The sequence below is a fragment of the Chelonus insularis genome, unplaced genomic scaffold, assembly GCF_013357705.1.
Source record: "Chelonus insularis isolate UGA/USDA-ARS -01 unplaced genomic scaffold, ASM1335770v1 contig_116_pilon, whole genome shotgun sequence".
Lineage (NCBI taxonomy): Eukaryota > Metazoa > Arthropoda > Insecta > Hymenoptera > Braconidae > Chelonus > Chelonus insularis.
In genome coordinates this window covers 1-52,806 of record NW_023276357.1, presented here as the reverse complement: position 1 = coordinate 52,806, position 52,806 = coordinate 1, and the positions used below count along the sequence as shown (strand labels likewise).

The 52,806-nt window shown below is 29.1% G+C and overlaps 4 protein-coding genes across 15 annotated transcripts; 2 read left to right on the top strand and 2 right to left on the bottom strand.

Annotated features, from left to right (window-relative positions):
- Positions 1–13,948: 13,948 nt before the first annotated feature.
- On the bottom strand, positions 13,949–44,612 carry LOC118075158 (mucin-3A-like). 11 transcript variants are annotated; one of them, XM_035077694.1, is made up of 20 exons: positions 44,503–44,612; positions 37,215–37,304; positions 29,301–29,538; positions 28,260–29,243; positions 27,637–27,983; positions 27,352–27,402; positions 26,928–27,077; positions 24,300–25,604; positions 24,090–24,230; positions 22,918–23,067; positions 20,122–21,123; positions 19,502–19,660; positions 19,320–19,400; positions 19,035–19,217; positions 18,528–18,935; positions 18,366–18,446; positions 16,204–17,023; positions 15,686–15,897; positions 15,337–15,600; positions 13,949–14,631 (listed from the first exon to the last, which is right to left on the bottom strand). In XM_035077694.1, the coding sequence occupies exons 2-20, from the start codon at positions 37,302–37,304 to the stop codon at positions 14,563–14,565; spliced, it is 6,735 nt and encodes a 2,244-aa protein (XP_034933585.1). In that variant the 5' UTR covers positions 44,503–44,612; the 3' UTR covers positions 13,949–14,562. The 11 variants fall into 11 exon arrangements, with proteins under 11 accessions (XP_034933585.1, XP_034952750.1, XP_034952769.1 ...); XM_035096859.1 differs by having other exon boundaries at positions 28,260–29,538; XM_035096878.1 differs by having other exon boundaries at positions 24,300–25,595; positions 28,260–29,538.
- On the top strand, positions 40,969–45,905 carry Pld (Phospholipase D). Its single transcript, XM_035077755.1, has 4 exons — positions 40,969–41,279; positions 41,519–42,101; positions 42,491–43,023; positions 43,274–45,905. Exons 2-4 carry the CDS (start codon positions 41,548–41,550, stop codon positions 45,601–45,603), a joined length of 3,417 nt encoding a protein of 1,138 aa, XP_034933646.1. The 5' UTR covers positions 40,969–41,279; positions 41,519–41,547; the 3' UTR covers positions 45,604–45,905.
- A 490-nt stretch (positions 45,906–46,395) lies between these two features.
- Positions 46,396–48,236, top strand: Ubc10 (ubiquitin conjugating enzyme 10). Its single transcript, XM_035077767.1, has 4 exons — positions 46,396–46,992; positions 47,260–47,355; positions 47,438–47,624; positions 47,693–48,236. Exons 1-4 carry the CDS (start codon positions 46,966–46,968, stop codon positions 47,854–47,856), a joined length of 474 nt encoding a protein of 157 aa, XP_034933658.1. The 5' UTR covers positions 46,396–46,965; the 3' UTR covers positions 47,857–48,236.
- Positions 48,237–48,587: 351 nt separating this feature from the next.
- Positions 48,588–52,800, bottom strand: Dna2 (DNA replication helicase/nuclease 2). Of its 2 annotated transcripts, XM_035077740.1 has the most exons (6): positions 51,973–52,800; positions 49,936–51,874; positions 49,675–49,868; positions 49,583–49,594; positions 49,325–49,511; positions 48,588–49,244 (listed from the first exon to the last, which is right to left on the bottom strand). In XM_035077740.1, the coding sequence occupies exons 1-6, from the start codon at positions 52,590–52,592 to the stop codon at positions 48,648–48,650; spliced, it is 3,549 nt and encodes a 1,182-aa protein (XP_034933631.1). In that variant the 5' UTR covers positions 52,593–52,800; the 3' UTR covers positions 48,588–48,647. The 2 variants fall into 2 exon arrangements, with proteins under 2 accessions (XP_034933631.1, XP_034933639.1); XM_035077748.1 differs by lacking the exon at positions 48,588–49,244 and having other exon boundaries at positions 49,370–49,511; positions 49,583–49,614.
- Positions 52,801–52,806: the final 6 nt, after the last annotated feature.

The following is a 52,806-nucleotide window of genomic DNA, read 5'->3' as shown; positions in this document are numbered from 1 at the left end:
TTTTTGAATCTTCTTTTTACCATTTTTTATTTCTATGAATAGATGTATATCAAATAAAGAAGATATATATTTTTTCGATTTATTAACAACGTGCTCGAAAAATTTTATTTGTTTATACCCAATTAATAATGTATTATTTTTTTTTACTTTATGTTAGTTAAGATATAAAAATTTCTCTTGATGTAGTGAATCACATGTCTGATGATACCTAACAGGGTTTTTCAAAAAATATCATTATTGGTATCATCCAAAAAAATTTTTTATGTCCCGATTTTTAAACTAGTGATCATGAATTAAAAATTTACTTTTATTTAAAAATTTTTTTTTATTTTTAAATTAAATGATTCTTTACTAGAATAGTTGATTTCAACAATTTCTACAATTTCTTTAAATCCTTATTTTTTTTGCTCTATCCTGTAAACTTAATCTATAAATATTATTATATTTCATATTGTATACATTTAATTTGTCTAAGAGTATTTGTTTTCATCATCCAAATGATTATTTTTATATTATATCTAATATAATCAAACTAGTTACTTCTTAATTGTATATTGAAACATTTAAAATTTTCAATAAAATAATTTTGTCCCTACGAGAATAGAAATAAAAATTTCTTTGTTGCCAAGAATCACGTGGGTGGTAATAAATTATTATTTATTACAACCAAAAATAATATATTTCATCATCGCTTTCTCACAAGAGCATCACTTAAAATGATTTCCTATTTCTCTCACATCTCAATACGTAAGTACATCAGGATTCGAGTAGCTGCTTGCATTGAAAATTTTCATCAACAATACATATCAATGTAGATTATATCTTTCTCATATAAGCCAAGTATGTCTGCGCAAAATTTTGTCAATAAAATTAATCCTGATTACTTGGCTAATATATTACATCAATCGGATGCCTATAAAATTGATCATAAAATCAAAAATGATAAAAAATAAAAAGTCAAAAAATATACAACAATAAATGAATATAAATGATTCACTAGCAAATCTGTGGATATAAAATTTCAAATAAACGTCATGCAATAGTTGAGTTATCAAAATTAGATCATAACTATAAAATCTAGGGTAAATAGCACGGTTAAAGTGAGCTGGTTGATTGAATTTTACTTATTTACTCATATATGCAATAACTATCGAAGCAGCACTCATGCAAATGAATAGAAAAATGTTACTTTTTGAAATAATAAAAAATCAATACAAAATATTTATACTCATTGTTGATAGCAAAAATATTTCTGTCGCGTGGGCGTAAAACAGTGATCAAATCCTCAATAGTATTAAAAGAGAAGAAAACAAGACAATGGTCCATTGTAAGTGACGAGGATACGGTAAGTTCAGTCACACGTAACATTACGCATATGCTCGAGTTGATTGTGAAACAGATTCCAGGACACTTTACCGGACTCTATAACAACTTTACATATTTTATTGCCATACAATACGCCATTTTAATGTGTCAAATTTTTAATAATATTATTTATAATAAAAATAATGGGCATTGATTTCAAAAAATTATTGTTTCCGATTGCAATAAAATTCAATCAATTTGATTATAAATTAACGTATAAATAAAGAAATTTTGTTAATTCTTATAAACATTGTTATTAATAAGAATATTGTTAAGTGTAATATAAAAAATAACATCGAATTGACGTCACTAAAATTCTTGCTGAAAGCCTTGAGAGATAGATTTGAACGTAATTTAAACTTATTATTTCAATTCGAATTGTACAAAGATAAATACGTCAATGCAGCTTGAAATCAAGTAAAACTTTTGTCGTATACGATAATCATATTTAATTATTTAAATTTGTTGAACGTAAATCCATTTTATTCGAAAGTACGTATGTGATTTAAAGAATGATATTAACGGTAATCCATTTCATTTAAAAACGCTAGTATTTATCAATGTAATATGTCATATTTCTATATTACACAAATATGTATTACCTATCCTTATCGACTAACGAGAACGTTAATGAAGTTTTGAATAGAAATATTAGTCCACTTAGAATAGACGAAAATCGTGTGATGCTAAAATAATAAAAAAATATTTTATCATAGTATTTAAATGAAAAGATAAACTTTTATATTACCAGAGTATGAAAAAAAAAATTTTTTTCCAATTAATTATCAATGATCTTATAATAATTATTTCTATTTAGAGTTCTAGTTATAATCTGATCCAATAATGGGTTTTCCTGGTAACTATTTTATTCTTGAACAATAATTATAATTGATATTCCCAACTAATTTTAGATATAAAATTTTTACATCAAAGTCTCATTTAACTTACGTAAATAGTTAACATTAACATAAGTAATACTTGCATTATTCAAATTCACCGTTTTGACACCATCAAGTACATTCGTGTAACTGTTCATCCATTTTTTTGGTCTGAATCAATTAAATAATTTGTTTTTATACAATGAATACTCTAAATTCTATTATACTCAATTCCTCTGTTTATATTAAAAATAATTCAACTTGAAGTATAATTGTTTTTGCATTTCGGAAAAAATTGACATTAATGAAATCACTATTTTTTCAGAATAGAAATAAAAATAATGCTGACTAATGAATTGAAATAAATTATTTATCCTCATAATGACTCATAATTTTATTTCAAACTCATTGATATGCCATATTCATTGTTTGTTAAGAAATTCTATTATGAAATACTTTTTTAAATGTGCAAAACGTTTTTACTATAACTTACATACAATCCCGAAAGTTGTTGTTGTCCACAAAAAGGGAAGAACATTGCTTGACATGGAATCATTATAAATGTATAACGAAGCGTGAGTAACGCCTTGTCGCTTGAGGCGAGTGAAAATTCGTTCCGTGATGACAATCATTCGCCCGTTTATCCTTGTTTCAGGAGGTTGTGTCTTTCAAATTTACATTAACGATCTACTTTGTTGTTATTACGCTCTAGGATTTGTTTATTACCTGCCATAGGCACTCATTGGATCCGTATACATAATTGTTCGATCACGGTTTTCCTGTTTATATTTTTTCTTCATTTCAATTAATTTTCTCCTACTACTACAAAGGTTATTCAAAGAATACTTCTTTTAATTGGTTTTTTTTCATAAAAATAAATTAAATGTGTACCAATTTTTGTTAAAAAGAAACAATGTCTCCCAGATGAATCGGTATAAAAAATTCAATAGGAAGAAGTAAGGAAGAAAGTGTGAAAGAATGAATTACTACGTCAGCAAAAATATAACTAAGATCTGACAAAGAATTGGCTGCAACATTAAGAGGATATAAGTTTGTTTTGCTGGTAAATGTATCTCTTGGGGCGACAAAATCGTGAGAGTCCAACGGAAAAATAAAGGTTAGAATCTCATAATGACGTCCGTAACGCGTCTTGCAAAAGGGACAATTAAAAAAAGAATTAAAGTTCGCACTGAAAAAGAATAAATGGGAGATGAGAAAAAATGATGACGATTTTAACAGTTGTTGTGGTTCAAGTGGCTGCTTATACGGGAATGCAGATGTTAACAGCTGTTCAGAAAAATGTCGAATGTCAGATTTAATTTTAATATATTTATCACTAGTCATATGATTTTTCACTCCTCAGTGGAGAGTTATTTCAATGGGTCCAATTTTGTAAATTCTTAATTTTGGCATATCATGTATGAATGTTTGTTCTCATTTTTTGTCTTGTGTATCTCGAGAACAAATTATGATATTAACATGGAACCAGTGTCACTTAAAGCATAAGTATGTAACTTAAATCTGATGAAATTTTGTTACTAATAAGATACATTTTCATTTATTTATTGATCAGCTTTAAACAAAAATGAGATTTCATCTGAATGAACAAAAAAAAAACACGTATTAGAAGGAGAAATTTCTAGATCTAGCCCTTGAGGATTAATCAACTATTCGGTATATTTTCTACTTTTTATCCGATTGATTTAATTAAATTAAATATAATTTTATACGCATTAGAAATATGCAATAACAATGTTGATCGTGAGACATTAGCGATTGAAAAAATAATTGCAAATAACGTGCATTTAGTTTATGCAATATCAAAGACGTACTGTATGATTAAGCCCTTCCCCTATAGCCACTAATGCTTGGTTGATAAAGTGGAATCACTATCGTCTCGAGAGATTGTTATTAACTCACTCTTATCTTCATCAACTAACAATAAACGTTCTCTCATTCTCTCTTTTTCTTGTGTAAGTATCTATAAGTACACTCCATAAGACCATATACAGGCGAATACGAAAAATAAATGTAAAGCAGGGGTATATACATACCTACCAGTAATTCGGTTATAATAATTGCAAAGTCCTACAAGACATAATTCCTATTGTTCCAAGAGAGTGAAAGGGGATCATCCAATGTGATTTTTTATCGTATACATACAGGATCCACGGTTACCTTCACGTATCGCGACCACCCCGCGATATCTTATATGGTTTCTTTTCTTCTTATTTGCTCTGAGCTGCATTTACAATCGCTGGAAAAAATTTCATAATATTAAAACTTGATCAATAAATACTTTGGGAAATAAAATCCCAACAACAGTTATCAACAATAATTGTTTCACAGATTTTTTCTTTGTTTTATTCTAAAATCGATTAAAAATTAAATTGAATATTTCATCAGTTTACTTTTTACTATGAAATTAAAAAATAATTATATTTATCATTATAAATAAAAAATATCTCATAGTTTACTCAAAATCAATTACAAAGGTTATATAAATTATTTATAGTATATTATTTTTGTATGGACTGGAAAGAATTAATTTAAAAATATTTGAATTTTAATTACAATAATTCTGTATATTTTAAAATGCAATGATTAGTAAAAATATAAATGAAAAAATTATTTAAGATAAATTAGCATACAATTTAGTACCTTTCCAAGACAATATGTAATTTGAATGATTTGTAAGTAATAACAATTCATTAGGCAACGTAAAATTATTATAACTAACTTGAATAATATTTAAATATATACTAGTTAAAACTAATTCTACTGAACATTAAAAAAAATATTCAGTGAAAAACAAGAATAGTTATTCCATTAAAAATTAATGATAATTTTTTTCATAAAAATATTTGTAATAAAAGAAAAACTTTGAAAATAACCATTGGTTATGGGAGTCAATTTGAAGATTTAATCGAAATGCAAAAAAAAAGAGATCAAAATTTCTTTTGATCATAATAAAATTATATAATTGTTTAAAGTTGCAATTGTCTAATTAAGTAATATTTTCTTGTCTCTCAAAAATATTCGACATTATTTATTTATATAATAACTAGTATAGTGAGAATGTAAACGTAAAAGTGTAAAATTGTAATATGAACACGTCAAATATTTCATAAAGAAATGCATATTGTAATTCATTATGACGTGAGCTTTATAAGAGTGCACATTGAAGCAGGCGCTTATTGAGCTGATCAGCTCTTGGTCTCATTCCTCTTTTTTCTTAGTGTTCGTTCTTCAGGGTGCTCTTACCATGCGTAAATATAGGGCACCACGTAGCGATGCACCGTAGAATTCTGACCCTAATGACCTGAAAATCCGAGGCTGAGAAGCCAAAGAGAAGAAAGATGAAGAGACGAAGAAGTGGAGAAAAAAGTGATGGTGAAGAAGTGAATAGAGAAGAAATAGAAGGAGATACAGAAAGGAGAGAACTCGAAGAAACAAGTCTCCAGCGAACGGCAGGCAGCCAATGAAGGAGAAAAATGAAGTAAAAGAGATTCTTGAAGGAGGGAGATGAAAAATTGAAGTGCAGTAGGGCCCAACAGAGACCTATATGTGGTGGGGAGATAAAAGTACACTAAAGAGACGTACGTTCCCACACGAACCTCCCAAGATGCGTCCCGGCGTTGGACTTGGACCCCCGATGCCCAGAAGCTGATAAAAACAGCTACAAAACTGCCTACCGGTGTTTTCTGCCTTTTGCTCCTGCGTTACTCCCTATCCCTTACACCCGTCTACGTCTCTCCTTCTTCTTCTGTTTTCAAGACTAAAGGATCTTCACTTCTTTCCTCGCCTCAAGTATTGTTTCAGGTGAGAGACTCGTTGCTGATCTCACTGGCTCTTTAGTAAATCATACATTGGACACGCTCCTTTATTCGATAGAGATATCTCCCTTATTTGACACTAAAGATTTCCAAGATAATACATTCAATTATATCCACCACATTCTGTTGATACTACCATCAACTATATTTATAACCTAACGAGTAATTAAATTTCTCATGTAGAAGATATTAATGATCAAACAAGAAAAATATGATGAATAACATATTAAAGAATCAACTTTATTATTATGAATTCTGTAGTAATTATCCTCGAGATCTGCTATGTATTATGTAGTTGAGAGTGTGAATGTCAAATTGGTATGATGAAGAATATAAAATCATAGGCTATATTCTGAGGGCATATCTTTACAGAGTTAAGATGCTGATAATGATAATGATGATGATGATGATGATAATGACGACGACGACGACGACGACGACGATGACTATGACTATTATACGTGTGGATTAAGCAAATGAAACGAGGTGGCCTCGGATTTCTCGTAAAATCTTTAGAATCGTTACTCTTTTTTTTAAGGGGCAACGTTGTGGAAAAATAAAAGAATTACTACGAGTTTATAGTCTTTGTGACGTTGTTCAGTATTCTATATGATGTTTACAAAAGCCAAATATCCAGACTATTTCGCCCTTTTTATCCGATGATTAACACTCGAAAATGACATAGGATTGGATATTTAATAGCATGTTTTTGTTGAAAATTGTTGAATATAAACATTTTTTTTTATAATTCTTTAATCTGTAAATTATTTCTTAAAATTCGACAATAAATTATAATTATTAAATTTAAGATGTTTGTTTTTGGTACATCTATAATGCTAAGATAGATGAATAAAAGATGTTTGTGATGTTTTTATTATTATTATGTTTTTTCAATAAATGTTTGTTAAGAATTTACAAATAATTGCAAGTCGATCGAAGTGCGCGTACAGGATAATTTAAGTGGCATTGTTGCAATTGCGACATCGGTATACCGTGGGAATGTATCCCAGAGGGAACGAGAGCTCTCATGAAGATCTTCAAGACTACATAAGAACGGTGTACTGCTTAGCTTGAGGCATCAACATGAGCGGGCTCTGATTCACGCGCTTACGGTCATCGATGCGTTGATATACATTTCTAATGTATTTACTATTGCGCGAAACAACATTAAATTTTTCAATTGTACATATGCATAAAAGATTTAACGATCATAATTCATTGTTTTGTTAAACAAATAATTCGTTTATGTAAAGATAAGCAATTAATTCATTAAGATATTGTTTTTTTGTAAATTTTATTATTATTATTTTTATAATTATTTTCAGAATTTAATGACAATTGATAAACCGAATAAGCCAAATAAATACCGTCATATTTTGACGTCAGCTTAATGTTGATTATCATGTATTAGCCAATCATGATTTTAAAATTAAATTTATTTATTACTATACTATAGAATTACAATTAATTAAATAGAGACTACATATTTATTGGTTACTAATTAAATCCCATGATAGTAATCTGTTCTTTAAATAGAATTTATTGGATGTTTTTATTTTTATTTCATTTTATGTAATTGTACATTGATGATTACCAGCAACTCATTCGAGTAGATGGAAAATAAAAAAAAATATATTTTATTCTATTAAAGTGTGCATTTATTATCATTGATGAGATTTATTGATTTTAATAGTTGATAAGTTTTTCTTCAAAAGGAGAAAAATAATATTATGATAGTAAACGTTTTGCTTCATTCATGATTTATTGCTCATTATTTAAAAGATATTTATTATCATGTGCATTTCATTACGATGATGACAATGTTTGAATAATTACAATGCTTTATGACAATTGTAGTATTGAAAATCATTTGAAGCAAAAATGATTGTTGGATCTTGTATTGAGTTTCTCTAATGGTTAATTGATATACGGTAATTGAATAGCTTTCATTCTATTTTATGTTTTTAATTCAATTAATATAATTTATTCATTATTGGAGTGATATTAAATAAATTTGCTAAAATTAAAAGAGCATAAAACTGTTCTGAAATAAGTTTATTTTCATAATCATCTGACTTTCTCATAATATGTTCGTTGAACTGATGAATATTTTAAATAATGAAATTCAAGTTGTATATTATAAGTTGAATAAAAAAATATTTTATTATTATTGAATTGTAGATATTTATATATACAAAATTATTAATAAAAATATAAATTGTAAAAGCTATACTTAATGAAATCACACTAAACTAACTGATAGATTTCAATCATAGTGCATTAACTATGTGAAGGGATGTGTTAAAATTGAATACTTCTTATTTAGTTGATCTATTGTAAGAACACAATAATATACTAATTAAACAGATCTCAATGATGTCTCTAATCATAACAAACGACGTGTAAACAACTTTAACATTATAATCGATTTTAGAAGAAATAAATTTTTCAAGAAAAAAATTTTCTCATGCTATTTGTCACAAGAAATTCAAACAAAAATTATAAATAATTCTTTTTACTAATTGATTATACAAGTATCCTGTAATATCATCTATCATAAAGCAATAAATGCTTCATAATATAATCTATTAACGATTGGATTCAAATCTTTTGAAAAGTATTATAATTATCTTGAAACGTAAAGAAAAAAACGACTTTTAGAATGTCTTAAAATTTATTTACAATGATTCAGAAATATTTATTGAACTCAATCGAATAAAAAAAAAGACATTCTACTCAAGATACAGGTACAAAAGCTTCAACTGTCATAATTCATAATTGTAAATAAATTCTAATATTACATTTTTCGTAGATGATAAGTATAAATTTTCTTTTTCTATTCTTTTTTTCACTACGCTAATAAAAATACTTGAACTCTATTCTTCCATTCCTGAACAATAAATCAATATATACTTAACGTTCAATACTCATTACACAATTTGTTATTTTCAAAGAATTTTCGCATCTGATTCTAGAATGAAAATAAATCAACATGAAAACATACTTAAACCGTCATGATATAAGATGAGCGAACGCAATATCTCTTTTTTGTATCTCGATGTATCTTTTTTACAAGAAGAATCTATACTTATAACTTGAGAATTATGGAAAAAAAAATGATAGAGAAATAAAAGATTGGTTTGTTTGAGAGAAGAAGAGAAATAGGGTAGGAAAGAGTGGGAGGTAAAAGAGTAAAAAAAGAATAACTCTGTTCTTACGTGTTTACCACCATGATGATTATTATCACGTGATACCTCACGTGGACGGTGGATATCTTACCTAATTAATCTGATCGAAGGGAGTACAACTGAAAGTCTGAGAGGCGAGGCAAACACAGAGAACCAAGTCCAAACGCCAAGGCTCTAGAACCAGCACGCAAGGAATACCAGATTTATACAGCATCTTCCAATGTTTTTACTCTATCTCTATCTTCACTCTTGTCCAAACATGCTCGAGATAAGAAAAAATACGGTGATTATCTCAACTTAAAAAGCCTTTATGTAATACATTTGTCTCTGCGTTGTACTCATTTTAATTGATTATAAATTATCATTTTGTACGTAAATAATCTACAATATTTTAAAAATAGATAAAAATATTGACAACACTATTTTATGGAAAACCCGTATATAAATAATGCCTTATAATTCTCATTCATTGTCAGTATTTACGATTAGATTTTTCGTAATTTTTATTTATTTCTCTTCGTATAACGATTGACTGGCAGTTGGATTTATATTCAAATACATTGGGAATTTCCGAAGCACAAGAAGTGAGGAGAAAAGTAAACAGTTAAACTACCAAGTAATCTTCATACATGAGGTAACCATCATAATAATAGATATTACTACAAACGACGAGTACAGAAGTACTCATTAATCAATTTATATAGTATTATGAAAATTTCTAAGAAATAAAAAATTGTATATTTTTCCAAGTAGACCTAATTAAGGTAGCATAGATGGTAAAGAAATATTCACTCAGTAGAAACTGAGAGATTTTTGTATTGTATGATTTCTTGTTTTTTTATTGAAAAAAACATCAGGAACTGGATTCCATAATTAAATTAAAAAAATTTTAAAACATACAAAGATTCAGACACTATTAAATTTTTTCATTACAAAATCATGTAAATCATTCAATTAATCAAAAAAATTGATTACTATTTTTTGCAATCATTCAACTTATTCAATTTATTTTTGTGAGAAAAATTATATTTTCTTAAAATTCTTATTTAATTTTTTTTCCATATTAAACAACAAACTATAATTAAAGAAAAAATTTTTAACATTTAACTTGAAATTATGTATAAAATATTTTTGTGGCAAATTATCTGTATGAAATTTTCGTACTGATCTATTGTTGACTCCATTGTTAATCATCGACTGCAAAAAATCAATAAAAAAAGATTACATGAGCGAATTTTTATTAATTGGTTATAGAACATGCTTCAATAATAACATTTCTTCTCCTTCAAAAATTAATCTTACTACTAGCTCATAAAAAAATAGCGTGGATATGTATTTCTTAATGTCGTGTGAAATCATTTTTATAATACTCTATTACCTTCTACACAAGTTCTTATTTTTATTTAAATATTAAATATTATCTACAGTTATTAATACAATGTCATTTGGTATTTTTATTTTTATTTTTCATTGTAATAGTCAACCTTAAAATAAAGTATCAATGTTGTTAAAAAAAAAATATCAGTAGTAACTGATTTAGTTTCCTCAGGCTGACCTACATGTAAGCACAGTTAAGTTAGTCGAATTAGCATAGGACTGATTTCGATGCCATTACATAGGCATAAACTTCTTGGAGTAACTGAAGTTGACAAAGTTCACCATTACCATGTCAACAAACAAAAATGGCAAAAATTTACCTTTTTAATTCTTTTTATTTGGTATATCAAAAATCTATTACTCTTTAATTAATGTTGATTTAGTAGAAAAACCAATAAAAATTAACTCACTGGTCCAATCTAGACTTCATTAGTACGATGGACAAAATTTTATCTTGATTCGTTTTTCTAATTTATTCACTTATTTGTTAATTAATTTGCTACCTTTGATACATACTGTAGACACTAAAACGTACTTTATTATATGAAATCAATAGAGCATATCAATGTTTAAGAATTACTAATACCCTAGTAAATTTTAGTATTTGACATATTAACATGATTATTTTTTTATATTGATAAAAAAGTTTTAACGACAAAAAGATTATTGAATTATTTAACTATAATAATCTACTTTCTTAATTGAAAAAAAATACTAGAGCAAAATTTCATTTTAAAATCAATAAACTAAAAGTAAATTTCCACGACAAAATGAATATTCATGGTTTGGAGCGATATCCCCAACGCGGTTTGCGCTCACTAGAACATCTCAATTCTCTCCGATACCACGGTCGATTCTTGATGTTATCTCGCGAAGACCTCGCGGCTCTCCCGAGTGAGCGTCGAGTCGGGGAAGCGTAGTAGTGTGGACACTGCTAGCACAAGATAATGGTATCTGCTTAGGGATTCACCCGATAAATTAAATATCGATGGAGACCCGTGTATTGCATTCACTGATTTTAGCCTATAGGGTTAGAGGGACCTTAGTGTTGAACTTTCTTTTTCCATCTCTTCCTTTCTCTTGGTCTTAATTTTTTTCTTCTCTTCCTAACGTGTACAATGGCATACACGAGTGCTCGCGCATTCGCAACGACTGCCATTAGCCGTAATTATCGAAAGAAAAAATAATCGCGGTACATGGCACGCCGCTGTGCATCAGGGACGCGTGGGTGTTCTTCCCCATGCACCCTCCTACTTCTTAACTTCTTTCAAGTGAAATCACCAGCGTCCCCTATCGTTGAAGGTCTGTGTTAATTTATTTAAATTACCACGCGCGAATGGCATTTCACCGATTCGCCATTGTCAACGATTTTGTTATTTATTGTTTAAAGATATACCACGGTTTCCACTATTTTTCTCATTCTCTCCCTTATTTCTTACTGACCCAAACGTAAGCAGTTACGCGCTTTTGTTGCTCTCTCATTTCACCTGGACAAGCCAACGGAATGCGAAGGTCTTGTGTCTAGACTTTCTGGTGTTTCATGATGATAATCACGATGACACATTGAAAAAAATCTCAACTTAAATTTATTTCAAATCGAGTAACCTTCACTTCATTTGCTAACGAATGTATGGGCTTCTTCGTTGAATATACATTCGTTTTCATCACTGCAATTTTCCCAAGTGATTTGAGTGTGATGAAATATATATTGGCCAAAGTAGGGGATTTCATTTCTCAACAAATAATATTTATGCAAAATTTGTAATAACCTTTACTGGTGTGAGTAAAAGTAATATTATTAGTTAGTAAATTGAACTTATGTGTCGCACTTAGCATTGGACACTTTCTATATTTTAATTCTGATGCATCTTATTTGATGTTATGAATACTTAAGGCATTTAATGTAAGAAGTATTCCAACAAAGACAATCAATTATCTGAATATATTGGTTATGATAAAAATAAATGATTCACTCTAACAAATTTTCAAAATAATAAAAAATGAAACGATTTACTTTAGTCAAAAAATCCATATTTCTAAATGTTAAAAAAATTAATTTAAATAAACAGAAAAAATACATCAAACATTCAAGTTCATCACATTCTAATTTTACCTTCTATACTCAAAGTTGATTGATTTATCAAAGTATTTATTTACTTTATCTTTATTGTAGCGTATTATTTTTTACTCATTTGCAATAAAATTTCTACAAGATAAGCTTCCCTAAATACTCATTTTTGGAGTATTCCAAAGTATTACATGATTGTTCTGATAATCGCAACATGAAATATAGCTATTACAACAATACTATTATATGCAATCTTCTAGATTACTGATATAACTATCTGAATAGATAATGTATCTGTCTAATTTTAAACTTCACTAAAGTATTACTGTAATAGTAATATTGCATTTAATTTTGAATTAAACTTCTACTCATTGTTTCTCCAGCAATATTCACTTTCAATTTTTTTTTTTTTTTCAATTGAAAAATATTACCTATAAATTCTAAAATAAATCATAGTACACACTGTCGAGATAATAAATTAATATCTTCTCATCTAAAATGTTTTAATTAAGCTTAAAAATATCAACTAAATTTTCATTTCACTCATGTCTGTACTATTGATAAAAATAAACCTTTAGAATTTATTCTTGAACAAAGATCAAAAATTTTCGCCCTTACTAAAACAATAATTTGTTTATCTAGAGTTTTTGAAACCTCACAATATCACGAAAAAAAATGATGAATAGTTAGTAATAATAGTATGATGAATATATAAAATCGAAAATGATTGCCGATCGCAAGATTGAAGGGAATCATTTTGCTCTTGCGACAGTTGTCATAAGTCACTCGACAGCATAACATTACGAGTGTCGATGTCCCTCTAATGAATACTTTATATGTCGTTGAGAATGATTAATAGTTAGATGGTGGCGTTAGAGGAAAGGAAAAAAGAAAGATTAAGTGTAGAAAGAAGAAATAAAGGAGATCCATGGAAAAATGTCTTTGTAACCAACCGTGTTTCTTATTATTAATATTCAGACAAAAAAGATGCTCTCCCACACTTGATGACGTCCATAAAAATAAAATGCATGAGAAGAAGGACGAGGTGGAGAAGATGAAGAAGATTGTTTTTTTACCAAAATGCACATAAAATTGTTCAAATTTTTAATGTACAAAACACAACATACTACAATAGATTATACATATACACAGTAAATGTTTACTAAAATTTATTCAAAACATAAAAATGTACTTCTAACATTACTAAATTATTAACCTAGTGATTATTTATCATCACTCTACCAAAACAAAGAATAAACAAGAATTTTATTTTATATAATTATTATTATTATTATTATTATTATTATTATTATTATTATTATTGATAATAATAATAATAATAATAACTATGTTATAAAGTGATAAACGAATACTATTTATTTATGATGTTGCAAATGTTTCACGAGTATTTTTTTCAATCTAAAAACTTTTATTACCCTAGAAACGTTTGCAAAGCATCAGACGCCTAACTTACAGCTTTTAGAAGCATCTCTGATCAACATCTGGCTTGATAAAAAATTGAATTTACGAGAAGCATTCATCCTTCCAAAATAAATCCTTCTATTAATTGATTAATTAATGCTTCACTTGCCGAAGTTATACGATTTACCGGAAAAATTTATCATGTCACTAATACTTAGAACTTTGAATTATTCTCCAGAGCATTACGTAAAAAGGAAGTGACGTGGGTTGTCCTAGACTTGGCGCCTACCACAAACAACTTTATGAGATAAGGTTAAAATAATTCTACCATCATCAAAGTAATGTGATCATTTGATTCATGTTTGTTTAAATGATACATATAGCACAATGTATATCAAATGGTCTAAAATCCTTCGAGATGCTGATGACTAACCAACTGCTTCTGAGACATACCTGGTGCTATTTCTAACGAATGATTGCAACTGCTGGGCTGCCCCCTAATTAGTAGAAAAATAAATCGTTGATTCAATTTTGATCGAAAACAATATCTTACAGATATTGATATTATAATAATTGAAACGAAAAACCACTATGATGAACTGTGAAAATGTTTTTTACAAATATATTTTTATACATTGACAACTGACAATGATTTCTAATTATTTTTATTATAATAAACTTATTTTCGATTGTTGTTTTTTGAAAAATCAAAATTTAAAAAATTAAAATTTAAAAACTTATAGTTGTGTGTATTTACATTTTTTTAATGTAACTATTATTGTCTTTTTGAAGAAAGAATTTTTGAGAATAACGGAACTTTTTTACAAAAATACGAATCAGGAAACTGGAATTTTCAAGACTAATAATATATTTTTAATACCATATAATCTATTAATCAATATTTTTATTTTTCATGCAAATTAGTGCGATAATAAAAATATTTAATTTCCAACTTTTTTAAGGAATAAAGTATTTTTTAAATTTTTAATCATCCATTTCTGAATACGATCCATCAATCAACTACTCTATTTGTTCTAAATTTTTACGTATGAAATCTGATATATTTTTCTCTCCAGGAATGTAACAGAAAAACTATCAAATCTATCAATAAATTCTTTCATGTTTCATGATATCTTAAAAAAAAAAAAAAAACAAATTCTTCAGCTTGTCACAGTGGTGTTTTCCTTCAAACACTAATATACCGTAATCGCAGCACCAAGAAATTGGCTAAATAATCTAGTAGCTCCTATAGCAGCTGTGAGTACTTGATTCCTCACCCCACCTTCAGAATTCTGTTCTGAATTTTCTGGCCGTCCTAAACCAAAGTTAAAGTTACTGAAGAGAGGAGGAGGATATGTAGAACTCTGTGCCTTAACAGTTGGCCTCGGTCTCGGTGTTGTGGGCCTTTTTGAGGACGTTGATATAATTTGAGGTCCAATTGTTGTTGTGGAAGTAATGCTAATACCCTAAAGTATCAATTGGTCGATATTCGAAAAACTTTAAACAGCTATAAATTGATTTAAAAAAAAAAATTTCCTATTTTACACTTACCTGAAGTGGCTCTCGTAGGTGATTGGAAGAAGTAGACGGTTTAATGCCTTGTGCTTTCAAAAGTTCTGCTAATAATACTGCATTTTTAGAAGCATGGTCTTCTGTTGTTGCTTTTGGAATTTTCACCTTTGCTTGACCACTCAAAATTGCACGCAAAAAAACTTCGTCATCATTTGAAAGAACTAAAGATTCCTTTTTGTCCCCTTTTTTAACTAAACCAAAAAAAAATATCATTTTGTATCATTAGTTTATTTTTTGTAAACTGGATAAAAATGAATTTTATTCAAAAATAAACTTCTAATGTAAATAATTGATTTCTTAGACATAAATGATTGATGCTTCAGACATTTCATAACAATATTCATTCATGCTTCGTTTCATTCAACTATAAAAATTCATTCATTAAATATTAAAAATTGGTGAGCACAAGATTTCTCAATTAATTGCACACGAATTTTCATGCTAGAGAATTCAAATCATCTTTATTAGTGTTTCTTAATAAATAAACTATAAAATACCTCTTTCAGAAGCTTCCAAAAGTTCCAACAAAAATTTAGCATCTTCTTCCGGAGAATATTTAGTTGTTGCTTGAGGACTAGTAGATTTACTTCCAGATACTAATGAATTAGAATAATCTATATGATTAATTTGTTCAGATGCAGCATACATTTCCCTTGCGGCTGTAGTAGAAATTGGTTTTGGAGTCGTTTGTACCGGTCTGAGAGTCGTTTGAATAACTTTCTTTAGAGGTTTTTGTGTTGTAGATGTTGGAGGTGCAAAAATGTTACGTCCAAATATTGCCTGTAGTAAACTGGCTCCGAAACCTAATGGTGCTTGTGTTGTTGTCGGAGGTGGTGCAGGTCTTACAGCAACAGGCTTTCTAGTTATTACTTTAGGAGTTACTGTGGTAGTAAATGAAATCGTAGGAATAGTAGTACTTGATGTTACAGTATTTAAGATGGTAGCAAGATTGGATGATTTAATTGTCGGGGGATGAGTTGGGAACGTATCAAAAATAATTTGAGAAGCTGAAGGTGTCATCGTAGATGTAGTGGTTGTTGAAGTAATACTAGTGGTAGTCTTGGTACTTATTTCAGTTTGTTTGGAACTGGTTATTGAAGTGACGTCAGTCACTGGTTTCCAAGTGAATGGTTCCGTGGTCGTGGTAGCTGCTACTGGTTTTTTCGATGTCGACTGCAGTAAATCGATTATTATCGGCGGCGACGAGTGACCGAAACTTGCAGGTAAGATATCCAGTGAATTCGGCGAAGCATTCGATGGTTGAATGGCTTTCGGAGAACGCGTTGGACCAGCTTGACTAAGAGCTAAAGACAAGATCTAAAAACGAAAAAAAAAATTTGTACAGTTACGTACATAATTTATTAGTAAGCCAGAGATAAATCATTTCTCTTGCTCAACTAATAACGTATGACATTTTATGTTTATAATCATTGCTTATCTAACAAGTTAAAGTACTTTATATTTAAGCTACTCTATTGATTAATTCTTTGGCCATAAGTTAAACGCCTTCTTTTCTGGATACAAGATAAATTTTTCATATCGATTTGAGTGGTTTATGAACAAAAAATTTCAACTTCGAGGGGAGGCGGAAAAGTTGACGTCATCCTTGTTATCACGTTCAATGTCAATAGCCCGTAAAACGTTAATTATTATAGCAATCTGCCATGAAACAATCCGCATAATTGCGGTACAAAAGATAAAAAAAATGGAAGCAGTTAAATCTTCTCAAGCTCCTCACACACGCGACTGCATGTCGTGATAAAACGACTGATATAAAAATAGAAAAGAGAAGGAAGGATACAAAATACCTTACGGGCATGATCTAAACTATACGAGAGGTCGAAACAGTTGGCAGGTGACCTCGAATCGTGCAATTTCTAGGTACACATGTATGAGTACAAAATACACTAGAATCTTCACTTGAAGAAAATGATAAAATGTAATAGTAAATCACGGTAAACAAACATATCTAATGTGATTTTGCAATAAACAGATGGGATTAGTGATTGGTAATTGATCTTGATCTTTATCTACCGTTAGCTGTCTCCAACTTCAATTCTGTCTGATTTCTACTCAATATTTAATTTATTCTTGATGTATTACAAAAAGTAATGAATTGCACTTTAAATGTTATAGAGCTAGTGATATATTGTAGTTCAAAGTTATATGAAATTTAACTTGGTGCAATAATTACTTGTGCCATTAATTCATTCAATAAAAAATGATGGATAAATCAGTGAATGTTGAAGTTGTCTATAGCGTCAACGTATGAAGGCCGACGGCAAGGCCGTATCCGTCCGTTCACCGTGACTAGTCGCAAAAGACGATAATAGCTACGCTTATAGTTATCATATTGTGTTGGCGTTTCGAAAGAAGTGCACGACCCGAGATAGACCTGTGTGTTTACTATCAATTGATCTACCCACCACCTAGGCTCTTTAGAAACCGCGCGACTGATCTATATGACTCATGCGGGCGATGATTATTTTTTCGTTTCTCGCTCGAACGCTCCCGAGCATAGTCTTAGAAATTGCTAATAACAAGTCCCAAATGGCAGATATAGATTACTGTTGAGTAACTCTCGAGATAGTGAGAATGGCCAACTCCATTTCAATTCGATTGTCGCGATAACCAGAATCGTCGTGTAGAAGTTACTTACCTTGTTTGCTAACAACCGCTCGACCTCGGTCAACGTCTTTGGAGTAGAACTGATTGAATTTGGCCGATAATCTGATTCCAGCTAAAAGCCAAATATAAACATTACTCATCCTTTTCATCAGATGAAAATTATTTTATAATTTCATTATAAGTATTTACTTACTAAAGTATTGAGAAAAGCTAAATCATCGAAAGTAGTACCGAAAGACGTCTGCTTAGGAATGCCTATTGTAGTGAATAATGACGTTGTAGATGTACTCATCGTACTAGTTGTTGAGGCAGCTATCGTTGGCGTAGGAAGAAGCGTTGTTGTCATCATAGTTGGTGCGCTATTTGTCATTGTGGTTGTGGTCACTGGCCTACTGTTAGTGGTAGATTTAGTAGTGGATGTAGTGGTTGTTGGTGTTGTCATAGATGCACCAACTGTAGTTGATACAGTGGGTGCATCATTGGTGATCGTGATCGAAGTGTCTCTTGCCAACTGGTTGGCGTTCAACAAGGGGGTGAAGACCTCCAAGAGTCGATTTATGGGACGCGCCGTGATCGGAGATCTCGATGAGCTCGGTTCGTCCTGTAACATAATTATGTGAGCGACGATGATAATATCTACATTGGAATGATCGAGGCCTTTCCTGGGCCGGCAATTGTGATTGTATTGGTAAACACTTACCAGGGTGTTGGACGCAACGGATGCTCTGATGATTGGGGACTCAGTGGTGATACCAAAGATCTGATCAAGAGGGTCTTTCCAAGGGAAACCTGGCGGTGCGGTGACCCGACCTTGGACTTGATTGTTCGGAAGAATATCCAAAGGAGATATAGAACTGCCTGGCAAACCTTCATTTATTGCACTCTGTAAATGTACATAAATTTATTTAAAAATTAATTTTTATTAAAAATATATTCTAAAGACAATTAAGAGTTGAAAGTAATTAATTAAATGTTCTATACTGACTGCCACTGAATTTATCTCTACACTCACGACCCTCGAATCATTTTGCGCTGTGTCATTAGTCCAGTAGTTGATGAACTTCTCCTGAAACATCGAAGCGCCACCGCAGTGGCCAATACACTAATGCCGATTTGCATCAACCGTAAATCACGTACAATTTTTTGATTCTTTTTCTTTCTACTTACCTGTCCGATGTACACGGTGCTGCGTTGACCTCCGGCCTCTTTAGTCCTGCTGGCCTTGTCCCTTTCTATGTCCTGAATAATTCGACCACCCTGCGGATTGATGCTAGAGGGTGTCACACCCGATGGTGGTCGTAAACCTCCTGGAGACGCATTAGTTATCTATACATAAAAATAATTTATCAATTTTCATTACACAATGAATTATAATAATTCATGATTAACATAAAAAATTTCCCATCTTCAATTACAGAACATTATAACAGCAATAAAATTAACTTATTGATTGTGCGTACATGCGAAAATGAAACTTGTGCATCAAGTGCATAAATATATACAATTTTTTATAAAAAAAAAAAAAAGATTATATACAAGTTTTATTAAACATATGAGTATCAAATTTCGATATTTGATTCCTGAAAATTAAAGCAGACTCATTTAAATAATGAATGAAAAAGTAATTTGATCTTAAGATCAAAATAAACAACAGCAAGTTAGCGTGAAAAAAGTAACAGAATTTTAAGCGTTAAAATGCAGACACATTATAACAATTAATATAAGATATTAGAGAGAATGAATTAAAAAAAAAAATTCCAGTAGTATGAAATAAACGACAGAGGTACCATGTTTGTAGAGGAAAGCTGGGTACTAACAGTACCGATGCCGGGCATTAAAGTGGGATCACCAAATTGATTGGGACCATCTCCGTCAGGACTGAGGGCGTTATCAGATAATCCAAGATCAAGTTGACTACGAAAACCATCAGCTTGGCCACTGGATTGGGCGAATATAGATCCTGTTGGACGGTTATTAAAGATCGCGGTATTCTGGTTATTCGTGCCTTGGTTAGCCTGGTTATATTGAAGAATGGGTTTGGGCCTGTTAGTGGTAGTACTGGTGCTAAGCGAAAAGACAACTTCTACCGGGTTCGTCGGTGGGTCCGGTATTACCGTTCCATTAGGAAATTTGCGAACAAGTTTTCCATCTGGGTAGATTCCAAAGATGACATAAGGGCTGTCGACATTTCGTGCATCAATAAGGTTATCCTCTGGTCGTTTGCGCACGATAGTTTTGTTTGGATAGATTCCATAAACATGATAATCGCGTAACGGCATTCGAGTTGATGAGCTGGAACTAAGTCTTGGAGCTGGAGTCATTCGGGAACTCCCAAAACGACCCATGTATGGAGTTGTTGAAAAGGGCGTGGTTTGCATAAATGTAGCCATAGATGCCGTGGTGCTTTGTATTGTAGATTGAGTTGTTGCTTCTGATGTTGATGGAGCTATTGTTGTTGATTCCAATGTGCTTGTTGTAGTCTGAGTACTTGATGAGGACGGAGAAATAGCGGTAAAGGAAGATTGAATAGAATTAAGTGAAAGAATAGTGGATTCTGGAGTGGAAAAAGTCATTTCTGATGTTAATGGAGGTATTTCTGTGGTAGATAAAGGAGTTTCTGAAGTTAAAGGGATTTCTTCTGAGGCTGATGGAAGCATTTGTGTAGTTGATAAAGGAATTTCTAAAGTTGTGAGACGAGAGTCAAAGGTAAGGAAAGGAGTTTCAGTGGTAGTTTGAATGGTTGCTTGCTGGAAACCTGCCGTCGTTTGGGCGGTTGCTGTTGTGTTTTCCTGGAAACCGGCAAGCGAATTAGGATCATCAGTTGCAAGGGTTGTTTCTGGCGTTAAGGTACTTGAGGTTGGATTAGTTGTTATCACAAAATCACTTGGAGTTGTTATGCTTGAATTTAAGATTTCGATACCAATGATTGGTTTTAATGTTTCTAAGGCTAATGTTGTTGTTATTAATTCGTTAATGGCATTAGTTGTATTATTAGTATCATCAATATTTGATAATGCATCTAATGATGATACAGGTTTTTCTGTTGTGCTAAAAGTTAGTGTTATGTTTTCTACCTGATTAGTTACATCATCCTGGGGAGTTGATGTTATTTCCGAGTTTAATGATTGTGATAACGTTGTTATTTCAACATCCGGAATTTCAGTTTTTAATTCGTTTGATTCTAAACCGACGGTCATATTTGAAAATTGAACTGTTGATAAATTATCTAAACTTGTAATATTGTCAATCGAAACTTGAGTATTTTCAATAATACTTTCCATGGTTACATTCTGTAAAGTAGTATTTTCAACCGATTCATTACCTCCTCCCTTTAATTCTAATTCTAATGTTGAATTTCTATCAGTATAATCTAAAAATCCACCTAATAATTGAGCACCATCATCAGAATTATTTTGTACAGTATTACTTTTAAGCTGGGAAATATTGTGATTTTGGGAAACAATATTCATCAATCTTATCATCATTTGATTTAGTAAAGTATCATTAACTATATCAAGACTATCAGTTGTACTTTCAACAACTACTTCTTCTGTTGTTATATTAAATTCACGATCAGAAGCAGGTAATGTTGTCATCTCAATACTCATAGTTGTTTCATTATCAAAATTTCGAGATTCAGTTGTCATAATCGTATTTTCCATCATATCTTGAATATCTTCTGTTATCTGATTCATTGGAGTTGTTGTTTCTATTTTAAAATCTTCATTTAAAGCTGTAGATGTGGAAATCACTGTATTTGATAATATTTCAGATGTACTTGAACTAGGATTGGAACTAGTACTTTCTACTTCAATTGAATTTGATGATGTCATCGATACAGTAGTACTTTCTATATCTGAAGAAGTAGTTGAATTATCTAACCTTGCAATAATAATTTTCATTGATTCATTCATTGAATCTTTACGCTCAGTAGTAGTACTTTCAGTTATAACTGAAGCCTTTTGTGTCGAGAAAGTCATTACTTCAGGCTCAAAAGTCGTGCTGACTTCAGTAGTAATCATTTCTGTAATCGAATTCTGATCTAAAGTTGAACTTTCTATTATTTCAGCACTAGGAGGCATAAAAGTAACATCAATACTAAAATTATCTGTTGAAGTTGGGATGGTACTGGAATTTTCGATAATAATAGTACTGGAAGAAGCCGAAGACGCCTCAGGGGTAGAAACTTGATTGGTTTCTGTACTAGAAGACATCAAGATTGCATCAGTACTCAAAATTTCGGAAGTTGCAGTACTGAGAAGAGTAGAAGCAATATTGGTACTAGAATTTTTAATAGTTTCAATGCTTGAGAAAGTGGAAGTTACATCGTAACTAGAATTATTTACAAATTGAAGGTCAAAGGGGCCTTGATTCATCTCCGTATTCTCAAGTAGACTCGTATTTACTTCCGGGGTCTGTGTAAGGTCTGGCTGAGTGATAGTTGATGTGTTTAGGGTCTGGGAATCCGTTACCACAGTTAAACTATCTGTTGTAGCTACTGGATTTGCTATGGTTTCAGTGGTCGTGTCATTGTTAGAGTTACTCGAAATGTTAGAATCTTTATCAATGACACTGCCAGCTACCTGGGCAACTCTATTAAGTTGCTGTTGACGTTCTTCATCAGTAGCTTGATTTACTTCATTGTTTATGCTGACAGTCTCCAATGCTCGATAAAATGTGACTTCTTTTGAATCACCTAGATTTGAAATTGAGACGGGTGACGACGCTTCGTCCTAAAAACAAAAAGGTGGTGCGTGGTGCTGTACATTCAATTGCTAATGTGCTCATGTGATACGTGTGTAATTTACTGATCAAAAGATTTTTCCTACCCAATAACATTTTTAAGTCTATAATTATTATCGTCTCCTCGATTAAGTTTATTTTTTAATTATAATTAATAAACTAATCAATTATTTTGTCATTAAAAATCTCTTCTACACCTGTTCACGTTTCGATCTCATATAAGCATTAAATTATTGTAATTTGCGACTGCAGCTCCAACTATATAAGTTTAATTCAAGTTCTTTATTGGCTATATTTCATCCACCCACATTGCTCTAGATCTCACGGTCTAAAGTTACAATAGAAGAGTATTATAAATGTATTCTTTTCTTGACGTTTTGTTTACGAGTCCAATAATAATGGGTATAAAGCAAGATCAAATATAACATCACACTGCAATTTACTTTCACTTCTGAATGCTAAGTACATGAAAGACCTTGCTAAGAATTTAAAAATGAATAAACATTATTTAAACGTCATAAATAGATTTTAAATCTATCCAAATATATAGAATAATGGCTAATATTTTATATTTATAGTTTACATCATCATGAAAAAATAATTGTTATCAAATGAAAAATTTTTAAATGAAAAATTATGACATTTGAAAAACTTAATATGTCTCTAAAGTTGGTTTCCAAGAACAATTTCAGACCTACAAGCTTCCCAACATAAATTATAGCACCTCGACGATCATAACTTTAACGTTAGTCCTCTATTTTGCAATATTTTACAGTGACAGTAAAAGAGAGTTGTGCTTGTTGCTTTCGCTTGACAATATCACTCTACAATTGTGTAATAGAACATCGTCTAGTCGTGACAATGATTTACTTTAAAATAAAAATAAATTTGGATAGTTAAAAGTTATATATAAACAACAAAATAATTTATAAAATGAATGTGTTACATTCGATTAAAAAAATTTAGTTGTAGAATAAATATTTTGTATTTATCAAATAACAAAAATACTTACCGATGATGATATAAATGAAGTTGTTGAAGCATTTCCAGTTGAATTAGCATCATTAGGCTTTCTCACGAACAATTCAACTCCCCTGTATCTCGCACTAAATCTCGGGGGAGACCCACTCGGTGTCACCCGTTGAGCTGCAGTCTAAATAACAATCCAATTAACAAAGAAATTTCTAAGTTTACTAAATAAAATAGTAGATTAAGAATTTACCTCATTACTGCTAACATTTCGATAAACTCCAGCAAATGCGGGAGCTTTGGCTCCAAGTACACTCAACAATGGAGCAACAGTACTTTTAATTTGTTCCAACAAACTTGCATTAGAATTTATTAAGTATGTTGTTCTTGCAGGATTGAAAATGTTTGAGTCAGAATTCCCGCTATTACCTCTGCTGCTAGTAGAAATACCGATTAAGTTGAAAGTTTCATTGGCATTCGTTTTATTTAAAAGCTCCAGACTCACTGCAGGTTCTTTCTTTATCGACTGTTGCGTTGAATTCTCTGTTTTTATTAATGCATGATATTTCGGAGTAATAGCAACACTCGATACTTCTTTCTTTCCTGTCAGAGAATTCTGTGGCTGTGAAACTTCTAAGTGACGTCGGTAGGTTGCAGTTCTTGGTCGAGAATTACCTCTCCGCGAAGTTTGAACAGTTTTTTCAGCTGTTAATGAGGAATAAGTGTTTCTTGAAGTAACAGTTGCTTGAGTACTTGTTACATCAGATTTTTTAGTTGGTTCTTGCCAGTTTTTATCAATATAAGCTGAATTCCAGACTCTTGGTCTTTTTGTCACTTTAAAAGTAACACTCTTCTGAGTTGTTTCATTATTGCTCATAGTCGTTGTAGATATTTGTCGATTTCTATTAGTATATCCTCTTGACCGCGTTAATGGCTTTGAAACTACACTTCTTGAAGTATTATGACTATCAATCGATCTTGGAGTTGGTTCCTGCCAATTTTTATCAATGTATGCGGCATTCCAAGCTCGAGACCGTCGTGTTGTACTTAACATTTTCACCGTCGTGGTATCAATATTACGAGAAGATAGAGGTCGAATTGTCACAGTTTCTAGTTTTATTTTTTCTACAGTTGTTAATTCAGAATTGTACGCTGTTTTACTTTGAACAAACACATCATCAGGTGTACCAGTTGTAGTTATTCTCTCTTTCTGATTCTGACGAATACGTATAGTTTCTCCAATTGTAACATTTCCTCTCTCAATACTTTTACTTGTCCTTGCAATTTTTTTATCGATTTTAGGTAATGAAATTGTAACTTTTGTTCTTGGTGTTATTGATGATAGCTTGAAAGTATCGTATCTTTTTGGGTCTTGCAGTGACTTAGATTCTTCATTGAACTTAACTGAATTTAGCGTAGTTGATGAACCGTTATCAGGATTTACTTTCTCCTCACTCTTCAGTTCTGGTTTCACTAGCTTTTTAGCTTCTTCTAGTTTCTGTTTTGATCGTGTAGAAAAATTCGTGCCTGGCGTTCGTTTTTTTTGACCCTGAAAAATCTTTAAATCATTTCTAAAATTTCACAGTTTTTTGTTTATCTGGTTAACACTTTAAAGCAGATTAAAAGTCTATTATTTTACATGCAGTATTATATATCACAGACTTATAATAGCTAATTTGTTCCTCAATAAGCTAAGCTGAAATTAAAACCAAGCATTAAACACTCATTATACTGTTCTTGTTATCATTCACTCCAGACTAATATAAGAATTCCAAGTTAATTAGGCGTTGCTAAAGTAATTGTGTAGTATTATTTTAATAGTGAAGAATGAGTGTTTATACATAGTTTTAGCATCACTAGAAATTATTTTTCTTTGGCTTGTTGATATGCTATTCAATCGAACAGTGTTATATATAAGGAGAAATTTAATTAGAACAGACGAGATTACGAGAATAGCTGTCACGAAAGGACGAAAAGATTCATAGTATAAATAATAATATAAATCAACAATAAATAACGTAACGTAAAAACGTTACAAACGATTACGATAACAGACTTTTATTTGTTGAATGTAACTGTAATTGTTTTATTCTATATTTTTTTTAATAGTTAATTGTTTTTTAAGGTCAAAACACAATATTATACTCGATTAAAAGTAATGCAGATAAAATACTTATTATATTTCTGTTGTAAAGTCAATAATTGGCATGATAAATTGAGAATTTATATGAAATTTTAGAAAAAAATAAAAGTGCTCTGATTAATTATTAAATAACGCAATATTTTCTTTTAGGATTGAGAACTCTCCCTTTTATACGACCCGAATTACGTTCACCTCGATGTCCACCTCCAACCAATACATTCTATTTCTCTGCACTTACTTTCTCCGACTATCGAAGAAATAAGAGCAATGGTCAGACATACCAGGCGGGTCCGGATGTTTATATACATGAACATCAGACAATCTTTGTTCTTGGCCGAATTACTTTTTTTTTGTTGAGGACGTAGGGGGGGAACAAGGGAGAAAACCCGAAACTTATCTTAACAACTTTGAAATTTTTTATACCACATATCCAATCCCTAGCCCTTTTTTTTCTTATACCTTCTCTCATTATACACCTCTAAAGCCTTGAATTCTAGCCATTTCGCAATATAAAAATATATTTGTATGAACCAGTTATTCTCTTAAACACATATTAAAATATGGCTATCAATATGCACAATAATTAAATGTCTTGACTTTACATGCAAAATGCCATTATCCAGTTGTAGTTGGTGTTTAATGACAAATACTAATACAGAAAAGCTCTATATACAACAAAAACCTATCTCTAAAATATTTACAAAACTATTTTTATCCAATTTTTATCGATCATCTTACTTCTGATAATGTTGAAATATTGGACTCGGACAAAATGAGATCTGGGATTTCATCTGTTTCTGATTGAATGTCCAGTGGATCAGCCTGATCAGTTGAACGCAAATGACGGGTTATGATTTTCGTCACTTCATCATCCTGATAATAGATATACTAAGAAGGATGATTTTTAATTAATAATTCTACAATAGTTATTTTATCTAGCTCTTTACTAATTTTTTTTCCTACCAATTTTTTTTTTTTCACTCACCAAAGCATTGTTACAGCATAGTAGTTTAAAATATGTATTTTAATATTAAAAATTATTCTTTATATGAAACATTTAAATAATAAATTATTGAATATATTATATTATGTATTAGTTGCTAATTATTGCAATTTAGTGTAGGCAATTAGAAAATGATTAATAAAATATTTATCAAATTACCTTGTTAATTTTTGGGAGCTCTGATCTTTCATTGCTTTTATCAGAATTATCCTACAATAATAAACCACATCATTAAAATAAAAATAACATCAAGTTTCACAAGTAAGAACGAAATTTACGAAAATGACTGACAGATTAATGTTGAGTATAGATCTTTACTCTAATTCGAAACTTTGTGATTACAGTCTGTCTCAGACACATCTGTGTTAATACTCCATTAAATAAATATCTTTCAATCATTTTCTCGAAAAAAGCATCATGTAAAAAATTAGTAATCTAACTTACCAATTGAGCTAATTTTGCTTTAAATTCTGGTGGATAATTATCGTTTTCACCCACTATTTCTTTACCGGTTTTGGTAATTGAAGCTTTATTAAAAAGTTTATTTCCTCGACGTCGGTTGTTTGATAAGTTAGTCGATGATATGTCATTCAAGAGGTTTTCAGTATTTTGATTACTAAAAGTAATTGACGTCGTGTACGATGCTTGTTTAAATTCTTTGCGACCACGAAAATCCAAAGTGTCATCAAGGTCCTTTTCTTTAGGCAAAGTTTTAATGGTGAGAATTGAAGTAGCTGCTCGACGATTACCTGGAGCTTCTGTAGGTTTTTTCGATGATAATAAAAAAACCACTGTTGTTACGACAAAATTAAATTAAAGTGATTAGATATCATTTTAGTTATTACTATTTATATACTTATCAAAAAAAAAATTAAAATTTTTAAAGTTTCTTACGTTAGTAAATATTATTAAAATAGCTACGACTCAGATAAGTATGTTTTATATGGAATAAGTAAAATTTGATTCAAACAATAGTTTTCGTTCGAATATATAAATAAAAATTCAAATAAAGCTATTTTAAATAAAATATTCATTTTAATGTTCAATTAAATTTTAATCAATAATACCTTCTTTCGTAAATGCTGTAGTAGTAGGAACTGTAGTTACTGTGTTAATTGAACTGGACACTAATTCTTTAGTAGACTTTTTAGAAAGTGATGACAATCCATTATGTTTTCTTGGTCGATATCTTTCAGATGTATTGAAATGTTGATGGTCCGTCTTCACTTTAGGTTTCTCATTAACTCTTTCATTTTTTTCTAATATTTTCTTCTCTAAAAAAAATCCCCGACTTATATCTGAATCATTATTTCCAGATATTTCATCATTTAGTTTAGAACTTCTTCCTCGGCTCTTTGACGAGAAACTCGCTTGTAAACTTTTTAATGGTGTTCGTTCTTTTTTCTGAGAATGAGAGTTTAATGTTTTAGAAGTTGTCAATTGTTTTGCTTCATTATTATTTACTAATTCCACATAAGCAGCACTCTCCGCAAACTTTGAAATTCCCCTCCTACTACCTCGTGGAGTAAAATCAGGATTTTTATTATTTAATTGAACACGTGTTTGTCCCAACTTTAGTTCTTGAGTTTTTTGGGGTAGAAGAATTGATGGTTGAGAGGCGGAAGGTACTCCAACATTGACTTGATCAGAATATGATGAATCAATATCAAGTCTTCGAATACTTCTTTCAGTAAAATATCTTGCTGCACTTTTCGGTATTTTATCTCTTGTACTTTCAGAGGGTTTAGAAAACTCTTCAGACAATCTTTTAGATGAATAACGAGCAGAATCTTCGAAATCTCGGGATGATAAAGTGACTTGGATTTTTCTTTCATTTCTAGGCTTTGTAATACTTGGAGCTTCATTGATAGGATCTACTGAATCAATTCTTCTCTGAAATTCTCTTCTTGAATTTCTACTTCTGGAAGATCCTCTTTGACCTCTGTCAGCTTTAGAAAACTCATGAGGAGTTTGAAAATTAACTTCTTCTTCGACCTTATCAAGCTTTTTACGACTTGAAGAATCTGGTAAGTACCGTCTATCTCCACTAGCTGCTCGAATTAAATCTCCATTAGATGATGAAGATGTATTTTTACTTCTGCTTTTACCTGGATTTAAAGAAAATCCTGTAGTTACTTTCTCAGTTGTTAGTTCAGTCTTTGTAAAAGCACTTGTTCGTCGTCTGGAAAGTGTTGCACTAGCATGTGGAGAAGGATTGTTACTACGGCGATTTGACCTTGATGTAGTGGTGAGAGGCTCAGAAGTTGTTCCAAGTCCTTCTTCAGCCTTCAAACTGAATCGAGCATTACCTCGACTCCTGGTCGTTGATAGATTTTGACCTTCATTCTAGAACAATAAAAATACAAAGTATGAAAAATCTTTTTTTTACTCAAGTAATTATTTTATAATTTCATGTTCAACAATGAATAAAAGTAAGATGATTAATGTTACATAAATAGCAAAAAAAATGGGCTAACATTGTTTTTGAATGAAAAATTGATGATTTAATCAATAATGTACGAAATTTGTTTCTTTTTTTTTTATTTTTAATTACAAACTATTAACAATTTCGTCAAACTACTGGATCATAGTTATAGTAAGATTGACGTATAAAACAATAATAATAAGGCACAAATGAAATTGTAAAATTAATAGTTATAATTTTTGATTAAGTATAAAGATATATTGCTATTTAATTAAAATGTTCTACAGTGTTTTATCATTCAATTCATAGTCATGGTTTTGATAATATCGCGTGAAAGTGCAAACCTTGAGTATCAACGTACGCAAATTAAAACTGGAATTAATTTGTTTTCGACGCTCAAAGATTTTCAGATATATATGATGTATGGATATATTTTAATATTTATAATTACACTATACCACTTCCATTTCCTCGAGAAAATGAATCAAAAATTATAAAATAAATAAAATTAACCAAGTGCAGTAGTAAAAAATTAATTAAAATTACCATTTCCGATGCCAAATTGATTACTAAAGGCAATAATAAAGTAGAATAAATAGAAATGGCAAACTAAAATTGATTGGTCAATAACCTATATGTGGATATAGGTCAAGTTGAAAAATTTTGAAATAATTAAAAAGATACAAAAAAAAATCGTAAAAAGATAATTAAATCTACCTTTTGACATTTTAACATTATGTTATGTCTCTGGAATTGATAAATCATCTCTGTAGGACTTACTTTAATTCACTTATTTGAGGTTTGCATAAATATAAAAAAGAATTTAAATGTCAGTAATGGGATTTATGATTGAAAAGTTACGTTAATGTTTCTATGAAAAAGTTGGTAAACTTCTAGAAGTAGAGTTTATATAACATATAATAGATGAATAGAAACATTAGCAAATGTAAAAAGACATTAATAGTATTTCACATTTTCGAGATTTGATGCATTTTAATGTTGAAATTTATGAATAAATAAATTAATTACTAATTTTACATCAGAAGTAATAATAGAAATTATAATCAACTTAGATAACGTTAATTTCTTTATGTACTTTTGATGTGAGCTATAATAACCATTTGCCCTGATATATCATAATAACATAGAACTATGTATATCACGGTTGTAAAATAACTAAGAAAATAAGTCGATAAAAAATTAGTAATTACTATTTCTTATGAATAAAAAAAATTTATAACTTATTTACAAATGGGTGAATATATTGAATTTGATATAATGCTAATTCTAAAAATAGTTGTTACTTGTTGCTCAGCTCATAGACTGTAAATTTAAATTAGTGAAAAGGGTAGAGTGATAATTAAAAAATCCTAAAATTCTGTATTGGAAACTTATGAATCATCAACTTATTGAAAATAATCAAATGTAATTGAATAGTTAAACAATATTCAATCACGTTACATAATAGTTTCTTTAGATATAAAGAAATTTTTTTAAAATAAACTCAGCCACAAAATTTTCCCCGTAGATATTAAAAAAAAACGCTATTTAAAAAAAAGTAAGCTTGAAAAAATTAATTTAAAATAGGTACAAATATAATATAATATAATATAATATAATATAATAAAATATAAAGACAAAATATATTTCAATAAAAAATATATATAAAAAACATTACATCGAATAATTTTTGTTTTAATGAAATAAACATGTTATTGATTGTTTTTTAATTGAATATTAACTCGTATCAAACACTTATTTATTTATTATGAAATTCCAATATGGTTATAATAAATGAATGTACTTGAATTTAATGTAAAAATAATTGATTGAAACAATTATTATCGAGTATTATTATTAATCATACTTAAGTAATCATAGCTTAGTAAATGGTTCACTTAAAAATTGATTTATTTTTTATCTTTCTTTTTTAAAGAGCTATTTTATGGCAACTCCTGAAATGTATTGTCATTATATTCTATCAATTAACATCAAGTAAGATGGTCACTTATTATTTCATGGGCGATAGAATCCTTCAAAAACTATCACATTACTCTTTTAACCTTATAACTTAACGACTTGTATTACTGTTGTGCATATAGAAGTGATTACAGCATAAGCATTTATTACTGGCAGTTCCTATCTAACCGTCATCACAACAAGTTGTAATAAGCCAAAAATTATGACATAAACTATTGTTAACAGAAAAAATAATAACAACATATTTTTTCAAGGCACTTGAATTCAGCACGAGCTCTAAGTGAATTAATAACAGATTGATAATAACTGATAATTTAGGGTTAACGGTAGGTTAGTTACATCAATCCTTATTAACTGAAACTTGGATTCACACGACGCCCACTTCAGAATTCTTGCCCAAAGACATTATGGCCAGATAGGTATGAAGGAGTATTACAATTTAAAATCCAACTAACCTGTTATTTAACATCAACTACTCTTCAGTTTATCTTTTGATTGAAATAGAAGCCAAAGGACACGAAATCTCAAATTTTATGTAAATTCGTCGCACCATGTCGTTACATGATTGTTAAAGCATTGGCTATTTCACAGAGACGCATTTAAGCACGAAAAAAATTACTAGACCATTATTACTTTCTGATCAACGAAAAGACTTGAATGCCTTACTAACTGGCAATTTCTTAATAACCAATGAAACCAAGTGAACTGTAAATTGACAATTGGACCTTTCAAGGAAGGTGAGAGTAAACAAATCTATTATAAGGTTTGATCTGTTGAATAGTTCGCACGATCAAGGTGACAAAAAACTACAAATGTCTTTACCACTTTAACCTTTAAATCCAAAAAATTTAAACTATTTTTGAAATATAAAATAGAAAGGAATTCTTTTCTTATAATTGGCTATGATACTTAAAAAAGTTAACTTTTATTGCTGCTTTATAAAAATTCATACATTAACACGCAATAATTTTGATTTATCAATAAAATTAAATAGCTAAAATATTAATCTAAATTTTTCTATGTTTTTCACTTCTATTATAAATAAAATTATTTTAACAATAATTAAATTAGTAATTAATTAAGTTCATAATTTTCATTTAAAGTTTAATCAGAAAATATTGAATCATCATAAATATTATTGAAAAAAAATCTTTCCAAGTGCACATTTCGAGTAATTTTCTACATACATCTAAATAGAAGAAAGTAATATATTTACACTTCTCTAATTTATCATTCAACATTAGGTATGTTAACTCAACCACTACAATTCATTCAAATACACTCAAGATAAAAAATTCAATCCTTCAATATAGCATTATTGGTGAATTGTCACTTTCGCTACTTGATGTAGAAACAAATTTCTCTTCGAACCAGTCAAGGGTCAAAGAGTCAATCATTCGCCATATTTAAACTTATACTTATTTTTGAATAAAATATTAATTAATAAAAAATCCAAGTTCCTTAAATTATTACCTTGTTTAAAATACTCTTCCTGATGATGGGAAAATATTTAAATACCTGGTCCTTAAAGAAACTCATCAAAAAATGATTTATTATTACATCAATTTTGCTGGCTTGAAAGATACTATGTTATATAACTGTAATGAACTTAATACTAAGTACAATTTTTAAGATGAATGAAACAAAATTAAACTTGATATTATCATGTGATTATAAAAATTTGTATATTGACCTAGTACTTATTAAATATAAATAATACATATAAACAACCTAGAAGAAATTATATATTGTAATGATAAGATAATGAAGAGTCTCATAAAAATATGAATCAGAAATTTCGAAAAACGTATGATTTTCAAAGTGAATACATTTACCAAAGTCTTGAAAAAAAAAACATCAGACAATATGACATGTGCATTAATTATATCTATTGTCACTTATATGATGACAGTATCAACTGTCTGATGTTTGTTGCAAAACACCAAAGTAACTCCAAGTGCGACCTGAAAACTTGTTCGAGGCCCGGCAAAAGGTGTGGCATGCTAAAATAAGAGAAAATATCCTTTCACGTATGCACGTGACAATATCATACAAGACATATAATAAAATTCTATGTAATATTTAGTAAAATATATAAAAAAATCATATTAAATGTTACATCACTGTAGAAAATTTAAAAACATCTTCGAAACTTGAAGGAAGCATGTTTCGCCAACAATCTTATAAAGATCAGGTTCAATATGCAATGAAAATATAATGTTGATGTTAAAATAAAAATTTGCTCAATAGACTCATAATTATTATTATTTCGCAACGAGATTTCCAACTATCACAATTAACATAATAAAATGTTCTTTGGACTTGAAAGATAATCAACTGTCCTCATTGATCGTTTCGATTTCTCGATGAATTATTCACCTTCATCAATCTCTTTAAATATGACTTTAATTTACATAGTTTAAATTCTGATATAATTTTATTTATCTTCACATTATGATCAAAATAATTTCATTATATACTCACATATTTTCTTGTGAACTTTTATAAAATATATTGATATTTAGTCATATATTAAATCATTAAATAATCCAATCAGATTTTGTAAATATTGTCTCTGGCAATCAAGATATTTTCTTACTGTCACTTTCCAACAACTCTTTTTTAAATTATTATGCCTCGTTAAAAGTCATTAACAGCAACTCAACGATGCATAAAAAAAACTTCCGCAACGTTGGATAATTGCAGTTACCTAAAATACTCATGTTTCTATAATGATGGTACTTCGGATGTAATTCGTTTCAACTGTCGTTAAATTATGCATATTTTAAATATGTATATTATGTCGAGAGCGTATTTTTATCGTTGAAATTGTTTGAAGTAATAAACTTGTTTTCAAATTCACGATTTTTACTTTCTTCTTCATCGTAGTAGAAAGTTACATGTCTTTAGTAATGCCAGTTAATCGATTATAAAATATATTCAAAAAAATTTTTATCTGATAATTGTTAAGAGTAAATTTTCAATGGGAATATCAAAATAATAAGTCTAGCTTCTTTAATATTTTTTCAAATACTAAATTTCACTAATGGAAGCAAAATAAAATCATTATCTATAAATTATATCTTCATTTTTCTTACCCACTACTCTAGCTACAAATTATCCATAAAAAAATATCTAATTAATATTTTTATCTCTTTCCTTGATCCATATTTTATTCAGAAGAATAATGTCTAAAACATATTAAACATAATTAACTGACTTTTTATACAAATTTTCTTTAGTATGATCTTTGCTAAGACAAAAATTTTTCCATTTAATAAAAGTCAATAAAAAAATCTTCACATTTAGAATCTATATGTTTTTCTTGAGTATGGACTTCAAAGACTTTTTATGATCGGTTCAGCCCATCACGAAATGCAAAGAAACAACTATTCCCGTCAATTAATGGCCTACATCATCTTCTACATTATAAAAGTATTGCGTTTTATTTTACTTTTTCTTTCAGTACACTTTACCTGTTTGAAGAGAATTATTCAACACTTCTTCGTACACATTAATCGAGGAACCAGATGTGAACATAGAGTGGATTTATTGCACTTATTAGATTGCTATCTATATTAGTGTACGATAAAAAATAAAGAGATAAACGCAATTATAAAAAAGAAGACGAGATATTTCGTAAAGGAGAGGCATTTAGTGCAAGGACTTAATAATTATTTATGAAGATTTGAATCATTGTATATTATATCTAGAAAGCTAATGTCGATTTTTTGCACTCCATGTCAATGTTTACACGTCAGTGATGTGCAATAGTTGAACTATTTGAAAGTTATTGCATCGTTTTTCATATTTGTTCTACTTATTAGTTTGTACAGTAAAAAATATTATTAATTATTGGTAATCATAAAAAGCATTAGTTTATATAACTGTCATTATTCCCTTCTCACGGAAGAAATTAATCAAATAAATTAATTAATAAAAAATAAATTTGTCTAATTATCATGATCATAATAAAACTGTAAATTGTATAAATGAATACTAGAGCTCATTAACAGGATACAATTAGAATACAAAGCATTCTAAAGTGTCAATAAGAAGTGGTAATAATATATTAATCATCGAAAATTAAAAGAAAAAAAAAACACTCAACAGAAAACAAATGTCCTTGCACTGATTAAAGACTATCATTTACGAGGATAAAAAGAATTTGATTATTTACTCCAATACTCCGGTATTATTACTTTGAGTAGGTTGTAAAAAAAGAGAGAGAGAGAGAGAGAGAGAGAGAGAGAATTCTCATCAACGACTTTTATGGCTGAGTCAAGATTTTACATTTTGATTAACATATCTAAATTCATAATAATGTGAATAATAACAACAACATGCGTATTATTAAGTAAATTTTCATCATGTTTTGTGTGCTTGGCTAGTGGGATTGCACTTGGATGAGGTATATATTTGATTAGATGATAAAAGTTATAGCAAAATAGAATGTGAGGTAAGAGAAGATCAATCATAATTATTATGCAACATAAAGAAGCAACTAAAGAATCAGGAAGCAATCTGATTAATCTAAAGCATTTCATACTGGAGTTCTTCGGCACGCTTGAAGAATTCAAATCAAAATGGTAACTATGGATATGGTAAGATATATAAACGTGTATGAAATATAATCTTTGAGCAGGATACGGTCAATAGATAGTGATACTATAAACTCTTAGAAAACCTGCTTCAATAATATATAATAGTTTACTCGTGTGTCGCTCAAAGCTAACGAGTATATCTTGATTGTACAGTCGACTTTCCACACATATATAAATTCTTAATAGACAATTGCTCAGCAATATATTATTTAAGTAAAAGAGAATAATTTTCACGTAGTTTAAAAGTATTATCTCGATTAAATGGAAGGTGTTACAAGGCTTTATTCATTAATTCTTATTAGAGTAATGAGTCTATTGTTATTTTCATGTAATCATCAATGTTATATTATATGTCTAGCTATTGATGCAAAATCGATCAATCTGCTTTGGATCGCGTGCACGTGCCAAAAGACCACGTCCTCCTTAGGTAACGTACTATAAATTATAAATATTATTATTTTGTATAAAATTTCTGATTGTCAAGTAATAATTATTACTAATAAAACTTTTTTTATCAGACTGGGGAAACTTTATACGATAGAAATTGCGGTCAAGAAAAAAGAAAGGACATTGGAAATGTATTAAAGAATAGTGTGCAAATAAAATATTGAAAAAAATTTTAATTAAGTGTCTTTAAAGCGGTGAAAGCTTCTAAACGCCTCCCCGATAAATATGATAGACTCTGAACGAAAAGGAAATGACAAATATACAACAGGGAATAAAAGACCTGTAAGAGGTTCAATAATGTTTGATGAGAAACTTGACAAGAGAAAGAGACAGCTGTTACTATTAAGTGACGTTATGATTGTTAAGTATTTCCAATAATTTTCTTCTTAATAATTCAACTGTTTAACCAAGCATGTACATGTATTACTTTCATTCCTTCAATTAAACACACGCATCAGCTGTTGTGAAATTTATCGGCGAATATTATGATTTTCCTGTTATTTTTGTTTTATTTAATAAGAATCTTTAGGTATTTACTTTTTAATGATAAGTGAAAATTTACTTACATGTGTGATAGATTTACGCAAGCAGTCAGACCTGACAAATAACACAACTAACACGAGGATCACCACAAACCACGAAGACCTCCTCGTCATCTGTAAAATTGTAAATATAAGATAAACGGCAATTTCATCGGTAAATAAGGACAGGAAAATCATTAAAAACGCTTTATGATCAGAGAAAAAAGTTATAGAATTAACAAAAGACCTTGAACTTGTAATAATGGCATTAGCTGGCAAGATATTCGTGACTGTTATTTTGATTGATATAACAGAGAAAAGATTAAAATGAACGAGAATCAAGAATACTCAAGCAACCGTTAGAAGGTTAAGATAATCAGCTCTCAACTACGAATTCCAGTGATTCATCTTTTTCATTCATGGTTTGTTTACTTTTTTAGTTTAATTTAATTAAATAATTTTCAATAATGATGCTAAAAGTTTCTTAATAGTTGTTTTTATACTTTTGACAGATCTATTGATAAATTTAAATTTAATACAGAAATGAAAGATGCTTTCACATAAATTAACTCAAGTTTGAATTGTTATAAACACAGAATTAAATGTAATGAATCAAGAATTTTGGTATTGTTACAAAAGACTTAACAAAAACTGGAAATTCTTATTCATCATGCAAGTTGTTTAAAAACAGCTGGTGGAAGATATATAATTGTGAAAGTAGACTACTGAGACCAAGCAACGGTCAGTTAATCCCATTTGCTCGCTTAATATTCCATAAGTCCTTTCAATTCTGACAATAACTTGCAGAACTATGTACCAGAAAAAATTTTTTAAGACTTGCTAATTTGTCTATTTAGCGCTTTACTTTTAGACAATTATTAAAAGATTCACTAGTGTTTCTAATTATAGGGTGAATAAATGTTAAACAAAATCATTATTTCTTTATTTTTCTCGACTTTTTTATAGATTTTAGTTTACTCTTTTTTTCTTTCAAAAAACTGTTAATAAAATAAATTTCACCTTTGCTTTTTATTTAATCCAATTTTAACATCACAATTCACTTTATTAAAATTAATCACAGCACTAAAAAAATTAATTTATTTTAAATTAAATATTTTGTTAAATACATTTAATGAAAACTATTCACACTGGTAAAATATATTTTTGACTTAGCAAAACAGATTGGAGTAAAACAAAATAAATAAGCGGTAAATTGATGAAATTTAAGAGCACGCGACTTGATGCATTTTTGCCGGTTACTGGTGCGGTCTATGAAGTGTTGAAGACAAATAAAAGTCGATCGTATGGTTATGTCAAAAAACGGGGCTGGAACAGTAGAAACAGGCAAGGGGAAAAGATAGAGAGAGAGAGAGAGAGAGAGAGAGGACAAGAAAAAAAAGAACAAATGTGCTAAGACTGTGGCATTTTCCCTTTCGCTTGTATCAGATTTGCCCTACCAACTGACTTACTTGCTCCTACCACTGATATTGAAAGCTTTAACTTTACATCAATCGGGTGGGGTTGAAACCATTGGACCCTCCTGGTACTACAAGACACTTTTAGTCAAGGAAAGACTAAAGTCCGCCACTCAACTCAATGCAAGTAGTAATGGACTCTCAAGAGTTCCTTTTAGATAGCTCGATTACTCGAGCGTGTCGATGCTTGACAATTGCAAACATTTGCAATGATTTCATTTGATCAACTATGAATTTCCACTTTTCTTAGAAAATTATTTATAGCAATCGATTTGTTTCAAATATATTTCGATATTTACTGCAATATTCAATGATTCTTGGGATATATATTCTAGATTACATTTAAAATAACTTGAATAAATTCTTTCATTAGCTATAAGCTGATATTTTATTGGGTTTTAGTTGTAGAAATTATTTTATTATCAAAGTTAAGATTTTATTTGTTCGTATAAATAGAAAACATTTTGCTGTTACATAATTCTTGGAAAACTGGATTTCTAATTTAATTTCTGATACATAGTAATAAACAATTTCAATGATTTTATTAGATTACCTAGAATTTTAAAGTAATTAAAGAAAAATTATTTACTAATTGAATGAAAGTTAAAAAATAAATAATTGATGATCAAACTTGATGACTATTTTTTAGATAAACGAGTCTAACAATTTTATTTGAATTATTTATTGACATGGAACAGATATGAATGTATTGATAATTCCATTCTTTTGCTGTGTAATGTTCAAGCATTATGTTTCAAATATCATTGATAAGACTCCATAATCCGAAAAATCAGATTCTTATTTACATTATTTTTAGCTACAATTTGCAGTGTTAATTTATAATAAATTTTTATGTTTAATAAAATCGTTATATAGTTGATTGAAAAACTTAATTTCTAATTTAATACTAAAATTTTCAAGTGTTAAGAAATGTTTTTGAATTTAAGCGTGTTACAAGAAAAAGTGACAGGACTGAGGACGTTACGCGTCACTACCAATGCTTTCCCCTAACATTTCAAATTCTAAAATAAAATGTTATTCTATGGATTTTGTGTACAAGACTGATAGATAAAGAAAGTTTTATGATTAAACTTTTCACAAAAAAGGTTTTTGGTAGTAATAAGAACAAATTACTAGTCAGTGAGATTTTATAGCTAATTATCTACAGCATGACTAGAAAAACTTTTGATAACTATGATCTGCACTTTAGGATCAAAGAAAAATTATTTAGCAATCAATAAAAAAACATTTCTTTTAATTCGAATGATTAGACAATAATTTATGAATAATATTCCAATTTTTAGGTTTTTAAATTTTTTCCTAATATGTTGAATTTTAAACTTGACCTTAAATTCTTGCATGTATAAATACAAAATATGATCAAATAGATTCCTACAATGAACTCTCGAACATCAATCATTTACTCATCCATGAGAAAGTTGATTTTGAAATCTGAATGATTTGCAAATTATCAAGATGGCACAGTTGAGATAACGTGAAAAGAACATTAGATCCGAAAAATTAAATTTGATAGAGGTCAGAAGGATCAATGATATACAGTTGATAATTATGAGCCTTGTACTAACAATTTTATGTTTTCGAAATATCAAAAGTTAATTTGTTATTTAACGACCATGCGATTTAATTTATGAACACATCTAAATGATATAAGATTTTTCTATAACATCTAATCAATAATTATTATTACAAACAATAAAGCAAAAAAGTTAAAATTACAATTGTTTGGAATAATGTAACATTAATGAGTAAGAAATAAACATCAATAGTACACACATTAATTATTTACTCAATACTTTTAAGTTAAGTTTCAATAAATCTTAAAAAATGAAATTTTTATTTTTTAAATTTTTAATATAAATATTTTATTATTTAATGTGTATGAACTAACAAATTACAACCTATGATTCATGCATTTCATTTATATGATCCTCTTCTATATTTTCTCTCAAAAACTAATACTGTTGGTAATTAAAAAAAAATGAATCAATAATTTACAAGTATTATTGAAGAACTTTATCATACTTTCAACACAATTATTGTTCTTGAGAGTTTATAGATAAGACATCAATCTTTGTAGGATGTAATTAAGATTTATATACTAAAATTGTACTAAATTTTTGATCTAATATAATTAAATGAATAATTATCCTAAGTTAACACGCTGAATACTGTTTGTGTAAATTAAAATTCTTTTTACATTAAACAACAGGTTTCTATATTATCTACCTGTTGCTTAAATGATCGGCAAAGTTCGAGTATCTTCGGAATTAAATGCCTCCAGATGAATGATCAAGCAAACTAGTAGACGAACACAATGTATTTAATATATATGTAGTGTCAGTTGTCAGCTCCATATATTTTATTCATTTGTAAACTAGTCAACATGTTTAAATAACAATAATATTTTTTTATAACTTTATCAGTGTATAATTGGTGCCAAGATCATGGTGGTTAATCTAAAACACCGTTTAGTAAATCTAATAATATTTTATTTATTCTTGCCATCTATATATTTATGCTCTTATCTAACCTTACGGAGGTTAAAAGTTTTGAGAAATACAAATAAATTTTTATCAACTTTTCCATAATAAAAACTATAATATCCGTTGTACAGGTATGTGTGCAATTGTGCAAATTCTCTTGAACCACATCTTTTTCTAATTAACATTACGCGATAAAATAATTGTTAAGAGCAAAGTATTTTATACATTATAATAAGAAAATTACCAATCTTATGGTGACCTCATTTTCAAGGCTAAGAAATTTCTTTATTTACGCTTTGTAACTTTACGAACCATTATTAAGTTCACTGTGTACGCAGTAAATCATGTTATTTAAATTATTTGATTGCAGATATTCTAAGCATTTTTTTATTTTAAAAAATGTCTGAAGATAAAATAATTCTTAATCACAAGAAATCATTTAGTTATGGAGATATCGATCCACACCAAAGAATGTCTCAAGATTCAGAGTTTGATGATGGACTTGGAGTACCTGATTCATTAGAAATGGCATCATTAGACGAACCTAATGAAACTGTTAATTCTAACAACAAAATTTCAGATGACAAATTAACCATAGTAAAAACTATACCATTTTCTGCTATTTATTCTCCACCAATTAAAGGTACAGGTAGAAGTTATAATATTTTTATTCCTGGAGAAGCAATCCACGTCAAAATTATAGATAATGAAAGAAATATTACCACTCATCCACTCAATCCAAATTTATATACAATTGAATTACAACATGGACCATTTGTTTGGACTATCAAAAAGCGATACAAACATATACAAAATTTACACAATCAGTTAAAAATATTTAGAGCTAGTTTGAATATACCATTTCCAACAAAAAGCCACAGGGAACGCAGAAATAGTTTAAGGAGTCTTGATGAGAATAAAATAAAACGAAAGTCACGATGTGCTTTGCCAAGGTACTAATAGTACTTATTTTATTTTTATTTTTGATTTTGAAAATAAAATATAAAATATTTTAAAACTTTAATTATGTTTTTTTAAAAGATAAATTTTGTACAGTTAAAAATTCTATAAAGTTTTATAAATTAGTTATTAATTGTATAGAACACTATATTAGTTATTACTACATAAAAAAAAGATTTTTCAATTTTCATTGCAACGCAGTTGTTAAAAAATTTTTTTCAATAACTTGAAACTTGTTATCAAGTTTCTTGTGATATCATTCAAATTATCTTTCGATTGTTTCTTCAAAAAGTTTAGAGTTCAGTTTTATCAAGATTATTTTCTTCAAATATTTTACTTATTTAATATTAAATATTTATTTATGAAATAAATATTATTGCAGATTTCCTAATAAACCAGACTGCTTAGTGTTTTATGAAAATTTTAACCACCGAATAAAAACTTTAGAAGAGTACTTAAGAAATTTACTGCAAATTGAAATCTACAAACGTCATCCAGAAACAATACAATTTCTAGAAGTATCTAGATTATCATTTATCAAAGATCTTGGTGATAAAGGAAAAGAATCTGCAGTTCTTAAAAGAACTGGATCAAGCGCAAATGCAGGATGTATGTTATGTGGACTTGGAGGACTAACATGTGGTTACATGTGTACTTCACTATGTGGAACTTGGCATGTTCGACATCTCGTTGTTAAAGAAACTTTCATACTTTATATGACACCAAAGGATGGAGAAATACAGTCTGTAATTCTGATGGACAATTCATTTGAAGTAAGCTCAGGGATGTATGTAACAGGCTTAAGGCACGGGTTACAGATCATGAATTCTAGTAGGCATATTGTAGTAAAATGTTGGACAAGAAGAAAAGCAAGAGAATGGTTGAGTTTTATTCAAGATACAGCCAATAGTCACGGTAAATAAATTCATTTATTTAACACTTTGTTTATAAAAAACTTTTTGAAAAATTAAATTCAATTATAGAATAAAATTTTCATTATAAAATATCCAGTTAGTAAGAATTTGGAAAAATCATAATTTACACATCTTAGAGATCTTTAATATCTTTAATTAATCTAGAGTAAACATAAATTATAAATTTTTCCATTTTAAGGCTAAAAAATAAATCAGTTAAACTATTACAACATTGAACATTTCTGTTCTAGGAAAATATTTTATCCAAGTAAATCCTCATCGATCATTTGCACCATATCGTACACCAACTCCAGCAAGCTGGTTTGTAGATGGATCAAGTTACATGTCAGCAATAGCAGATGCATTAGAAAATGCTAAAGAAGAGATATTTATTGCTGATTGGTGGCTATCACCAGAAATTTATATGAAACGGCCTATAATTCATGGTAATTATTGGCGACTTGATAAAATTTTACAAAGAAAAGCATTGAGCGGCGTTAAAGTATTTGTAATGATTTATAAAGAAGTAGAATTAGCTCTTGGAATAAATAGTTATTATAGCAAACAAAAATTAGTTTCTGCATGTCCAGAGAATATAAAAGTCTTTCGACATCCTGATCACGCAAGAGTAGGAATTTTCCTTTGGGCACATCACGAGAAAATAGTTGTGGTGGATCAAACAGTAGCATTTGTTGGTGGCATTGATCTCTGTTATGGTCGTTGGGATACAGAAGAGCATAGATTAACTGATTTGGGATCAACACATCAATCAAGTATTTACATTCCTACAAAAGGAAAAATAACGAATACTAGCAGTAAAAGAATCGTTGCTGTCAGAACTGATAAACATGTGATTCTTCCTTTAGCTATTGCAACCAATACAATTTTAATGGCAACAACAGGATGTTTGCCAGTAATTCCAATGCCAGGAAAATGCATATCGTCATCATCACAGCCAGATTTTAGTAGCTCAACTTTATTAATACCATCAAAAGAAACTCAAGTATTTAAATGCAATACACCAGACTCTCAGAAGAAAAATCTAATCAATATGGCTAGAACAACAGTAGATCGAGTTAAACAAAATGTTAAAATCAAAAGGCAAGAACTCATAAATATGGTTTATAATCCGAATGAAATGGATAATAGTAGTGACAGTGAAGATGAAATAGATAATGTAGTAATCAGAGAGCCTGTAGATGTAGAAGGAGTGTTAAAAAATAATGCCGATATTTTATCAGGCCTTCCTGGAGCAGCTAAATTATGGCTTGGGAAGGACTATATGAATCTTATCGTTAAAGATTTTTACGATCTTGAAAGACCATATCATGATCTAGTAGATCGTAGTACAACTCCTAGAATGCCTTGGCATGATATTGGAGTAATGGTTCAAGGTGCAGCAGCACGAGATATTGCTCGGCATTTTATTCAACGATGGAATGCTATTAAAATGGAAAAAGCTAAATTAAATAAAGCTTACCCATTTTTACTGCCAAAATCATATAGAGACTGCTCTAGTAATACACCTTTTATTTCTTCGAAATTAATCCATAATGTTAAGTGCCAAGTTTTGCGATCAGTCAGTTCATGGTCTGCTGGGTTCCTTGAGTCGGATGCTGTGGAAGAAAGTATTCATGAAGCTTACATAGAAGCAATTACTAACTCAGAAAAATTTATTTACATAGAGAATCAATTTTTTATCACTTTGGCAACAATGGAAAGAAGTACTGTAAAAAATAGAATTGGTGAAACTCTTTTAAAAAGAATTTTACGAGCGCATAGAGAAGGTAGTGTATTTAGAGTTTATGTAATAATGCCTTTATTGCCGGGATTTGAAGGTGAAGTTGGTGGTTCAAGTGGTACTGCACTGCATGCAATTACACATTGGAATTATCAGTCAATATCAAGAGGTCGTTGTTCAATACTGAATAGATTAATCGAGTCAGGAGTTGAGAATCCTAGTGAATATATAACATTCCATGGGTTAAGAACCCATTCAATCCTAAATGGTACCATGGTCACGGAGTTAATTTATGTACACAGTAAATTAATGATTGTAGATGATAAAATTGTGATTTGTGGGTCAGCTAATATTAATGATAGAAGTATGATTGCAACACGAGATAGTGAAATAGCTGTGATTATACATGATGAAGAATTTGAAGAAGGAAAAATGAATTCAACTCCTTATCCTTGTGGAAAATTTGTTGGTTCTTTACGAAAGCAACTATTCCGTGAACATTTAGGTCTTTTATGTTATCCTAGAACTATTAATATAGATGATGTGATAGATAAGTCGTTCTATTATGAACTTTGGAAAGCAAGAAGTAAAGACAATACAGAAATATTTGAAAAAGTTTTTAAGTGTATCCCGTCAGATGAAGCTACTGATTTTATTACCTTGAAAAATTATCAAAATTCCATTCCGTTAAGCATATCAGACCCTATTATTGCTCAAGAAATGCTAACAAATGTTAAAGGTCATTTGGTCGACTTACCTTTGGAATTTTTACGCGATGAAGTATTAACGCCTGGCGTCAACACAGTTGAAGGTATGATGCCAACGTCTCTGTGGACATAGTACAGTATTAATTTTATACAAAAAAAATGTATTTTAGTAACAGTTTAAAATGAAATTACTATTTGAAATGATTGAATACTCAATCCCCATATTACAAATATGCAATTGACTTTTAAAGTTTTTACAAAAAAATATATATGTTCTCGTAGATAATGACTTTAATACCAACAACTATTTTTTAACTATTTATATACCTCAATTTTACAATATTTATAAGATAATCTACGTATATGATAACAATTGTTAATGCTACTTATATGGTTATATGTTATTAAGTGGTGACTGGTTAATTTACTATTAAAATCTGTAAATGAGTTAATTTATTGTTAAACAAGCATAAAAAAAAATTAATTTGTTAGTTAATTCATATTAAAATATTTATTATGTATGTAAATAAATCATTTTTTTCTTTAAAACCATTTCGTTAATTTGTTTTTAAATCATTTATAATTCTTACTCAATGTTGTAATATATTTAATGTTATACGTATTTGAATATAAATATTACCAATATAAAGAATGCTTATTGTGTGAAATTGATATAATTTTCAATTTTTAAAATACTTCAAAAATACGTAGACTATCTGTAAATTGCGTTTTTTATTGCGTTTGATAATGAATTTGTACTGTAAAGAGTTTAAAAGATGTTTTTCTTTGAATTGAAAAACCGTCAAGTATTTTACGCAGTATCAATATTCGAATACTTTTGTTGTTGTACAACTGCTCGCGCATGAACAAAATACGCCATCTCTACAACTAAAAAACATGAGAATAAAAAAAAATTGGCAGCAGTGCGAATTAGATTTGGAATAATTCTATTATTTTATATTTTGTTATTAAATACTCTTTTATTAAAGAATATCATTTTGTTCCATAGTAGCCACAAATCCAAATTCGACAATTCTTTTTCGAAGTAACAGCTGCGGTTTAGTGACAATGTAAATTACAGTGTAATTTTAAATATTCTAGTGTAATGAATCCATGGTACCATACTATAAAAGAAAAATAATTATAGTATTTATAAATATGGCCATGATAACGATGTCGTGATTTCGAACGCTGAATTAAGTATTAGTTGTTGAATCATTTTGTATACGAGATTTTGTCAATAAACTAAAAACTTTTTGTATTATTTAATCGGTATAATTCAATATATCTATTTGAGTTTTTTTTAATGAATTTTACGTGTGCATTTATCAGTTCATTTATTCGGTAAATATTGCAAAAATTGTTTTTTAAACTCATATATAACCCTTGTCATCGAACAACTGCAAAAGACAAGTAAAAATAAAAAACAAGTTATACTTATTCCATCAATTTTTCGTAAAGCTTGTCGCAATTCTAGTAAAATTTTACATTCAAAATGGCAGCTACGAGAAGATTGCAAAAGGTAAGTATCCTTATCAATATTTTTCATTATATCCAATTTTACGATAATACAAATAATGAAATGTTATTTACTTTGTTTTTATTATTTTTTAATTTATTAATGATAAATCTATGATTATATTATATTATAAAAACACTTTTATAATCTCCACATTGTTGGCATAATTATTAAGGTTAATATATTGACATACATTCAAAGAATAAAATTAAAAAAGTCAAAAATAAATCGTTTTATTATATAAAATGAGTAGAGATTTATTTATTCCAGGAGTTAAATGAACTAAAAGCATCAGCCATGAAAAACTTTACAAATATTCAAGTAGATGAATCTAATATTCTAAATTGGCAGGGACTGATTTTACCGGTGAGTGACATGTACTTTTAATATTAATCACCAATAAAAAATTATATATACCGTTAAACAAATTAATAAAAAAATTTCACAGGATAATCCACCTTACAATAAAGGCGCATTTCGTATTGAAATCAATTTTCCTGCAGAATACCCTTTTAAACCTCCAAGAATAACATTCAAAACAAAAATATATCATCCAAATGTTGACGAAAAGGGTCAAGTATGTTTACCAATTATTACTGCAGAAAATTGGAAACCCGCTACTAAAACCGATCAAGGTTAGTTTTAATAAAAACAAATGAAATTTTTACTGATAAAAATAACGTTTCAAACTCTATATTTTCAGTCATTCAGGCCTTAATTGCATTAGTAAATGATCCTGAACCGGAGCATCCGTTGAGAGCGGATTTAGCAGAGGAATTTTTAAAAGACAGAAAAAAGTATCTCAAAAATGCAGAAGAATTCACGAAAAAGCATGCGGAAAAAAGACGAGAAACATCAGCAGAATAACGTTGATTTATCGAAACTCACCGCGATGCCTACTATCTGGAAAATTATCGTAATCAAACCGATTGTTTTACAATTTGAATTCGAGACATGTTCCGTGTACAGTATTGGTTGATTAACGATAAAATCATATTAATTATAATATTTATAAGATGAAATAAATAATAATAAACTTTTAAGATTATCATAAAGTATAAGCATATTGTATAAAAACTGCAATTGATATGATAATTGTAGAGTTTCTATAATCCAATGTGTATTAACAACAACGAGGTATATCGTAAATTGTGACTACTATTAACCTTATACAAAAAAATATAGATGTGCTTTACCAACATCATATATTTAACTATCTGATTTTATTTTATTTTTTAATATTGAAATCAATTGTAAAAATAGGAAAATAGTTTTGAACAATTAATGAAATCATAAGCTTTAGGCGCGAAAAATGTGTTGATTTGATTTGAAAATAGGCTTATATAAAAGTTATGTTAAATGTGGTGTGCCAAACAGTAAAAATATCACTATACCAAAGATAAATTAAAAAATTTCAAATTTAAAATTTTTATTGGACACATTTTTATATAGCTTAGCTTGATTTATAGCTTCATTTGTCTTTCTAAAACAACATCACTGCTCTTCTATAGAAATAAACAGACAATTAATATAAGTATAAATATTCAATACATTTTATTAATTGAAAAATACTGTCTATAAATAGATAAAAAAATTTTTTAAAAATACATTTAATCAATAATATATAAAATATAAAAACATTTGATATTTGAAAAAAATTATTCGTCGATTAGTTGACACAGTTTATCGCATGAAAAATCATCAAAGTTATTTTTCAAGACTATTTCTTCTTTTTTAATAAGACTAAAGAGCTTTTGAAATGGTGTATATCGAATCAAACTTTCTTTATTGCCAATAATTATTAACTTGTTTTTGGCACGTGTCAAAGCAACATTGAGTCGTGTATGATCTTCCAGAATTTCATATTCACGTTTTTGGGAATAGAAGTCTTTCACATCATTTTTCGTACATGAAAGCAATATCACACTTTTATCACGTCCTTGATACTGATCTACAGTATTAATTTCAACTTGTTTTTTGACTAAACGTTTTAGTAAATTAACTTGATGTGTAAACGGTGCTATAATACCAATATCATCTGTTTTAACACCAACTTGTATCAATACATTTAACAGTCGCATTACTATTCCAGCTTCAAAATAATTAGTACAATGACTAGTGTCATTGTGAGGAATAGTTTCAAAATTAATTTTTAAATTCAAATTGCGCAATTCTTGTGTATTCAAAACCACAATTGCATGCTCTAAATCATTTATTAATGCTTTCTTTACCCATTCCTCGCAAGACTCTAGAATCTAAACAGACAATAAAAAAACTATTATTTTTGAGATCAATGATAAGAAGTTTGTAAATTAAAATAGTTAATAATTGTTACTTTTGTATTTGTGAATTGTAATATTGCATTTGATATTTTATCATTCCCCATTAAAAGTTCTCCTTTATAAGTCAAATCATTTGCCAGATCCATAATTGGTTTATTCATTCGATATTGTTGTTTTAAAACTCGTGTATTATTTTTACTGTCAAGTCTGCTAAACATATCTTCACTCATACCTAAATTTCTACAAAACATAAATAAATATTAATAAATAATGCCTATTTTATTTATTGCATTTTTAACAGCTTTACATACGACATAATACTCCTTGCAGCAACATTGAAGAACTAAATTAGTAGATCGTCGATAAAAAAAAAAATTATTCAACTTATAAACTAACTACTTACCGCGCCTCCTTAGATTTAACGACAGCTGAAAGTTGATCAGGATCTCCAACTATAACATATTTTTCTGCATTAAATAATGGACGAATAATTATTGGTTGTAATATTTGTGTACATTCATCGATAACGCAATAATCGAAAATTCGTCTTGATAAAAGTGGGTGATTTGAGCCTAAACATGTGACTCCAACAATTTTCTAAAAAACCAAAATAAAATTATTAACAACAAATTAATAAACAGATATTATATGATCTTTAACTTACAATTTTGTTGTATTTAGATTCCAATATTTCTGGTGTTTTACACTGTTTAAGTAAATTTTCATCAGAATATTCATGTAAAAGTGGATGTATTCGATTCTTTGAACCTAAACGTAAAAAATTTAGTCCTTTATTACGTAATTTAAGTAAAATATTATCAACAGCGATATGAGTATGTGCAGAAATTAATACAGAATATCCTAAAGTACTATAAAGTTCAATTAATGCAACAAGTGTTTGAGTTTTTCCTGTCCCAGGCATTCCTTTAATCATAACATAATCCTTAGTTTGTACAGCAGCTCTTAGAGCTTCTTGCTGATATTTATTAAGCCGTTCCATTATAATTTTGGCTTTTTTAGTTTTTAAACTTTCAGGAATCTCATCAGAAAATTGAGCAGGTATTTTATCAATAATCATTTCTCTTAACCTTTTAGTAATATTATTATCCGCTAATAAAGTAGCGACAGTACCAAGAAGTTGATATGGCATAGTCAATGGAGCAACAGCATCAATATGATAATATGTCTGTGTACTGAATTTAGTAATATTCTTCTTTAATGAAACTGTTATTGAATCTTTAGTTATTGCAATTACTTTTCCTGTAATAATATTAATTCTTGTACAAGTATTTATCATAATATAATCTTCAATAGCAAACACATCGTTAAAATTCTTTACAGGAGGCTTTATTTTTAAATCTTTTATTGAAGCACGTAAAAATGTATGATGAAATTCATTCTTTTCTTGCTGTACAGGTCCGTCAATTTTCAAATAACTTAAACAAGTACGTTGAGTTTCTCTTACTACAGGTTTTTGAGACCAAATAATTCGATTCCCTTCTAGACTCTTATTATGGGCATATTCTATCTGTAACATAGAAATCCATTGCACTACATATTCAATATGAGCATGAGTGAGATGTGCTAAAGCTTCTTTGAGAACTTTATTATAATGATGATCTTCTTGAAACTCTAGCTTAGCTTCTTTTGCATAAACACAACAAATAGTGTTGAATGGACACCTTTTACAACCTGCAGCGTGATTTATTGGTTCTGGTAATTCTGGTAATGTCCAAACTTTAACTTTATCCTTTATGCCTATTAAATTTTTTTCTACCTTATACGGGTCTCTTGATAAATAATAAGCTAAACTATTTCGTAAAAGAATTAAATCTCTTGCTTCATGTCTTGTGCTTTTGATTTCTCGCATTTGATTTTCTTTTATGTAAAGTAAAAGTCCTGAATTCAATTTATATCCTAAACTTTCCATCATCATACAATATAAATGTAATTGACCCTTATGTTCATGAGAGAATATTGCTCGTCCAGTTTTTATTTCGAGAGGTAATACTCTACGTGCGCATTTATTAAGACTTACTTCTACAGTGACATCAACTTTACCTTTTACTCCCAACGAAGGAAGCCAAACATCTTCCTCTATATCTCTGATACATTCAATTTTGCCTTGAAAGTTTTCATCTTGGCCTTCAGGATAAATTCCTAAGACATACCGTTTTAAAAATTGAAATACTTTTAACACATATTCATCAACCATTTCTTTAATTGCTTTTATAGTAAGATTTGAAGTATATAAAATTTGTATTATATGTGGATACTGTAATATCGTTTCAAGAAGTTTCCATAAGCTCTCTAAATCGTATATTTCCATTTTAAGTGCCGTTTGAAGAAACTCGTGCACTATAATACCACATGTCATGACTGCATCAGTAGCAGGAATGTTGGGAAGAGAATTAATTCCACTGTACTTTTGCAATAAGACACCTTTACGTTCACAAAATATTCCTTGGACTACTGTTGTACCTGCTACTAGTTCATCTGGTTGAGAAACAATCATTCCAAAATCATTATTTACCACAAATTCATCAACAAGTTTTTTTGCTTTAATTACAACTAAATCTCCCACTTTAATTCTTACATCTCTCCTGTAATGAATAAATAAAAATAAATATAAATATTATAGTTTAAAAAAATGTAATATCAATATTTAAAAAATTAATTAAGTATGGAAACATTGGCTCACCAACTTCCAGAACATGCAACTGTAGCACAACTAAAAGAATTTACACTTTCTACAGTAAGTCGAGTCTCTAATCGTTGCTTTTGTATATCAATAATTTTACATCTAGTAAATTCATGAAGATCCAAACCATCTTTTTCATCTTCCCAATCATCGCAATTAAAGTCAAAATTATTTTCGTATTGAATTTCTCCTGCACTTATTCTGGAATTCCCATGATTAGTATCTTTTTCATTTCCATTTAATATTTGACTTGTTCCTGAGCAATTCAAAGATGAAATCTTTTGTTGATTTGAGAGAATACTATCACCATGACCTGAATCAATTATAATTGTTTCTTCATTATCATTATTTTCTGAGAATTGAGATAACAATTCATTCATTAAAGTTTCATCATTTACATCAAAATGTTCATTGCTTTCATTCAATATATTTTTATTGTCATCACTGACATTGTTTTCTGATTTAATTATATTACTCGAATATCCATCATCTTTATCATTATTACTGATTAAATCAATGCAACTATTTTCATGAGAAGACATGTTTAAATCAATTTTTCGAATTTTATGATTAGATTTGTCATATTCACAGTCAATGGGATTTCTTTGCCGTTTATTCATGTTATTTTAATTTTTATTCGAAAAAGTTTCAAGCAAATCACACGTCTGTAATAACAGATTTTATTTTACAATATCACTAAATGATTAAAATAACTTTTTTTTAAGAAGTTATTTTTTTAATAAAATTTATTGTCAAAAGAATAATTGAGATTAAAAACTCGATAAATACTTGTATAAAAGTAAACTAAAATTTGTGTGCATAAATGACAAAATA

What these genes read in the sequence shown, in the direction of transcription:
- LOC118075158 (XM_035096859.1), bottom strand. Translation starts at nt 37,304, where the DNA reads ATGACGAGGAGGTCTTCGTGGTTTGTGGTGATCCTCGTGTTAGTTGTG. An exon ending in AACTTAATAGAGTTGCCCAG is followed by an intron (nt 21,124 to 22,917) that starts GTAGCTGGCAGT and finishes GCCGGTTTCCAG; the next exon opens with GAAAACACAACAGCAACCGC. An exon ending in TAGAGATAAATTCAGTGGCA is followed by an intron (nt 19,218 to 19,319) that starts GTCAGTATAGAA and finishes GTACATTTACAG; the next exon opens with AGTGCAATAAATGAAGGTTT.
- Pld (XM_035077755.1), top strand. Translation starts at nt 41,548, where the DNA reads ATGTCTGAAGATAAAATAATTCTTAATCACAAGAAATCATTTAGTTAT. An exon ending in TCACGATGTGCTTTGCCAAG is followed by an intron (nt 42,102 to 42,490) that starts GTACTAATAGTA and finishes ATATTATTGCAG; the next exon opens with ATTTCCTAATAAACCAGACT. An exon ending in AGATACAGCCAATAGTCACG is followed by an intron (nt 43,024 to 43,273) that starts GTAAATAAATTC and finishes TTTCTGTTCTAG; the next exon opens with GAAAATATTTTATCCAAGTA.
- Ubc10 (XM_035077767.1), top strand. Translation starts at nt 46,966, where the DNA reads ATGGCAGCTACGAGAAGATTGCAAAAG. An exon ending in CTACGAGAAGATTGCAAAAG is followed by an intron (nt 46,993 to 47,259) that starts GTAAGTATCCTT and finishes TATTTATTCCAG; the next exon opens with GAGTTAAATGAACTAAAAGC. An exon ending in CGCTACTAAAACCGATCAAG is followed by an intron (nt 47,625 to 47,692) that starts GTTAGTTTTAAT and finishes CTATATTTTCAG; the next exon opens with TCATTCAGGCCTTAATTGCA.
- Dna2 (XM_035077740.1), bottom strand. Translation starts at nt 52,592, where the DNA reads ATGAATAAACGGCAAAGAAATCCCATTGACTGTGAATATGACAAATCT. An exon ending in AATCTAAATACAACAAAATT is followed by an intron (nt 49,869 to 49,935) that starts GTAAGTTAAAGA and finishes TTGGTTTTTTAG; the next exon opens with AAAATTGTTGGAGTCACATG. An exon ending in TACAATTCACAAATACAAAA is followed by an intron (nt 49,245 to 49,324) that starts GTAACAATTATT and finishes TTGTCTGTTTAG; the next exon opens with ATTCTAGAGTCTTGCGAGGA.